We start from the raw sequence: 72,089 nt of genomic DNA on the forward strand, positions 1-72,089 counted from the left end.
AAATATAGTTATTTTTGGGGGGCCTGGGTAACTCAGTGAGTATTGATGCTGACTACCACCCCTGGAGTCACGAGTTTGAATCCAGGGCATGCTGAGTGACTCCAGCCAGGTCTCTTAAGCAATCAAATTGGCCCAGTTACTAGGGAGTGTAGAGTCACATGGGGTAACCACTTAGTGGTCGCTATAATGTGGTTCACTCTTGGTGGGGCACATGGTGAGTTGTGCATGGATGCCGCGGAGAATAACGTGAAGCCACCATACGCGATATGTCTCCTCGGTAACGCGCTCAACAAGCCACGTGATAAGATGCGCGGATTGACGGTCTCAGATACGGAGGCAACTGAGATTTGTCCTCCGCCACCCGGATTGAGGCGAGTCACTACGCCACCACGAGGACTTAGAGCACCTTGGGAATTGGACATTCCAAATTGGGTGAGAAAAAGGGGAGAAACATTTTTTTTAGTTATTTTTGTAATTCCAATTGGTGCCACTAGAGGCACTAAATTTACACACTTCACTTTTAAAGCCAATTCACACTGCCCCAACAAATGACTTCACTTTTAAAGCCAATTCACATTGCCCCAACAAATGCCTTGGTGGACTGGCGGACCCTAACTGATTTTGGAAAAGCAGGCAAAACATATTTATATAAATACATATTATGATGATTGTAATTACACATATATATATATATATATATATATATATATATATATATATATATATATATATATATATATAAATAATAATGGACAGAAAGCCCCTTGTCATCTTGCTCCCCTCTTAATGATAGGATTTTGATAGGAATTGATTGTATTTTATTAATCACATAATTTTAAATTAAAAACCCAGGAATGGTCAAATTAGCTTTCCATGGGGTCTTATGTTGCATTCAGTGGGTCTGAGACCCCCCTAGACCCCTGTAACTCACACCATGACAAAGACACAAGTTTGTTTGTGTTTGTTGGATCAGTGTAAACATGACAGATATGTTTTTCAACATTCTCTATTAGACAGCACTTTAGAATGTTTGAAGTGTTGGCGTCTGTTGGAGAAGTCTGAACTAGCCTTTAATTGAAAAAAAAAAAAAAAAAAAACACAGTAGAAGCATTTTCACCAGCATTCTCAAATTTTTGGACTGCACTATACATCCTAGGGAGCTACCCAGTGCTAACATTCTGTTTGGTTAGCTTTACACCCTTTGGAAAAAAAAGTTTTGCTGTCTTTTTAGTGTGTTTGCTGTGAGCAGCCAGCATTTTCCGTTTGTGTTGTGAGAGCACTCTGAGGAGAAAATGGAAGACCATTTCACTGGATTAACAGCTTGAACTTTGTGAAGGCTAATTTTTACATGTCAAACATACTCATGTCTCCTAACTGAATGAAACGTTTGCCTTGGATCTTTCGGCATGTAAAGGGTGAATACTTTGCATTTGCCGACTCTATAGCAGCCAATGGAAAATCCAGGCCTTCTCCTTTATAATTTCCTCTTAAAACTGATACTATAAGCCTGGTATTGACACAGGGTGGGTGTGAGTGAGTCACAATGTACCTGTGTAAACTGCACCTTTACAAGAGCTTATAGTATGTGTGTCTGTGTGGCGCTGAAATGTTTGTAAGAGACCACAGGCAGTGGTTGGCAAACATTGTCTGATGAATGATGACCTAACAGTAAAAGAGAGAGTGGAAGAGACCAGTAAAATAAAAAATGGCACTCCATGTCAAAAAGGTTGCCGACCCCTGGTATAGTGTAATACTGTATACAGTATTGTGTATGGTGCAGTATAAAATGTACAGTATGTTCATGAAAAACAACAACATGTAAATTCATATTTATACATGCTACCTATACAATACCCATGTGTTCAATATGAAAACTCACTATTTTATTTCTCATATTTATACTACTACCTCTACAAACCCATACCCAATTGAACATAGTTTTCTTTGCACATTCCTTTATAAAAACACTGCGTACATACTGTATACTGTTCATCTTATCCTGTAATTCTGTGTCTCGCTGTTGTATTTCCGTATGTACTGGGAGCTTTCGATTAGAGGCTAAATTCCGTGTGTGTGTGTGTGTGAGCACATTTGGGCTATAACAATGTGATTTCTGATGGTATCAGATGGTAATACCATGGTACTTTGATATACAATTACCATATTTATGTACCAGTCTGTAGTTGCATGGTGCTTCAAAATACTTAAAAGAATACCATGGGATTACCATGGTCATTTGATATATAATAACCATATTCATATACTACTGTATTTACATGGTGCTTCAAGGAAATTCAAAGAATACCATGGTTTTACCATGATAATTTGATATATTATTACCATATTCATATACTATTGCATTAACATGGTGTTCCCAGGTAATGGTACATGTCCCAAAAACACGGTAATGCCATGGTTCTTTCTGATGTGTTTTCATGTAGGCTACTAAGTGTTTTGGTACTCTTTTGGTGGTAAAATATTTACCTGCAGAAGACATTTACAAGCTGCACAAGTGTTGAATTAATAAAAACCTTCTTCATCACTGGCAAACTATAGGGTGCATTTGCAGGTTTGCTGTCCATTGATTGTAGATCCACAGCAACCAGCGTTATCTTTATTTTCAGTGTTTTAAAATATTCTATGAGAGCATGCACCAAATGATTCAGCAACGCATGCTCAAGCTTACTGAGTCATTCAGTTTGAATCTCGAACTGATTCAGAATGCTTTGCTATCACGTGTGACCAATTCATTGTCAAGAACCAACTCAAATGAGCGATTCATTTGTGAATCAGACATCTTTAGTTCTGATTCAAAACTGGCGGTAGTAAACACCCGGTACAAGGCATGATGTTGCATACATGAGACCTAATCAAAAATATATCTTCGCTGCTGAAAAGCCACTTGATTTCAAATCTAGCAAATCTACCACCTCACTACTCAAAAATGTACATAAGTTAATAGCTTTGCTATTTGTAGCGAAGCTACTGCCCATCACTGATAATTAGTAATATGATGAAGTAATCTGATTAGTAGTTTACCGGAGTAATTAGCAATCTGGAGTAAATTACTTTTTTGAGTAACTTACTCAACATTGTCTAGAAATATGCAGAATCCTAAATATTTCTTACATCATAACTTTTCTTAGTATACCATTTTTCAAAATCATAAAACTTGATATTTAGGTTTAAATTATTATTATTATTATTATTATTATTATTATTATTATTTTATTTTTTTTCAGTTTTTGAATGTGGTCTCAAACTTTTGGACTCCAATGTGTAATTATCAAATTATATTTAGCATGGAAGAGCTTTATCTGCTAAGAGTTTATGTGTTCGACATTCAGGGGAGAGGATGATCTTAAAAGAGAGAGAGAGAGAGAGAGAGAGAGAGAGAGAGAGAGAGAGGTCTGTCTTTAATGAGTTTGTTTGTCCTGCCACCCAGGGTCGAGCCTGAGATTAAATCATGAAGGATGTGGTTGGATGTCTAATTTTACAAAAACAAATGTTCTGAAAGCCTGTGTTTACATTGGGCCAGAACTGGAGGGAGGAAGGATGGGGCAGGAATCCTGACCGACTTCACTCAGTACCAGCAATGAGAGGCTTATTAGTCTACTGCTAACTTTAAACCTGCATAAGTCTGGGCCACTAAAAACAGGGGAATTTAGTTTGTTGACATTTTAATGAATGTGTATGTGTGTAAATACACACCATGTGGGTTTATACAGGCATGTTAGTAAGCATGGGAACTGAGAAAACCATTGACAGCTTTGCACAACCTTTCAGCTCTCCATTACATAAATGTGTCCATCATGAACTTTCTAACATAATCCTGTTATTTTGCCTTTCCTTCTCTTACATTCAGGATAGTTCTATCTCTCTCTACCACTTCCTTCTTCAACCACATGGTTCTGCTGAGAGTACTGCAGACTGGGTTATTGAATAAAAAGATAGGTAAAAAGCAAGGGCAAATGTCAAGTCAAATAGGACCAGCAACGGTATGATAATCAGAATGAGGGTTGGGCCACTAGAAGGTGAAAAAGTAAGAGAAACTTTGGATAGTAGTGATGACATCACTAACATCACAACCCCAAAATGGTCTGTTCTGGTCACAGACAGCAGGGAAAAACAATGGTAAATGCAAATTTTACAATGCAACTGACCCTTTAATTGTGGATAGTTAAGATAGTAACAATAATAGGCTTGTTGAGGACATAAAACTAGGCCATGCGTCCAATCAAACGTTATAATATTATGCCGTAAATTCATGTCACTTACTAGAAATGAAATTAGACAGATACCAGCATGGAACAGTTGTGTGAGATTCAAAACTATGCAAGGCAAAAGACAATGTGACTCAGACTATATTAAATATGGATTCACTTTGTTTGTGCCGACCACATTGTAGGGTTGCTATCTGATGTAAAGTCTGAGTCCTGGAGCAAAACCCATTGAGAACCACTGGGCTAGATGGCTATATTTTAGGCTAATGTGCCTTTAAACATGGCCCCTGTTTTGAATGACTCTGCAATAGGCATTGAATTGCATTTACATCCAGATTTCAACAATAGTGAGACCTTCTCCACCAAGGAGCTGTAACTCAAAGACAAGCCCTAGGTAAAATGCTCAACAAACTTCTACAGGAGGATGTTTAGAATTGTTATCCTACTTTTGAAAAAAATATGCGTGTGTGTGTGTGTGCGTGCGCGCACGCGCCAACACCTACGGCATGGCAGCTTGAGTGTGTTCCTTTTTTAATGAGTAGTTACCTGATCCTGCTGTCAGACAGACCCTTTAACTCCAGAACACCCCCTGTCAATCATCCACCCAACTGATAGACATTCTCACATACCAACTATTGCTCACAACCCAGGAGATACATGTAATGACAGGGTATCAGGTAGAGGAAACACACACACACACACACACACACACACACACACACGCATGCATGCACAAAAAATACATAAAATAAAATGTTGTTTTATATTATCACGTTCATCTGCTCCTATAAACTTTTATTATGCAGACATACTTATACAAAGCAGCATTCTGATAGCTGACATGGTTCTTTGTTGCAATTCAAAAACTAAAGCATATGGTCTGAAGATGTGGTCATACTAGATTTGGTTTTCCGTTCACTACCATTTATATAAATGCAAAAGCGGTAGAGTTCATGTGAATAAGTTTCTTCTTTCACTGCATGTTCAAGTTTGGTGAACTTTGACTTGCAAACTTGTACAGCGTAAATAAATTCAACCAATAGAGGATCAAAACGGCACAGATTGACCTCTTGGCTCAGTACATAGAATACAAACTTCAAAACTGCATGCTTTGCGGTGTTGCTGGGAAGTGGAGAAGATAATATATTCGTAAAATATTTTTCGAAATGTATTATTCTTTGTTATTTGGGGTTATTTATTGAAAACAGAAGTCCTAGAGTGTGACATCATATCCTGTTGGCGATATTTGTCATGGTGTCTAAAGTAATTTTGCATGCTGTAAACCTACCCTTGCAAAAATGGTTTATTTGCAACAAAGCAGCAGTTAAATAAGGAATAATTAACTGTCAGCCAGTTGTCACCGACGTGGAGTGAGGGTCTTACGTCACCTTTAAAGGGTTTATTTTACAATAACAACCGGTTGGCTGTACATTATCCTGCTTATTACATGGCTACCTACAAATATATGAATAAATTGACATGAAATGTTGATTTGTGTTGTTTTTATGTGGGAAGAAATAAATCCAGGAGTCTCTAGAAATTCCACCTACGGTTTGCGTCCGGTTTGAGTTCTGTTCATTTTGCAGAAATGACCGTCTGACTGCCCATTATACCACTTATTAGAAGACTACTTACCAAATGAATAAATAAATGGACATTAAATATTGATTTGTGTTGAAATTATGTTATTATGTGAGAAGAAATAAAATCAGTTAGTCTCCAGAAACAGCTGAATTCCATCTCTTTTTTGCATCCGGTTTGAGTTCTGTTGTTTATTTTTTGGAAATGACCATCTGACTGCTCATTATCTTGCTTATTACATAACTTTTTGCCAAATAAATAAATAAATTGACCACAGCTGTCAGAATTAATGCGTTAACGCATGCAATTAATAAATAAAGTTTAACGCATACATTTTTCTTAGCCATTAATACAGCATAATCGCTGTTGTGTAGGGCAAAACCTTTGTAATGTGTCTGCCCGGAGTCATTACACTGATGCACACTTCACAACACACACAACAGCGCTTCCATGTCAGTGATAAAATTATGGAGAAAGGACACCATATGGGACTTGTGACAGAAATCAAGTATTTTTCAGTCTATGTTAGCCACATTTTTATTACAACCGAAGCGCGTCAAATCTTAACTATCACCAAAATGCAGAATGAGACATTTTTGTCTGCAAGCGCTTTTCATATGGAGTTCAAAGCAGCCCTGACGCGAATCATTAATGTGGCTTCATGATTGCTGTAGGAAAGTGGATTGCCACAGTCTACTGGCAGATTAATAGTGTGTAGGATGAGAGTTTAAGAGATTTAATGCCCATTGCCCATTTGCAACCTATATGGGGACTATTTCTTTCTATTAGTCAAACTCCCGCTTAGACTTTGGGAAACGTTTAATGTTACTTGAATTGGTGTTATTTTAGTGAATTTCTATCTTTATACTGTGGAAGGCTTTATTTAGAAAATGTTAATAAAGCATTACATTGTTTCACATTGTCTTGTTTACTTGGAAGTAATGGAAATAAATGCATTTTGACAGGAAAAGAAGTATAGAAAATGTCAAATTTCAGCACTTTAAAAATCTCTGATTAATCGTGATGAACTGCAAAGAATTATGCGATTAATCACGATTAAAATTTTAATTGACTGACAGCACTAAAATGGACATGGAATATTGAATTGCGTTGAAATTATATTATTATGTGTGAAGAAAAAAGAGACACAGAAACAACTGAATTCCACCTTTGGTTTGTGTTTGAGTTCTATTGGTGTTTATTTTGTGAAAATTATCATCTGACTTATTATCTCACTTATTGCACTACTGCTTGCCAAATAAGTAAATAAATGGACATGAAATATTGATTGAATCAAAATTTCTTTATTCTATCGTAGAGATCGCAATGTTATATGAGGAGTAGGAAATATCATGACGAGTGAAATATCACATTTATCCCCGAATGTGCGGTCCTTATTTAGAAATATCAGACAGCTGGATTGTGTGATTTCTGGACAATGAGCACAATGGAAAATAATCAGTAAAATCATCACTATTTCCACTGCCGAGCAAACAATCTTCACAACCTGATGCCAATCACCTAAAAGTCCAACATCCTGAATGCCCCCACCTGCTGTCAGGCTTTGGAGGAGATCTACCTGCCCTGATGAGCGCAGGTTCCCTCTTAACTCTCTTAAAGAGACATCTCCAATCAGGCACGGCATTCCATACAGCTCCAGCAACCACCAAGACACCTGGAGCACCTGCTAACATTTTCCACCCCTTAAACCCTACGCAAACACCCCCTCCCCCCCTCGTGGCGGAAGTCAAGAGTTTCATAGTAAAATAATGTAAATCTTGGCATTTTTCTTACCAATATGTATCGTATGTCTTCAGAAGACTTGGAATATGATGCAAATGGACTATAGTGATGTGTCTATTTATAAACTAATCTGTCTTTTTGAACGAATCTTTTAACTGAATGAATCGTTCTCGTTCACCTCCATATATTGACTCATATTTCTCATTCATTGTCATCTCTCCCTTTCAAAGCCAATGAGCTCTACTGCTTTTAATGCCTGTAAAGACTGATTATAGTGCAAACCAATAGCATTCGAGTGTGGGCTGAAGGAGCATATCATTGGTTTCACCCGCTGAACGAATATGCCCCTTACCAGTTGAGTTGGTCGTTTGAGTCTGAACGAGATGAGATGTTTCATTCATGAATGAACTGAATGGACTGGTATACTTATTTGTGATCGCAATGAATACCTTGTTCATCTTGTTTGTGAACGAGGATCTGCTGACTGAATGAAAGGAGGAGCTGCATGTCATTCGTTCAGTTCGGCAATCTCGTTCTACAAGAAAAGGGGCCAGATAAATTTTTAATAAAAGCGAGTGATAACCACAGATGACAATAACCTATGGACGTTATTGATTTACGTAATTATTTTATAGGTTAGTATTGTAGTCTTTTGTTGTATAGCTCAATAAAAAGTCATGCTCAGCAGTTCACATGATAAATACGCTTTGTTGTCTGCTTTAATGCTTAAACACTGCGGTAATTTTGTTGACAGACAAATTTGAGTAAAAAAATACAATTAGACTTGTTTCCGGTCGTGAATGACTCTGTGCTTTTGGTTCAATGTAAATACTCATTCAAAATGTTAAAGATGGTCATTTGGCACCATCTATAGGCGCAAACTTGTAATTTTCAAAAATGGTAAATAAACTAACCAATTAATGAATCTTAACAAATCTTTTTGGTGAACAGATTCAAAAGACTTGAGTCAATAAAATGAATCAAAATCACCACTACTAATCGACTACTTTTATGACACATTTAGGTCTTATTTGAGCTTTTAAGTGAGTCACTGTCAACTGCCATGGTATTGAATGTGGGATCTCCGTTGAGGGTGAATAAATGACAGAATATTTATTTTTCGGTGAACTATCCCTTTAAGAACTCAGAAGTGAAATATGAACAGTTAGCCATTGATGTGGGTGAATTTTTCAATGTTGAAACTGAAGCACTGAAGTACATTTCAAAAAGCCTTTTCTGGCATGGCTTAAGAGGTAGAGATTTTTCAAACATAAACACCTTCACAATCAGACTGATGATACATATACAGTAAAATCAGTCAAGAGAAACAAGCCTTAGGGGATTTACTTTTATTTCATCTTCGGGTTTGTTAAAAATGAACAGTAAAAAAAAAGGCGATTCATCTTTGAAGTGGATCCCTACTCTGAGGGCAAGCAAGTGTAAGATAAAATCAAAGTGAGTTATTATTAAGTTACCTTTAGGTATACTTTTGCCATATAGGCTTGTCTGTTGCTAACTCTTGTGAATGGCCCCTTTCGTTCTCTGAGCTTTTGAAAAGTTAAGGTCGGTTATGATGATATCCGTGAATTGACTAATCGCCTGCGGACCACCCATCAAATGGAAAACCAGAAGACCAAATTACGGCTGAGTGCTGAAAGATGAATCGTAAGGTTCCTCACATGAGTTGAAGTACATCAACATCCCATAGAGGTTGCCATGGAAGCCAGGAGAAAATATGAGGGTTTACTGCCTACAACAAACAACATATCATTGAGGGGATACAGGAGACAAGGAAAACTGCTTATTACAAACAAGTGTAGCTTCGTGTTAGACACAAATATAGGAAAGCCACAAACCAAAAGGCTCAGTATTCTTCTTGATTTTCAAAAGTTATTAAGCTACATCTAATAGTTTTATAAAGACAATAGTCATTACTTCGGTTAAGGAGCAAGTTACTTTTCTAATGCCAGAGGGGTGTACAGACTAAAGTTAATGGGTTAGTTATCCATTTTGTATTTCTTTTAGGAGATACTTATCAGAATGTCCAAAATGTTTTATACAATGGAAAAATACAATGGAAGTGAATGGGAGAGCGGGCAGCTGTAGTCACCATTCACTTTCATTTATATGATCGAGCTTGAACATTCTGCTAAACAACTCCATGCAGGTCAAATTTAAAATTACATGAGTTAATGCAGACAGAATTTTATTTTTGGGTGAACCTTTCAGAAGGAATATGTTCAAACAGAATAAATCTTCTGTGAAGTTATAAATTTACAGGTACAAATATATTGAAAACATGAGCACACAAGGAAAAACACTGACCAAAAGACCCAACACCACCACACTATGTCTCAAATTCTAATACATCACTAAAATGAAAATTACAACCATCTGAGACATTCCCTGAGAAACATACAGGACTGGAAAGCACAGCACATCATTGCCTGTTTTTCACACAGTTTGGGCACTTCAAGGTTTGCCAATCACAACACATTTGGCAGAGCGGCTTCAGCCAGTGCACTGGTAAATGTTGCTGTTGCATTTGTCTGTCTTTTCGCTTAATCTATTTGTTTTGTCTTTTCCACTCCAAATGAAATTTTGAGGTCGATTGGCTGTTCTGCTCCAACAGTTTGAATTAAAGCAGGGGAGGAGGCATGGTGGGACTTCAGAATTAGACCCCATCATGAAGGGCTCCAAACAGCTCCCATGTGTTCCTCGTTGCAGCTGGGCATGAACGGTAAATGGAGTGAGGCAAGGGGCGTTGGGGCAGGCACACACACATTCAGTACACACACAGCACACAACACTGCTCACTAAACCAAGCACATGGTCATCACTTGCTGCCCTTGTAGACATGAAGGATAGAGTGCTAAATCTCAATACAGATGTACCTCAACTCCAACTTATATGCATCACACATAACACGCAATGTGCTGTAAACTTGTATCTATTAAAAAAATTATTTAAAAAAATAAGCTAAAGAAATCAACTTCAGAAAAGTTACTATGGTTATGTTCTCTATAAAAAACACAAACAGAGCAGCTTTTAGAACTGAATTTCTTTTAAATTGTTTAAAGTATAAAAGTGCAAAAAAGGCATCTAATTTAGATATTCTCACTTATACTTATTGTCTACATGTACCTTCATTCTCCGAAGGCCTACTTCTTAAGGAATAGATCACTCAAAAATTAGAATGTCATTAGAAAACTGTATGTATGTATCTTTTTTCATGGACCACAAAAGGTGATATTTTGAAGAATTTCTGAGCTGCTATTTTGAAACAAATGCTTATAGTGACCAGGGACTGATGTTTGGAAATCATATTTCACTTTGTGATTCTTTGAAAATCTTTCAAATTGTGGTGTTAGGGCAATAAAATAAACTGTATAGTCACATTCCTGAGAATGAGAACTTTCATTTTATATATGAATTCTCTATTCAAGTGCTATGTAAAAGACTTTAATATTCATATCAATATTTCTACCCAATTACCTCTAGGGGGCGCTAATATCCGACACAAATGTTTTCAGGACTTATTTTATTTTATGTTACATAAATGCAAAACTGATGGTTATCTCTGAAAAGTTCAGTTCCCTTTCGATTCATTTCACTCGACATTGCTGTAAGCACTATGGTGAGTGTCCTTGTACACGACCTTGCTGAAAACCTTATACAGTCACACCAGTCCTCTGATTGGCAATGGTGTCTGAGCCCTGCCCCTTCAGGCATGCAGTTGGCCTATATAAGCAGGCGCTCAGTCACCATTTCTTCAGAATTTTCTTTATCTTGGAACTCTCTCAGCTGTCCCGCTGCACAAATGCATGGCAAACCCTCATTGGTGTGTCAGACTGGGTGTTAAAAACAATCGAGCACGGTTATATGATTCAGTTTGTACGCCGGCCACTATCTGTGGTCCGACCACAGGATACGCCGGTGTTACGTGCAGAGATTCATTCTCCTCACAAAAAACGTGATAGAGACTGTCCTAGACTGCGACACACACAGTGGGGTTTACAGATGTTATTTTCTAGTTCAGAAGAAAGATGGCGGGATTTGGCCCATTCTAGATCTGAGATGCTTGAATCGCGTGCTCGCGAAGCGCCCATTCAAAATGTTAACTCATAAACAGATCTTATCGCATATTCATCCTCAGGACTGGTTTGCGTCAATAGATCTGAAGGATGCGTACTTTCATGTACCAAGTGCACCACATCACAGGTGGTTTTTGAGATTCACATTCGAGGGAACTGCGTGTCAATTCAAAGTCCTTCCTTTCGGTCTGTCTCTGGCTCCCCGCATGTTCTCGAAATGTTTCGATGCGGTGCTCGCCCCATTGAAAATGAACGTGTGCGTGTTTTGAATTACCTAGATGATTGGTTATTACTAGCCCAATCAGAGGCACTACTGAGCAAACACAGAGACATGCTGCTTTGCCATCTGGAAAATCTGGGTCTCCTTTTTAGGAGTTTGTCTCAAATCCATGAGCATGTGCACGCACCTCACAAACGAGCACATACTGACCATTCTTTGGTGTGTGTCTCAGTTCAAAATGGGGAAAACATTGCCACTGAAGTCATTTCAGAGAATGCTGGATTTTATGGCAGCAGCATCCACCGTCATACCATTAGGTCTGTTACACATGAGACCTTTCCAGTGCTGGCTCAAGCAACACATTCCACATCACACCTGAAGCAACAGGTGCATGCGCATCGTGGTGATTCACCGCTGCCTGGCTGCTCTAGCACCATGGACAGCGCCAGCCTTCTACCCACAGGATGTTATGCTGGATCAAATTTTCAAAAGAAAGGTAGTGACCACAGATGCATCCAACACAGGTTGGGGCGTGATGTGCAATGGACGCCTGACTTTCAGCACCTGGACAGGTGTGAAACAGGTGTGGCACATCAACCTCCTAGAACTACTGGCTGTCTTTCTAGCTTTGAGAGCATTTCATTCCGACATTGTGAATCATCACTTTCTGATTCGTTTGGACAACACAACAGTAGTGGCATACATAAATTGCCAGGGCGGACTACGATCGGCACAATTAATGAGCATGACCCAATGGAGCGGGCGTCATCACCTCTCATTGCGTGCGACACATATCCTGGGCCGTCTGAATTTTGGAGCGGATCTGTTGTCACACCAGGGAGCTTTGCCAGGGGAATGGAGATGTCATCTTCAGACAGTGATGAGGATTTGGGAAATATTCAGCAAAGCAGAAGCTGACCTATTCTTCCTGCGGAGAACGCCCGCTGTCCCCTTTGGTACTCCATGTCCCAAGCCTCGCTAGGCGTGGATGCGGTAGCTCACAAATGGCCAGCAAAAAGCAAGTATGTGTTTCCCCCGGTGCGCCTCCCTCATTCTGTTATCTGCAAAGTCCGAATAGACATGGAAACAGTTCTGTTAATTGCGGAAAAATGGCTAAATCAGTCTTGGTTTCCGGAGATGATAGAAATACTAGACGGCCCTCCATGGGAAATAATGCTGAGGAGAGACCTTCTCTCTCAAGCACAAGGCACAATTTGGCATCCCCAGCCAGAGCTGTGGAACCTACATGTGTGGCCCCTGAATGGAGACATCGGACGAGCCAGAATTGGCCTTAAGGGCTCAGGTGGTTCATTTGCAAGCCATTTCCATTCACCTCGAAAAGCTGTAGGATTTACGGCGCATTACAGCGGCTTCTCCCCCTCTTGCACTGGTGAAGTGCAGAGAATGCCCCTGGGTGCTTCAGCAGCTAAAAGAGTATATTCTTCCTACTAAAAGAGTATATTTCTTCTTAAAAAAGTGGCATTAATGGAGAGCGTCTTTTTAAAGATGCCTCTCTGTTTGTGTGTATTTCCTGGTTGCGGTCGTTACCTCTCCGCTTCTGATGGCTACGATCATGGTCTTACGTGCTTGGGCGCTGCCCACGCAGAGACAGCATTCATGGACGGGTCATGTATGTCGTCTCTGGTGACTAAGGCATGCGGTGCCGCTGGACAGGCCGCCTCCGCCTGGCACGCCATGGCTCTCCTGCAAGTGCACCAAGCCAAGGCGCTAAGAGAACTGCACGAGGGTAGTTCTGACCCGGGATTGATGCAGGAGCTATGCTCGGAGACCGACCTCGCTCTCCGGGCAACAAAGGTCACAGCACGGTCTCTCGGGCAGGCGATGTCCACCTTGGTGGTCCAGGAGCGCCACCTATGGCTCAACCTGTTTGAGATGAGAGAGGCTGACAAGGCACAGTCCCTTGACTCCCCCATTTCCCAGGTCAGCCTGTTCAGTGACACCGTCGAGGACTTCACCCAGCAGTTCTCGGCGGTGAAGAAGCAGACGGAGGCTATACAGCACATCCCGTCCCGGCGCGGCTCAAGACCCTGCACCCCATCTGCCCATCGCCAAGGGCGTCCTCCTGCAGCAACAGCACTGGATCCGCCGCAGCCCGTCCCCGTGGCCCGGCCCCAGCGTGGAGCCCACCGCAGAAAGCAGACGCCACCTGTCTCATGGCCGGCCGCCAAGAACCCATGGAAGGCTTCGAAGCGCCCCTGAGACGGGCGACCCAGGGACGAGGAGACCCACTTCTATGGAGCTGGTGGACAGACCACTCCATCCCCCGGTGGAGGGCCGGGAGGAGAATCTTTTGTTTCATTTTTCGCCGCATGCCCAAGAGGCTGCGGTAATCAAAACTTCAACAAAAGAGTGGTTTTCTTGTTCCCTGGGTCACACATCAGGTGCGCACATCCATCGTCATGACCACCGTCCACCGTCCCATTTTGGCAGGTTTGGCACTCCAGCGGCGGACCCCCCGCCCCTGTGCGCCCAGCTATGGCACAAACATGCCCACACTGGGTTGGTTCCGACGGACTGTGGGGATGATATTCCTCCTCCCCCCTCCTCGACCAATCTTATGGTGGGCGTCAGGAGCCAGGTAAGTTCTTCGATGTCTCTGGACTCAGCACGGCCACGCGATTCGAGCCCCCTCGACGTGGCGACTCAGGCTCCACCCCGCCACAAGGCCCCACCCGCCGGTATGTCTGAAGTGATTTTCCCCTTGGTCCCCCTCACCCGGAGTTTGGATGCATGGCTCGCGCTTTCCAACCCGTCGCAGTGGCTGCCCCGGACCGTCCAACTCGGCTACGTGATTCAGTTCGCCAGGCACCCACCCAGGTTCAGCGGCATCCACTTCACCTTCTACGGAAGGGTGCGATAGAGCCTGTCCCTCCGGCCGAGATGAAGAAGGGGTTTTACAGCTCCTACTTCATCGTACCGAAGAAAGGTGGTGGGTTGCGACCAATCTTGGACCTGCGAGTACTGAACCGGGCCTTGCACAGAGTCCCATTCAAGATGCTGACGCAAAAACGCATTTTAGCAAGTGTCTGGCATCAAGATTGGTTCACAGCAGTAGACCTGAAGGATGCGTACTTCTATGTCTCGGTCTTACCTCGACACAGACCCTTCCTGCGGATTGCTTTCGAGGGCCGGGCGTACCAGTACAAGGTCCTCCTCTTCGGCCTGTCCTTGTCTCCTCGCATCTTCATGAATGTCGCAGAGGCAGCCCTTGCCCCGCTAAGGGAAGGGGGTGTCTGCATCCTCAATTATCTCAACGACTGGCTAATCCTAGCTCACTCTCTGGATGTGTTGTGTGCGCACAGGGACCTCAGCCGACTGGGGCTTCGGGTCAACTGGGTAAAGAGCAAGCTCTCCGCTGTTCAGAGCATCTCTTTTCTCGGCTTGGAGTTGGACTCAGTCTCGATGATGGCACGCCTCACGAACGAGCGTGCACAGTCGGTGCTGAACTGTCTAAAGGCTTTCAGACAGAAAACAGTGGTTCCACTGAAACTTTTTCAGAGGCTCCTGGGGAATATGGCATCCTCAGCGGTGGCCACACCACTCGGGTTGATGCATATGAGACCGCTTCAGCACTGGCTTCAGACTCGAGTCCTGAGATGGGCATGGATCCGTGGGACACATCACGTGGTCGTCATGCCGATCTGTCACCGCCTCTTCAGCCCTTGGACCGACCTTGCATTTCTACGGGCAGGGGTTCCACTAGAGCAGGTCTCCAGGCGTGTCGTATGCAATGGGCACACAGCCGCCAACTCCTGGACTGGCCCACGGCTCCGTTGGCACATCAACTGCCTCAAGTTGTTGGCAGTACTGCTCGCCCTGTGGAGGTTCCGGCCGTTGATCCAGGGCAAGCACGTGTTCGTCCGGATGAACAACACGGCGATGGTAGCGTACATCAACCTTCAAGGTGGTCTACGCTCCCGTTGCATGTCACAACTCACCCGCCGTCTCCTCCTCTGGAGTCAGCAGTGCCTCAAGTCGCTGTGAGCCACTCACATCCCAGGCGACCTCAACACCGCGGCAGACGTGCTGTCACGACAGGCTACACTCGGGAGAGTGGAGACTCCACCCCCAGGTGGTCCAGCTGATTTGGAGTCGATTCGGTCGAGCACAGGTAGACCTGTTTGCTTCCCAGGAATCCTCCCACTGCCCTCTTTGGTACGCCCTGACCGAGGCACCCCTCAGTATCTGGCACACAGCTGGCCCCCGGGATTACGCAAATACGCATTTCCCCCAGTAAGCCTACTTGCACAGACCCTGTGCAAGGTCAGGGAGGATGAGGAGTAGGTCATCCTAGTAGCACCCTACTGGCCCATCCAAACATGGTTCTCAGACCTCATGCTCCTTGCGACAGCCCCCGTCGGGCCCCCCACCGGCGAATTCCCCTGAGGAAGGACCTTCTTTCTCAGGGATGGGGCACCATCTGGCACCCACGACCAGACCTCTGGAATCTCCACGTCTGGCCCTTGGATGGGACGCAGAAGACCTAAGTGGCCTACCACCCACGGTGGTAGACACGATCACTAAGGCTAGGGCTCCCTCTACGAGGCGCCTGTATGCCTTGAAGTGGCGTCTGTTCGCTAAGTGGTGTTCTTCCTGATGCGAAGACCCCCAGCGATGCGCAGTCGGATCGGTGCTTTCCCTCCTGAAGGAGAGGCTGGAGGGGCGGCTGTCCCCCTACACCTTGAAGGTGTATGTGGCCGCCATTTCAGCACATCACAATGCAGTGGATGGTAAGTATTTGGGGAAGCACGACTTTATCATCAGGTTCCTGAGAGGCGGAGGTTCAATCCCCCAGACCGTGCCTCATCCCCTTGTGGGACCTCTCTGTAGTCCTTCGGGGTCTACGGGGAACTCCCTTTGAGCCCCTGGAGTCAGTTGAGCTTAAGGCACTCTCTTTGAAGACTGCCCTCTTGACTGCGCTCACATCCATCAAGAGGGTAGGGGACCTGCAAGCATTCTTTGTCAGTGAATCATGCCTGAAGTTCAGTCCGGGTTGCTCTCAAATGATCCTGAGACCCCAACCGAGCTATGTGCCCAAGGTTCCCATGACCCCTTATAGGGATCAGGTGATGAACCTGCAAGCGCTGCCCCAGGAGGAGGCAGACCCAGCCTTGGCATTGCTGTGTCCGGTGCGTGCTTTACGCATCTATTTGGATTGCATGCAGAGCTTTAGAAGCTCCGAGCAGCTCTTTGTCTGCTTTGGTGGACAGCGGAAAAGAAGCGCTGTCTCCAAACAGAGGATCGCCCACTGGGTCGTTGACGCCATCGTGATGGCATATCACACTCAGGATGTGCCACCCCCATAGGGTTACGAGCCCACTCTACTAGGAGTGTATCGGCCTCCTGGGCCCTGACCAGTGGCACCTCTTTGGCAGACATCTGCAGAGCAGCAGTCCCGTGTATTGTCAGGTATGAGCAGGTAAGTTCTGGGACAGCTGGCCAGGTGTACCGCTTGCGCATAGCGCCTTTCCCCTCCCTTGAGGTGAAGACGTGCGCTTTTGACTCCCAGTCGTGTTCACAAGCTGTGATCCCTGGATGACTTTCCTCCTTAGCCCTGTGGCAGACGAGTTTGTGGAGAAACTTGCTGCTGGCCCAGTACGTGTGCTAATTAGGCCCTGTACTGGGGTAGGTGCTCCACATGTGCTGGTTCCCCGTAGGTGACCCCATGTGATATCTTCCACTAAATCATGTCCCTGTTGGTAAACTGCGTCTTCCTTAAGCAGAGGCCCCTCTGCCCCCAGTTACCATGTTTGTAGAAACTCCTCCCCCCTCAGGTAGGACCTACCATGCGACTTCTCCACATGACATACTTCCGACAAGACTCGGTAAGATCATGTGACGTATTTCCACTCAAAATACCCCTCCCCCCTTCTCTGGGCGGGGTGTGGTCTCTGCGGTGTCTTCCCCTTAGGAGTGACACTCCCTGACATAGACATTTATGGCCCCCAGTCGATTAACAAATTCCACTCTTTTTGGGGAGAAAAAAGAGGAAAAAAGGCCACGGCTGGCCTAGCCTGTCCCTATTTGTTGGGCTGTCGACTTGTTCCCGAACGACCGTTCAATGCTCATAAGAGCACCGGGGGAGGTTACGTGACGGCCTGGTGCGCTGGCTACGAGGCACACAGCGGTCTGCCCGTCTCGCACCACCAGTCCACGTAACACAGTTCAGCAAGTTGTGGCGTTTTGTATAGGGACCCTTAATGTCACTACATTGACACAACGTCGAGTGAGTGACAGATAGGGAATGTCTTGTTTACTTTCGTAACCTCCGTTCCCTGATGGAGGGAACGAGACATTGTGTCCCTCTTGCCACAACACTGAACTACCCGCTGAAATGGCCGGGACCTTGTCTCAGCTCCTCAGCACAAAACCTGAATGAGTGGTTGCATACCAGCTCCTTTTATACCCGTATGTCCAAATTCTACTCGCCAATTCCCATTGGCCTTTTTTCAAAAAGGGGGCTCCCAAGAGTGACCCCTAGTGTCACTACATCGACACAACATCTCGTTCCCTCCATCAAGTAACCAGGACGTTCCCTGAGATGATGGGAAGGAGACATTGCGAAAGCTGTCTGTGCTACTACTTCAGAGTTTCATAATATGAGTGACTCACTCTTGTCGCTCAGTCAGAAAATTCTGAAGAAATGGCTTATATAGGCCAACTGCGTGCCTGAAGAGGTGGAGCTCAGACACCATTGCCAATCAGAGGATTGGCATGATTGTATAAGGGTTTCAGCAAGGTTGTGTAGAAGGACACTCCCCATGGTGCTTACAGTAATGTCTCGTTCCATTTATCTCAGGGAACTTAGGTTACATATGTAACCGGAGACGATTCTAAGCTTTCAGATGATACCTCGTTTGCCTGACTTACGTATAAGAGGACTGTTTTAAGCGTAAACTTTTATTGTGATATTGCGCCCCTCTTTGGACACGTCGGCGGGTCAATAGAGTTTAAGGGGGCTGTTAAGCTCCAAAAAAAATTAATAAAAAAAAATAAAAAAAATACCATTAATTTGGTCCATATGCCATGAATTCCATGTCTTCCAAGACCATTCAACAGCTTTTTGTGAGGAAATGACCAGAATGTAAGTAATTTTTCACAGAAAATCTTTTCTACCCTACACTCATTTACATCGACATCAAAACTGGCATGGCATTTCTTGACCCATAACATTTGAATGTGCATAAAAAATTTCCTTTTTGGAGCTTCACAGTCCCTGGTCATTATATACCTTTTATGTAGCAGCTCAGAATTCCTTCAAAACATTTCATGTTCCATGGAAGAAAGAAAGTCATATGGGTTGGCAAAATTTTCATATTTAGGTAAACTCTCTCTTTAAAGACCTCACAAATGACTTAAAGAGCCCATATTATGCTAATTTACATATGCCTGACTTACATATAAGAGGACTTTAGTATTTTAAGCGTAAACTTTTATTGTGATATCGCACCCCTCGGAAATGTAACACCCCTTACTATAACCGAGTTTCAGCTCCCGAGTCCTGGTTAGCTTTGTAAGCACTACTGTAATTATGGTAACAGTGGTGTCGGTTTTTGCCGTAAGAGATCTAGCCCGAGTCCAATAAATGAAAGTTTGGAAGAACAAGCTGATCGACCCTAACCCCCTTCGCAAGCACGACTTGAGCAGGATGTTTCACAGTGGTAAGTTTGAATTTTGTAGCTTTCTTACAAGCACACTGTTGATTACTGTGAACCTAACAAAGCTTCAAGTAAAAGACATGTAGTGCATCTGAGTTAGTCATCTTTTGCTGGAATGGGTGTAGCCAAACCTTTTTCACCCGAGATTTGAATGGAGAACAAAGGCTTACTCCCGGTTGGATATTACCAGGTGTATTAGAGAGTTAGTGAGCAAGTTAGCCATGGACTACCGATAGCAGCCGTAACATTACAGCTTGTAATTATATAAGACTCTTGAGATCAACCATTTTGTTACACAGTTTTAGGTAAAAGCCGGCCCACAGCTGAATAGTAAAGCCTTACCAAAACACTAACATTACATAGCAAGTTAGCTGAGCACTACTGTGGACTGCAGATGTAAAATTACCGTTTGTAAAAATAAATCCATCTACACACTTGATCACTATTCATGATAGTAAGAACGACAAAAAATCTGCATAATTCTACACAATTGTAGGTAAAAGTGGGCCCGCAGCTGATTAGCAAATTTATTTCAACACAATAACATTAGCTAACAGGTTAGCAGAGGCCTACAGCTGTGCACTGGGGGTACACCGTAGCTACAACACAAAACTCTGCTTCTGAACTCTCGGTAGCAGATAAGTCCACAAATAATCAAGCATACTTTCAGGTTGTGATCCTGAAGCACCAGACTGTCCCAACAAAGTGGGAACTGCACCATCTTTCAGGAGTAACCATCTTGAAAATTCGGCATTGGTTGTGGTTGTACTGCTAAGGAATATTGGTCAAAATAAATTTTAGCCACTGATACTTCAATTTGTCTGCCTTTGGAACTCCAAACAAAGAGGTTTTGATTCACAGTGAAGAAAACAGTGTCTTCTTGACATGGCGACAACACTAACCCAACTCATCCTGGCCTCGGCTATAACTAAGTTTGTTTGAGGGTGGGCCAAAGTAGCCTGTAGGTGGGCATTATGCAAATGTGTTACATAGTGATGTAGATACTTTACGGAAGAAATGGCTGGACTACAAACAGCCTGTTTCTTGTAGTTCTTGAGCAGTGTTGTCTGTGGGAGAGAATAACTCCCTTAAAACCTTTTGCATGGCCTTTGTGCTTTGTACCTTTTCAGACCTTTTACATGCACAAAGAGCTATGTTACTAACAGCTATGTCAGCTAAAATTGAATTTTGCCATTTTTAAAAAGGACTCTAGCATAAAGCCTAGCAAAAGCTCCCTGATCTGACAATCAAAACTACCATTTTTTATTATGTGTTAGTATGTGACTTTTAACATTAAAACCAACAGGAATTCCTAACTGCTTACAACAGTGATCATGATTAACATCATGATTAACATCTTGTGATGCTGTGAGGGACCACAGTCAACTCATTCATTAAAAATGTTTGAATTGTTTTTGTTGTTGTTTATTTTTGATTTCCAATTCAGCCTCATTAAGTAGGGTGTTTTATTTTTCCACAGAGGATGGTCATGGAAATGAATACTACAGTAAACAAAAGAAGTGAACCCTGCCATGTTTGCTTCTCCATGAATGCAAAAACCTTTTCCTTTATGCTGGCTGAATTTCTGTCTGTGTGTGTGAGAGAGAGGGAGGAAGAGAGAAAGGTAATGGACTTATACATGCAGAGAAACTAAGGCTGTCAATTAATTAAAAATGCATCTGAATTAATTACATGATATGATGATAAATTATTCAAACGAATCACAAACAAATGCATACTATATCCATATTTGCTGAAAAAATCTTATAAATAAAGATTATTCAAAGACATAACATTATGGTGGCAGATAAGTAAAATACTGATTAGACTTTACAAAAAGTGGCTTTAGAAGTCAATATATTGTTTGTTTTATTTCCTTATAATTAGGTATGTCCTGATACCATTTTTTTTTTTTTTTTTTTTTTTTTAAGAACAAGTACGAGTACTGATACTACCTTTTTGGTATTCTTCTCCGGAACCGAGTCCGATACGATTTATTTATTTATTTATTTTTTCTAAACTTTCAGATCAACAGTTTAATTCAACTGTATCATCAAAATGGTGTTTAAATAAATGTATTAAAACATTGATCAAATGAAAATACAACAATTAATTTTCAACATAATATTGTATTATCAAATGAAGTACAGAACCTCACAGCACAATCCAAAATACAACATTGGAGTTATTTTTTGTCAGATGAAGTGCTGCATAACAGATCATCACAGATGTTAGATATTACTTAAATATAATACAATTACTATTTATTTATTATTATTATTAGTAGTAGTAGTAGTAGTAGTATAGTGAATATTACATAGCTATACAGTAGTGATCTATTTCTGTTGTACTTTTTCTTCATTTAAATTGAGCTTTTATTTTGTGTTTCTGTGTTGCTATGAAGGTTTCTTCTCAGTCCAGAAAAGCCAGTCGCTGTGTGACCCAAAATGACTATTAAACTGCAAAAGGATACTATTTAATTAAATAATTATGTAGTCTGTATGTGCCTCACGCTACAAAGTGAATTAGCACTCTGCTCGCTGTCATCTGCTACAAACAGAGTGTGTGATACGCATGATAGTGTTTTATGTGTATGAGTCAAGGAGCTCTAAATGTATGAGCACTTTGTGTATTTATGTCAGCACAACACCGGCTCCACAAATTCACAAGTGCTCACATTTGAAGCACGCAGCACATGCAAACTTTATATTTATCTCATTAAATCGCAGATTTTGTTGTTAAATAATCTTACTAAGATATTATGTGATTTTAATTAGTGTGCTGAATGTGTACATTATGACATTTTTATGTCAGATGGTATCGGTTTTTGGTATAGGAGCATTTTTTCGAGCTCAAGTACACATGAGCATCGGTATCAGGACATTCCTACTTATAATTGAGCATAAGCCTATCATTGGCCTACAGTCCACAGCAATCATTTTGGAATTAAGTTTTAAATCTATCATACACACAGCTCTTGCATTTCATCTGCTGTATGTTTTCTATGCAAACATGACATCAGATGGACGTCTTTGTCTGTTGCATCATGCCTTAAATTTTTCAGCATCTCGCTCCATGAGCACCCCATTTTTAAAATACTGTGTCAAGTTAAAAAAAGTGAAACCGCTTATGACCCCTACAATATGTCCCATTCTGCTGCACTGTTTCTGATGTGCATGACTGTATGAACGTGTTATGTGTGAATGACAGAGGTGGGTAGTAATGTGCTACATTTATTCCATTACATTTACTTGAGTAACTTTTTGGGAAAATGTTTTTACTTTTATTTATTTTTATTTTTTACTTTTTTAATTTTATTTATTGAACAAAACACACAAATGAACAAGACATAGCAGCTTATACAAAGAGACCAATGACATATCCATATATATATATATATATATATATATATATATATATATATACACACACACACACACACACACACACATATAAGAAAAAACAAAACAAACAAACAAACAAACAAACAAAAATATATAGATATATAGATATAGTAGTGAATACAGGTACAAAGATAAGTTTAAGCAATAGGTAAATTAAGTGTGATATAATAGTAATCACTATTATTAATTACATTTTTCTGGTGATGTTGTGGAGAGAGAAAGAAGGTATAGATATAAACTCACTGAGTGATAGATAGATATCAAGACAATTTGAAACAATCATATTAATAATAATAATAGTTGTAGTAGTAGTAGCAGTAGTAATAATAATAACAACAATAATAATAATGATATTAATAATTCTAATAACAATAATAGTAATAGTAGTAGTAGCAGTAGCTGTAGTAGTAGTAGTAGTAGTAGTAGTAATAATAATAATAATATCATCTTTAGACTAGTCAATAAAATGATTGCAGATATACACAACTCTGTAGGTCTGGGAGCCACTCCTCCACCGCCGGTGAGACCCCCCCCGACACAGACACCAACCCCACCTCCGATCCACCTTGCCCCCACTCCCCGCCGCCGGCAATCCCAACCCCCGTACCAGCGGTTAAGCCTCTGTGCTCCACTGTGTCTTCCTCCACATAGGATGCTGGAGTACCATGACAGGCACCTCCAAACCAAGCTCACCTGGTCTGTTTGTGACCTGACAGATAACCAAAAATCATTGTTTGGTTGCCCTTTTTAGACTGTAATCTGTGTCTGGAACCGTGGTGTACACCAGTTAGCTCCCTAGCCAGAGACACCACATCCAACCCAGATAGCACTCCAACACTGTCACGTTAAATGAGAGAAGGGACCGCCGGCAAAGGCGGCAAAGGGAGGGGCCAGGCAAACCAAAAACGAACCCGTAATGCCCATGCTGAGAAGACCTGCCAATCGCATCTACTGACAGCACTAGAACAGCCGCCAGACCCAGACAGTTTATAAAGTATATAAATTATAAGTGTTTTTATATAATGTTTTTGGAATTGGATTTTATAAGGGAGGGGAGAGAGAAGGAGGACAAATTGTTCTGTAATAATATAAATATCAATACTACCACCACTACCACCACCATTAACAATAACAATTATATGCAAAATGTACATATATAGAAAAGAAATGAAATAAAGTATAGCATATAGAACATTATAGTATATAGAAATTACATCAATCTATAAATAATTGTAGAACAGTATATTAAATAATACTCAGGCATTATTTATTTATTTATTATAGAAATAGTTTGTATTTATGTACCATAGAACTTACCATCATAATTATCATCAATCCATTGTATGTACCATTGAAATTAATTGAGGCATCAATTCACCAGCTAATTTTAATCAATATTTAAGGGTGAGAGCAGTGGGCTGAAGATTGTATTAAATTTGTATAATTGATTTTTAATTGCTGATGTATGTTTCTCTTTAATAATATGGTCCCTTAATAGATGTAACCATTGTGTAGTTGATATTTGGTATTTATTTTAACAGTTGAGTAATATTGTTTTCTTGGCGATAGCTAGAGGTATGAGCAGAAGCATTGAATGTTCAAGAGGAGGGTAAATTTGAGATGTCACCTAATTTTCAAGAAATCTGGTTTATTAATGACAACTGTCCAGAACTGGTGAACAGGTGGGCATAACCAGAGTGCATGAAGGTAAGTGTCTGTTGTATTTAAACTGCAGTTAGTACATCTGTCAGAAGTTACTAGTCCCATTTTAAACATCTTACGCTGTGTTATGTGTGTTCTGTGTACAATTTTATACTGAATTAACTGGATATTTGTGTTTGTACTTAAGATAAAAGTGTTTCTGCAAACTGTTTTCCAGAATTCTTCATCTGTATTGATATTGAGATCTTTTTCCCATTGCTTAACTGGTGCTGCTGTATTAGTATCTATAGACGATATTAAAGTGTATAGTTTAGTAAGTGTCTTTACTGAGTTACTAATTGTGGTGATATGCTTTAGAATTGGGGGAGGTTGTGCAATATCTTTGTTTCCAATTGTGGTTTTAATAGAATTCCTAATTTGTAGGTAATAGTAATAATGTTATTTTCCTAAGTTTAATTTCTGTATTAATTCTGTAAATGTAATGAAGGTATTGCCAGTAAACTGGTGATGTAGATGTGTGATGCCTTTCTCTTTCCATTTAATATTGTTAAGCGGAATTTGGTTGATAGTAAAATCAGGATTATGCCATATAGGTGAGTTGATGTGTGGTGTGAGCTCATGGTTTGTCAATGTGTTAATTTGCCACCAAGCAGTGAGAGTTGTTTTTATCATCATATTCTTAAAAAGATTTTGCTGTTTGATTTTTTTTTTTTTTTTTTTTTTTTTTTTAAGTGATGGGAGATCAGGTATGGTTATTTCTTTACATTCTGCTTGTTCTAACTCTAGCCATGGGTTTTGGAAACTGTCACATTTGATCCATTTGCAAAAGTATTGTAGATGAGATGCTAAGCAATAGTGTTGAAAATTTGGTGCTGCTAGACCGCCTTGAGCTTTATTTTTTTTAAGTGTTTGTAAACTTATTTTGGGATTGTTTATTTTTTTATTTTTTTATTTTTATTTTTAAATTAAATGTGTTAATTGTTTGATTTAATGATGTAAACCATTTCTTAGTTGGTTGTACCGGAGTCATGGTGAATAAATAAAGGACTTTTGGTAGTATACACATTTTAACTGTTGCAATATGACCTATAATGGAAAGTGGTAGGTTAAATCATCTTCTATTGTTTTCAACAGTGGAACGAAATTGAGGTTAAACAAGTCCGAGAGGTTCTGGGATATGTTTATTCCTAAGTATGTAATATTCTTTATTGTGAATGGTGTGTCCTGTATGCTCGTGTCATGTGGTTTCATATTCAATGGTAAAATTGTTGATTTGGTCCAGTTTATGGAGTAGTCTGATATGGTAGAATATTCGTTGATGAGTTTAATTATTTCTGTAAGTGATGTTTTGGGATTTTGTACAAAAAGAAATATGTCATCTGCGTATAAAGAAATTTTATGATTGGTGCTGTGTGATAAAACTCCAAAAATATTATTATTCTGTCTTATTGCAGCGGCTAAAAGTTCTATAAATAGAGCGAAGAGTAATGGTGATAATAGGTACATTTGCTTAAGTAACTTTTTGGGAAATTTTTTTTACTTTTAGAGTAGGTTAAAACTTTTTACTCTCACTCAAGTAAATTTCTAATGAAAAAAAAAGTACTTTTGTGTTTCATAGTACTTCTTGGGTTTTTGGTGATTAACATGCATAACTCTGCATATTACCCCCTGCTGGGCAGGGAGAAGAATGTCTAGCAAAAAATGACTAATTATTTTGCCTCTATGTGCTTTTTGGAGCATCAAAATTTGGCACCCATTCACTTGCATTGTATTGACCTACAGAGCTGAAATATTTTTGGGATATATCTGTCATCATTTCCCTACCCTCATGTTGTTCCAAACCCATGTGACCTTCTGTATTCTGTGGAACACAAAAGATGTTAGACAGAATGTTACAGACTGACAGTCTTGGTCACCATTCACTTTCAACATATATATATATATATATATATATATATATATAAAAAACCTTCACTGAAAGTAAATAGTGACTCAGGCTAACATTCTGTCTAATATCTCCTTATTGTGTTGCATGGAAGAAAGAAAGTCATACAGGTTTGGAACAACATAATGGTGAATGATGACAGAATTTCCACTAATAATAATGATAATAATTCTGTAATACATGTTAAATGTGTATTATGTAATGGAATATAGGGGAGTTAACGTCTATTATGTAATTTGTGAAAGTAATGAGTTACTCACTACTTGAGTACTCTTTTAATTGGATACTTTCTTACTCTTACTCAAGTAATTATTTATGTTAGTATTTTTACTTCTACTTGAGTATTAATTTTTTTTAGTACAGTTTTTGGCTACTCTACCCACCTCTGGGTAACGACTCCTTACTCATTCTGTGCTTTCACAAAGTGAAGTTTGGCAGGTCAAAGAGCATGATTAAATGCTGCATTTTATTTATTTATTTTTTAAATAAATTACTGGATACTGGCAACACTTTACAATAAGTTTGTGTACATTAACATTAGTTATTGCAATAGTTAACATGAATTGATAATGGACAACTTTTTCAGCATTCTTTTTTTTTTTTTTTTTGGCTAGATATGGATCATAATATCTACAAATACTCATTCTGTGCTTTCAGTAAGTGTAGTTGGGCGGGTCAAGGAGCATGATTAAATGCTTTATTTTTTATCATGTTTTTTTTATTTATAATAAATTACTGGATACTGGCAACACTTTACAATAAGTTTGTGTACATTAACATTAGTTATTGCAATAGATAACATGAATCGATGTAATGCTGGGGTAGGCTGAAGAGGAAATAATGTGAAGAACCCAAGTGCAAATTTATTCCAATCGTGATATCCAGAAACCCTAACTACAAACGTGAATCAAACATAAATTTGACTTGACATAAACTTGAAAATCCAAAAAAGTTACATTCACAAACAATACCTGAACATGGACCATGGAAAACATGAGGGTTAAATACATGACATGGGAGAACACATGACAAAGATAACCAATAAACACAAAGAACTCTAAACAATATAACAAGACAATCAACCAATGAAAACAAGACACATGAACATGGAGGGAAACATGAAATCACATGACAAGGGAACCACATGACAAGAGACAGGAACTAGAAATTTCAAAATAAAAGACAAGAGAAACATGAACCAACAAAATACACATGACAATCGATAATGGACAACGTTTTCAGCATTTTTTTTATTTATTTATTTTTGGCTAGATATTGATCTTAATATCTACAAATACTCATTTTGTGCTTTCAGTAAGTGTAGTTTGGCAGGTCAAGGAGCATAATTAAATGCTTTTTTTTTATTTATTTTTTTTATCTACAAATACTAATACATTTTTAACTTCATAAATTAACTTCATAACTTCATACAATACTTTATTTATAAATTAACCTAAACCAAACTGAATAATTACTGTCAAAAATATGATTTGTTGTTAGTTCATTATACCTAATGCATGCATTAATGTTAATACTGTATTTATATATGTGGCGAGCAGGGCATGGCCGAGTGAAGACGGTGTGGAGCGAGGAAAATGGACACCTGGGGAAAATTATCTCTTGCAGCTGTTGCCGATTACGGTGTTAGCGGGCGAGAGATAAAGCCGCAGCCAGAGCTGCAGTGGGAAACACACGGAGAGAGAGAGACGCACGCAGCCGAGTTGACGTGTGCATTCCGCGCTGGGTTGAAAAGTCAACAGTGAGAGAGACACATGGAGCTGTGTGTGTGTGGGTCAAGGATTGTGGGCTGAAAATATATTTTATTTTGTGTCACACTGAAAAGTGTTTTTAGTAAAAGTTTTATGTTATGGTTTGTTTACCCGGCTCCCGCTTCCTCCTTCATAAGAAAGGCAGAGGTCTGCCACAATATAGAACCTTTATGTAGAATTATTACCTTTGTACTACATTAATGCTGTAATTTGACAGCCCTATTAGAAACCAATCGCTTCATTTTCCAGCCCGTTTTCCATGCGGAATTTGGCTCAATTACTCCCTTGTGGTACACATACACAATCATGAACTGCCTGGCAAATCTGTGCTGGTCAGATTAAGAGAACCAAGGGAGACTTGGGATTGACATGGCACCCTTGGAGTGAGTACAGAAAGTTGACCCGCGACATAACAGTGCAGCATCAGACATTAATCTTACCCTCTCCCACTATCCAAACACCAGCACACCCTCTGGGACAGCCAACTAGTTACTATCAACAGATACGCGAACGTTTCCATTTGCAGATGTAAATCATTCACGACAGCCACAGTCCCCATTTATTTTTATTGAATGGACAAAAGCAGCTGGGACATTCTTCAAAATGTCTGCTTTTGGTTCTGAAATAACTCACCCAGCGCCTGAAATGACTCATAGATAAATGATAGAGTAACTCATTTAGTGTTTTTTGCAAACCACTGATGTCAGTGAAGACAACATCAACATTTCCTTGAAACTTGGCACATGAAACGTATATGTCTCTAGACTTCACGGTGTGGCTTTGATGTTGTGCTTGCAGAAACTATTGATAAAGTTCATCAGATTATAAGTGCTTGCAGAAACTTTAAACACATGAGAATTGGAATTTCCGGTGTGGTTTCCATCTCCATTAGCATGCAGTCATAATACACAGAATTTGGCTCTGGCAGGTGAGTGGGACGTCAGCAAGCTGAGACTCCTCTCTCTCACTGACACTACATAGATAAGAATAATACAGTTATTCATTAAACACAATCAGTCTCTTTCCTAGTCTCTTTACTATTTGCTAGTGCTAGTTATTGGTAGGCAAAGGTTAAAGATTTAGCTGATTAGCATGGGCCAGTTAGCCTTTGTAATTCCCCCATTCTGCTACCATAAAGCATCTTTCTCTATTGACGGCAATACAAAGCATTCTGCTGAAATTCAGCCCACGTTTTTAGCTCAGCAACTGCCATTAAGATGAATGGGAATGTTAATAGATCACTCTCTCCAAATATTTTTGACTTATGAGTTCAAATCTCTTAATTATAAAACTTGGTTTTATTATGATTTGTTGTTTAGGCCCAATAGCCATCTAATACATATTAAAGGAGCATACCTGTGCAATAACCCAAGAGAGAACAGCTGGTGAACAAAGTGTAAAAGCATTGTGGTTAGGTGAACAGGCGTGCTTTATGCCTGTTTGTTCTTAAATCATTTCTTTGCCAAAAAGATGCATGCAAACACACAGGCTCTCCTTTATTTTCAGTCTTCAATCAAAGTTAGCACTAAAGTTTGGTGCACCAACCGCTCTTTACCCACAGACCAATTCTGATAAAGAGGATTAAAATTACAGTCTCAAAGAAGAAAAGAGAACACAAAAGACTTCACAATGTACATAGTCTTGACATTTCTGTATAAATAGTGTAGAGATATTTATGTTCAATTGGACCTAGACCCTCACATTTTACCTTCTCAGACAAAAAGCTCTTGTAGTCAGGGGGAAAGTACAGGCTAAGCCCTCTTGATTATGGAACAGGCTTTTCCTCCGACCTGCCGGTCGCCTCAGGGTCAACCTCTCTCTTTCAGGCTTTGGTTCCCTCAGTTGCAATCCCTGCATGGACATTGTTTGGTAATGGCACTCAAGAATGTTTTAAACCATAGGAGACTCAATCAGATTAATTGAAGGTAGTCTTTGATCAGGAGTGGTATCCATGTAAGAAAAATCCCAACCAATCAACCGCGATCATTTAAGGGAACAATGCGAGGTTGAAGGGCAAAACTGAATGGCTGTAAATCTTTATTGGAAGCATTTAGAGGAAAGAATAGTTATGACCCCCTGAGCACTAATCAGTGAAAAAAAGAACACAGGATTAAGTGAACATTAACTATGATTAATGAGGAAAAAGCAGGGGGGAACTAAACAAAGGCTCCAGTTGCATGGAACAACCACATACTGCTTCTTAGCACAAGACTAGAGGAGCAATTAATATGAGTCCGACATATCTGGATATAAGTTTGTGCATGAATGTTGCATGAATGTTGCATGAAACCTCCTTTGGCGAACTGTGATCACAATGTGATTCATTTAATCCCTTCCTATAGAACTCTGCTAAAGAGCAAGAAACCTTTGACGAAGATCTGTTTGGTCGAATGATAACATTGAAGCACTCAAAGGATGTTTTGATTGCACAGATTGGCAAATGTTTCATGATATGGATATAGAAGATGCCACTGACACTATAACTGATTATATTAATTTCTGTGTAGATACTGTTGTTGACAAGAAAACTGTAATTATATTACAAAGGGAGTAAAGGACTGTATTAATAGGAAGAAACTTGCTTTCATTAACCGAGATCAAAGAGAATTAAGATCGGTTCAAAAGGAATTGAATGTTTTGTTGAAAGGGGCAAGGAAAAAACACAGGGAGATTATAGAACAAAGTTTTAACTCAGGGGATTCTAGGAAGTTATGGAATGTAATGAAGCAAGTAACTAACATGGAACCGCAAAAAAGAAGATCATAACAAGTCATGATTTACAAAGAGCGAACGATTTAAATGACTTTTATCTGAGGTTTGAATCCTGTGAGATGAAGATGTTGAGGGGGTCGAGTTGGATGAGATTGTGTGTAACTCTGATCAGAGACTGGTGGTAACTCCTGGTCCGGTCATGTCGTTATTCGAACTAAAAAATCTACAGGCCCCGACGGCATCTCAGCTTTCCTGTTAAAAAATTGTGCGTATGAACTCTCCAAAGCTTTCTGCCCAATTTTTCAAAAGTCTCTTGATTCGCATATGATTCTGTCATTATGGAAGAAAGCTATAATTTCCCCAGTCCCTAAGAAGGCATGTCTTGTAGAGAACAGTGATTTTAGACCAGAAAATCTCTCATGTTATGAAATGTTTTGAGAGATTGGTGGTGTCTGCAGTCAAGGAAGAGGTTAAACAATTACTTGACCCGCTCCAATTTGCTTATAAACCAGGACGTAGTACTGAAGATGCCATTAACACAATTTCTCATCTGATCAATTGGCACTTAGAGGATAAGGATGCATATGCAATGCTTCTCTTAGATTTTAGTTCAGCTTTTAATACTGTGCAGCCTCAATTACTGATCAGTAAATTGTCAGAATTAAAGGTAAATCCTTTTTGCATAAAAAGTGGTTTTACTCTTTTTTAACTAATCGGATTCAATCAGTGAGAGTTAACAACTCATATTCTGAGGTGAAAGTAGGTAACACGGGTGCTCTGCAAGGTTGTGTCAGTTCTCCGTTTCTGTTCACATTATATACTAATGACTTTGCAAGTAGTCAGGACACTACCTTTTTTATAAAATTTTTGGACGACACAGCAATTTTGAGTTTATTAAATAGGCACGCAACACCCTCAACGCATTTCTCCAAAGTTACGAAGTTTGTTCAGTGGTGTGATAATTAATTGGTCTTAAACGGAAAGAAGACTGTCGAAATGATTTTCGATCCTAGATCGGTGGGAGATCACAGTCCATTACAAATTCATGGTAATACTATTACACAGATTGATTCACATAAATATTTGGGTGTTTATCTAGACAATCAATTATGTTGGTCTTCTCATATTGATAACTTGTGTTCTAGACTGCAACAACGACTGTATTTTCTGCGTAGGTTAAAGGTATTCGGGGTTAAACAAAGTGTTCTATTATTGTTTTATCAATCAGTTTTGGAGAGTCTGATAAGATATGGTATCGCAGCATGGTATGGTAACTTGTCCTTAAAGTCCAAATCTAAAATTGCCCGACTAATCCATGTAGCTTTAAAAATTATTGGGAGGAAGGAGATTTGATCTATATTACAACTGTACGATTCATCCATACTAAAGCATGCCAAGAAAATTGTGGCTGATGAAACTAATTTTTCACACAATTAATTTAAAACTTCACCTTCGGGGAGACGATTTAGAATTCCATTATGTAAATCTAATAGGTACTAGAACTCGTTTATCCCGAGTTCTATTAGATTATTAAACAAGGTTGCATATACTGAAGGCTAGTGAAGGTGTGGTAACCATTGTGTATATTTTAGGTATGTATTTATTGAGGAGTGGTAACCTGGTGTATATTTTAGGTATTATTTAATGTTTTATTGTGTTTTATGAGTGTTGTAGTGTATTGTGTGGTACTGTAGTCACTGTCCAATGTTGAGGCTGCTTGTGTCACTGGAGTCCAAGACAAATTTCCCAGAACGGAACAATATATTCTATTCTATTCTATTCTATTCTATTCTATTCTATTCTATTCTGTTCTATTCTATGGCTACTCATGCATAATGTGCATAGTAATACATTCAAGTCTAGTATAATTTGTTCACGGATGCTACTTGGTTTGAAATGTTGTTCTGTAATGCACAAATGGCACTTATACATTTTAAAGTGTTGCTAAAGTATCCAAATACTTTTTGGAGCTGAAGGTATGCATTATGTTTAAATGAAAGAAATCTGAAAGAGATCAAAACTGTCCACCCATGGCACAATAAAAAAGCAAAGTGCCACAGGATATGTTTGTGTGTTTGTGTGAGTGTGTGTGGGCAGGTTTAAGTGGTTTACAAGGACATTTTTTTAGGTTATAAACTGGTAATTACAAGGGTATTATGCTATAAATGTGGTTTATGAGGACATTTCTAGTGTCCCCATAATTTAAATCTCTTAAAAAATATTTAAATTGTGTTTTTTTGAAAATGTAAAAATGCAGAAAGTTTTTTGTGAGGGTTAGATTTAGGGTTATGGTTAGGGGATAGAATCTATAGTTTGAACAGTATAAAAATCATTATGTCTATGGAGAGTCCTCATAACATGTGTATGTGTGTGCGTGTGTGTGTGAGTGTGTGTGTGTGTGTGTGCGTGTGTGTGTGTGTGTGTGTGTGTGTGTGTGTGTGTGTGTGTGTGTGTGTGTGTGTGTGTGTGTGTTTAATACTCCTCTGAACCTCTAAACAGCAGGCAGGATGTTCCCAGGCTGTAGAAGCTGGTTTTTGAATGGGCTGCTGCCCAAGTCAAACCCACACCACTGGAGGAAAGGTAAACTCACTGCACTGGAAAACATTCTCGACACTACTTCCTCACAGAGAACAGAGATAGAGGGAGGGCAAGGAGAGAGAGAGATATGCATAAGAAAGATACCCTGACAGATGACAAAACCAGACAGGTCTTCTCAGAGAATAACGACTCATTGGAGAAACACAGGCCAGGGCCAGCGAGAGAGAGAAAGATGAAAGATCTTATTTCCTTCAGCCAGACTGCCTGCCAAACATCTCTCAATCCCTCAGCCCCCATCTCTTCCCCCCCTCCTTCCCCAATGGGAGCAAGGGATAAATGACCCATATGGAAACCATTTAGCCAGGCATCTGAGACTCATCATGCTGGGGAATGTTTTGACGTTTATCAAGATGTGAGCTGTGATGTCACAGACTGGCTGCAGAGCACAGACGGGCAAAGTGCTGTGTCAGTGGGGGGGGGGGGGGGGTGTTTGGGGGGCGAAATGCTGAGCCTCCAGTTTTTCACCACACCATAATTTAGCACAATCCCTGATGGAAAACATTCATGCAACTGCAGGCCTCGGGACCTACAAATGCTCTTGACATTCCATGTGCGGTTAGGAATGATTTAAATGAAACCCAGAACACAACACCACCATTGAAGTTTCACCTGAAGTCATGATTCCCAGGAGGAAAAGATATGAAGGCTGGAAATGGTCTAGAGCTGGTTTTGCTATATAAAGAAGATTCTATTGAACAACAGCAGAGAATAACATCTGCTCTAAATTTTCTATTGGGACTTTTTGGGTCTGTTCCAAAATGCACTGAGCTAACTACAGCCTACATAGCGAGCTACCTTCTAAAAAAGCTTACAAACAGAGATGCAACCTCATAAATGACCAATTTAGAATGTGTAGAGTTTGGCGTTAGCATGTTGCTAAACTAGCAATCAGCTTACCAGACCTTAATGTGCCAACAATGGTATCATAAATTGTGCTTCTTTAGCTCAGATCATGCTAAATAAAAACACTGTTATTCAGGCTTGCTGAGTTTTGGAACAGAGCTCTTAAACATGAGCCCATAAAACAAACATGTGAGAATATAGTCTAAAGACATTTGGCTTACTGATTGTGTTTCACACACAAAAGTTTAACAGCTATTATACCCTATTACACCTGTCAAAGCTAATCTTTAGCTAGATTACAGAGGACAAACTTTCTCTTATAGTGGTCTATAACTCTCAGAGTGAGGAAAGGGTGCAGAAATAGGCCTAGGCAGAGTGGTCATGCTTTAGGAGGCTCAATCGCATTACCCCAACACACACCAACAGGCTCTGTCAAACACCTAAATTTAAACCATTCCCAAAATGCTCCCTCAAACAAAGGCAGCACTGCTGTCGGGAAAAGGCCTGGGACTCTCCGAGTGAGACTGCAACAACAGGAAACACATGTTGAGTAGTGTGTTGTAGAGCGTGGGCCTGGAGGAGCCATCAATGGGGCAGGTTGGAGCAGAGCTACTGCAGGTTGGCGAGTGACACAACGGACAGTTCCCCATCCTGGTGCTGTCCTGCTGGGTCAGGTCAGAGGAAAGACTGAGGGGGGTATCGGCCAGGCGAAGGGAAACAGGCAGGATGCTGGATAACATCCTATCTAAGGGTGGGATGGGAACTGCTGTGATGTTGGCATGCTTATATCAGAGAGAAACAGGCCCTTATTACAGTCTATAATTATGGCTTCCATTATCAGTCTGGCTCTGTGGGAATGGAAAGGAATTGTCATAATATTTTTAGGATGCTCAATGTTCAAGAATGAGTCAGTGCAGAGGAAATGATAGCCTACTGTATCACTCACAGGTTTGTACATTTATTTTTTATTTCTAAAACATCGTAAGATGGATTCATTGATTTAATATTTTTAAAACTATGGATATTATTTTCTATATATAAGGCATACTGCCACATAAGTGAACATCCCTGCTAAAAAGAAAAAAACAAACAAACAGTTTAAACCAGTCTTAGCTGGTTTAAGATGGTCTAGCTGCTTTCCAGGGCTGGCAAAGATGGTATACAGTATAGCTAGTTTAGCTGGTCGAGCAGTTGGTCTCCCAGCCTGACCAGTTGACAGGTGCGCAAAACCACTGTTAAACAGCAAACCTGTCTATCTATTTTGAGGCTTTTATTTAATTTCTGAATATGTGCAACTGTGTCCAGCTTTTCAACATCAGGGTTATTAACCAAAAGATTAATGACTCTTATATGCTGAAAATTGAATTGTGTCTCCACATATAGGTCTGTTGTTCTGAGACTAACCTTGTGATATCTTTACATATAAGACCAAAATAAAGCTGTGTATTTGATGTGTGTGTAATAGTTTTAGCAACAAATTTTCTGTCATTTAGAAAGAAAAAAAACGATAGCTAATATGATTCTTCCCCCTATTTATATGTGAAATTAAGTGTTCTCTTGAACACTTGTTAGCAATCACTCCAGGCAAATTGGGTACAAGTTCCAAAAGTAGGAATGTAGTTATTGGGTGTTTCATAATGTATGATGGCAGGGCCGGAGTGGCAATCGGGAAGATCGGGAGAATTCCTGCTGGGCCAGTCAAAAATTGGGCTGGTTAAGTCCGCATGTTGACTGACAAACTTTCATCATATGTCGCATAACAATTGCCAACAGTCCATAACATCCGGTATTTAAAGGATCAGAATTGCGTTCCGTATTATAGCGGACGCAGTCTGTATTTTATCATCTCACACCCAAACAAATGAGAGAGTAGCCTGTGAGAGACGAAACTGATGTTGCGCCGCTTCACTTGACAGCGCGGGAAGGATCACGGAAGATCCATCGAGAACAGATAGGCTACTAATAGCTGAATGGATTAACGTGCTTCAGGTAGCCTACAAGATCATCACAAGTTTAATACTGACTGCAGTCTCACAATCTCAATCAATTAATCTCTGAAATCCTCTTCCCTAGCAGTGCAGAATGATAATAGCAAAATTATTTTTTGTCACAAAATAAAAGAATACTTAAAGTAAATGAATACAGTTGCAACAGCACGACACGGTACGAAAATAATGGGACTTTACAGCTCTCAAAAGATTAAACTTAACAAAACAAACTGCACAGAGTGCCTTCAACGTTATATAATGTGATAAAACCCCCTTAAAGTGACAGTAACCATACAAATGTGTTATTTTTATTCTTTTATTTCACTCTTATCATTGTAAAATGGCATGTTTTTGAATGGCATGTAAAAATGTAAAAACAATCACTCAACCTTAATTGTTTCACTGGATCTGTTGCTATTTTAATTATCTAAAATACAAAGCACTGTCCATTTAAAAAATGTGAGCCTGTACATCTTGAAAGAGTTGTAAACATTCACAGTTCTATAGTGTTATTATGTGCCTAGATAGTCTTTAAAATAAACTTAGTTTACCCAAACATTTAATTTCTCTCATCATTTACTCACCCTCATGCCAGCCCAGATGTGTATGACTTTCTGTCTTCTGCTGAACACAAATTAAACTTTTTAGAAGAATTTCTCAGTTCTGTTGGTCCTTTCAATGCAAGTGAATGGTGATCAGAACTCAGAAGGTACAAAAATCACATAAATGCAGCATAAAAGTAATCCATACAACTCCAGTGGTTTAATCTATGTCTTCAGAAGCGATATGATAGGTGTGGGTGAGAAACAGATCAATATTTAAGTTTTTTTTCTTCTATAAATTCTCCTCCCTGCCCAGTAGGGGGCGATATGCTTATGTAAATCACCAAAAACAGAAGAAGAACTCTTAAGAGAGAAGAGTGCTTATGAAAGTGAAAGTGGAGATTTATAGTAAAAAATGACTTAATTATTGATCTGTTTCTCACCGCTTCTCATTTACTTGCATTGAATGGACCAACAGTTCTTCTAAACATCTTCATTCTTGTTCTGCAAAAGAAAGTCATACACAACTGGGATGGCATGAGGGTGAGGAAATGATCAAATATCCCTTTAACATTCACTTATTTTTACAACACATACAATGATGTCTTATTACAAAGTGAAAATCTTAGTGAATGCCGTGTGTGGTATAATGACATGGAGAGCTTAAATAATTTTCAAGTAATAACATATATTGCATATTTTTGCTGTGATCTTGTTTTATTGTTATCATCTTCACCTCCAACCCCCCTTTTGGGTGTGGGCTGACTTGGACATGACATCCCGGACTGAATATGAAACCCATTCCAGCCCTGTATGATGGCATTAAGTGTCAAAATCTTTCTCTGAAAGCCAGATGCTGCACTACTCCCTCTCTTTGTCCTGGCGTAAAGCAAAGCCATAGACAGTGAAAAGGTTTAGTCTACTTCTCTGCAGAGTTTAGAGGAAGATAATATCCTGCCCGTTCCGAGCAATCAGCACTCTGCCAAAGTCAATGTTTCTGCACTCGGGTAGATGAAACAGTTTTCCTCCTCTTCAGACTTCTTGACCCTGCACTAAAAAAATAAAATAGCAGGTAGGGGCTAAGGTAGATAAATTATGTCTGTGTTTACTGCAGATGTCAACAGCCATTCTGATAGCATTACGTGTTAGGTGAGTGTATCTGCATTTCTGCCTAGTCGTGGTGAGAGCAGAGAACTATGTAAACATACAGAAAAGTTTTGTCATGCGGGTCTTGCCGAAACATGCACACAATCAGTGTTTATTTCAAAAACAACACAGTGGAAGGCAGAGGGTTAGGCCTGTAAGTTATATGCCCACAGGTGTGATAGGAAACCAAGCATGTTGGCACAAACTTGACTGAGCATGTAAATGCATGGAGGCATTTACAGTGTACTTTAGGCTTTTAGTGGGAAAGGTAATCCTGGATTAGAGGGCAATGCCACAGCTTTAACCACAGACAATATTAAAAGAGCAATAAAAACGACCCATCAATCATGCATAAAGGCATTATCATTAAAAGCCTTCCTCATTTCAACCTTCTCCATTATCTCTGTCAGATGAACAGTGTTTATATTATTAATAATGAAAACGAAAACTAAATAAAAAACAAACAAACAAAAAACAAAAAACAAAAACAAATTACATACAGTGAAAACTAACAAAAATGAAAATAAATTGAAAGGACAAATTGTAAATAAAAGAGAAATTAAATTTAAAAATAATTCAATATTCAATACTATAATACCCTTGGATGGGGAAGTTTCATGCTCTTGCAATTCACTTTACTTATTGTTGCATACATGTCCCAAAGTTCTTGAAAGAAAAAAAAGGACTGTTGGATTAATTTTTTTATCCTCTTCCCCAAAACTCTTCCCTGTTCACACTTTTCACAACCCTACCCAATCTCTGCTTGGATCTGACTACAATACAATGCTATTCTGAGAGCAGAGGAAATAAACACAGGGCTTGGGAATCAACTCAGTCCAAGAGCAATCTATAAAGCAATCTCACCATTATATAAGACCACTTGGTTGTGGAATTTTATTTTATTTGATTCCCTGAAATAGGACATGATTGGGTTGCATAAGCTATGTCAGCATGGGCAGTGATAGTTGCTTGTGTTCAAGGCCATTAAGAACAATACTTTCCATAACCTCGCAGTCTCTGAGCTCCAGATCATGTTACCGGAGCATAGTACTTGATCTAGAATGGGTCAAGTTTGTTTATCTATTACGTTTGTGTAGAATGCAACCAGGTCTGGCCTTGGCACTCATTAGACAACTCTTTATATGACAAAGTTGGTGGTTTCCACCAGAGCATGTGAGCGGAGCAGAGTGAGAGCGGAGCATTAAGCGGTGATAATTCCACCTGATCAGAGAGTGCCTTTTTGAAGATTCCACTCCGCTCACTCAAGCTGCTCACTCAACCCAGAATGCACTTCATATATGCTGGTTTGGGAACCTGTGAAATAAGAAATAGGCCTGAAGGAGTTAAATAGGGTTGCAACAACTAATCGATAAAATCGAAAATTATCGATAATGAAAATCATTGACAACAAATTTCATTATAGGTTAGTTAGATATATGCAGCCAGCATGGAGAAGCTCCGCCAGTGATGTCACTTTACAGCCCAGTGAAAATGTGTTGCATGATGAAACTCACAATAAATTGACGGACACAAATTGAAGTGGAAAAACTGCTTGTTTTTACCACATGCAATTTCCGTTAAACTTCACTGAGCAAACGAGCGTGCGCATCCCGTCAATAAAACCGATCACAATGGAGAAAGGGAGTGCCATCATTTTGATTAAACTCATGCAACATCATACCACGCTTTCAGTTTCAATGTAATCAATCGTGCAGCTTTCATGGATGTCATGGTCATGTGTGCCGGTTTTTAAAGTGTTTTAGATCATTTCTCATCATGTAACACATGTAATACAATGAGCACCAGGATGAGACTTTTCAGCACAAGCGTGAATCTGCACTGCATTTGCAGATGATTGTACAATGTTAAACTGTATATAATACTGAATATACAAACATTACATTAGAGCCAAATGTAATGTTTGATTTCACCAGTACATTTATATTATTTTATTTTACTGGATAAACATGCACAACCCTTAATTGTTTTTTTTTTTTTTTTTTAAATAATACTTTAGAAACATGTAATCAGTGACAATATGGTTTTAAAACTTACAATATTAATTTAAAATACTTAAAATGTATGTAATCAGTGACAGTGAACAAGCATATGTATCTAACATAATTATGTATTTTTCAGCTGGGCAAAATGAATACTTCTAGTCACCATTGCCCTCTGCTGGGCTGATTTTTTTTGTCCCACTCCATCCCTGATGGATCATTTTACTCTTTAAAAAACAGTACTTTTTGGCTTCACGCCATCCACCGCAGCATCCACGCACAACTCACCACGCGCCCCACCGAGAGTGAACCACATTATTGAGACCATGAGGAGGTTACCCCATGTAACTCTACTCTCCCTAGCAACTGGGCCAATTTGGTTGCTTAGGAGACCTGGCTGTAGTCACTCAGCACACCCTGGATTCGAACTCGTGAACTCCAGGGGTGGTAGTCAGCTTCAATACTCGCTGAGATACCCAGGCCCCAATAAACAGTACTTTTTAAGTTTTACAAGTAAAGGATAGGAACTGTTCTGCATATGCCCTGAAAGTAATAATAATAATAATAACTATTAACAAACATAACTATTCAGGCTTTGTTTAAAGCTTTGTGAGAGTATAGAATCGTTCAGTACAGTAAACCAAACCAAATCCCTACTTTCTGTTTCTTAAAAAATAACATTTTAATAAAATACAGGGCATTTTTTTATTTATCCGATTAATCAATTAATCAAAGAAATAATCGAAGAATAATTGATTATTTTGATAATCAATTATTCTTCGATTATTTCTTTGATTAATTGATTAATCGGATAAATAAAAAAATGCCCTGTATTTTAGTCAGCTTCAATACTCGCTGAGATACCCAGGCCCCAATAAACAGTACTTTTTAAGTTTTACAAGTAAAGGATAGGAACTGTTCTGCATATGCCCTGAAAGTAATAATAATAATAATAACTATTAACAAACATAACTATTCAGGCTTTGTTTAAAGCTTTGTGAGAGTATAGAATCGTTCAGTACAGTAAACCAAACCAAATCCCTACTTTCTGTTTCTTAAAAAATAACATTTTAATAAAATACAGGGCATTTTTTTATTTATCCGATTAATCAATTAATCAAAGAAATAATCGAAGAATAATTGATTATCAAAATAATTATTAGTTGCAGCCCTAGAGTTCAAACATTGTTTCAGTGAAGTTGCAAACCTTATAGCCTATATAAATGCAAAGTATAAATCAAAGTTAAGAATGAGGAAATCAAAAGGGAGTGTGGAGAGACCATGAAAATTAGCAAATATTCCTTTTGGAATGTGTCACATTGCCAGAAAGCACAAGGATGTGCTATGCGAACATGGTAGTGCAGCAAAAGGTGAGCTAGTAGGCTACACTACCATTCAATATTAAATTAATAGATTAAGTAGATAGTAAGGTATCTTATTGTTTTGCAATCATGTCAGTGCAGTTGCCAGCTAGATACAGGCCTGGTTCTGCGGGGTTGCGAACATGCCTCAATTGAATATGTTAGCTTAATAATACTGTACACTGGCAAACATATTTCCTTGAATCCTGGCATACAAAAAAAAATCCATGCATCAAAAATAATAAACATGTATGATCTTGCAGATCAGTGTGTCCTAATTTGCAGGCACAGCATTCTGCTTTCATGCCTTCATTGTACAATTGAGCATTTGACTGGTAAAGATTTCCGCTCTCACATAGCGGAATTATCTCACTTAATCGACCACCTGTTGCTTTCGATTTCTGCTCCGGGATAAAGTGCACATAACTGCTGGTCAGTTTCCCAAAGCCAAATCTACACCTTAATGATAACTGACTGATTAGTGGTTGCGGATAACATCTTCCGACATCACTTCCTGGATTCATGCACAGAGAAAAAAGCTATAAATGATTGTGCATTAGAAAAAAAAAAGTTTTCTTAAACGAAGGCAGTGTAAATCTTTAAGTAAATCATTTTTATTTGCTTTGGGATCATTAAACATGATTTCATCTAATATATAGAGTATTGGACAAAATCTCACTTTATGCAGGACAGATATTTTTATTTGGTCTGGACCCAGGCTCTCTCTCCCTGGTCTTCTGGCGGTGTGGCTCTTTTATGCCACTCTCCCCGTGCTCACTGTAATTAGAGACAGGTGTTAGACATAATTTAGCTCAGGTGCAAGCGCCCTTAATGCTTTCTCTCTCTCCGGATGGATGCTTGACCACGCCCCCGCTGCCACATATCCCCACCGTCCAACTCAGGCCGGGGAGGCATCCGGCCTGCCTACCACTCCCCCTCGTTTCTGGAAAGGAAATCGGCAGCAGCCATCTGTGCTCCTGGTCTGTGGACCACCTTGAATTTAAATGGCTGAAGAGCCAGATACCAACGGGTGATCCGAGCGTTGGTGTCTTTCATGCGGTGGAGCCATTGGAGTGGGGCGTGATCCGAACAGAGGGTGAAGGCCCGCCACAACAGGTAGTATCGGAGAGTGAGGACCACCCACTTGATGGCAAGACACACTTTTTCTACGGTGCTGTACTTAGTTTCCCTGAAGGAGAGCTTGCAGCTAATGTACAGCACTCCTAATGTACGGCGCTCCTCCCCCTCCACCACCTGTGAGAGTACGGCCCCCAGCCCTCTGTCTGAAGTGTCCGTCTGTAAAACAAAAGGGAGATAGAAATCGGGTGAATGTAAAAGCGGCCCCCCGCAAAGTGCGGCTTTAACTTGCGTGAACGCCTGCTGACACTGCTCCGACCACTAGACCAGGTCTGGAGCTCCCTTTTTAGTGAGATCAGGCAGTGGGCTGGTGACATCCGAATAGTTAGGTACGAATCTTCTATAATAGCCAGCCAGCCCCAGGAACTGTCTCACCCCCTTTTTGGTCTTGGGCCTCAGGCAGGTCGCAATCACCGTTGTCTTATCAATTTGGGGATGCACCTGCCCGTGGCCCAAGTGGAACCCCAGATACCGTACCTCCACCCGCCCAATCGTGCACTTCTTTGAGTTTGCTGTGAGTCCCGCTCGATGCAGCGATCTCAGAACCGCCCTCAGATGCTGAATGTGCCGCTGCCAATCATTACTGTAAATGATGATGTCATCTAAATAGGCAGTGGCGTAAGCTGAATGCGGTCTGAGGATTCGGTCCATGAGACGCTGAAACGTAGCCGGGACCCCAAACAAACCGAACGGAAGTGTCACAAACTGATGTAATCCAAACGGTGTGTTTTTTCACGGGAAATTGGTGTCAAAGAGATCTGCCAATAACCCTTCATCAAATCCAACGTAGAATAAAATCGAGCAGTGCCCAACCGATCGAGCAACTCATCAACGCAAGGCATTGGGTACGCGTCAAATTTAGACACCGCGTTGACTTTTCTATATCCACACAGAACCATACAGGCCCCTCACTTTTAGGCACTAGAACAACTGGGCTGGACCAGTCGCTGTGGGTTTCTTCTATTACCCCCATATCGAGCACTGCATCCAATTCTTCCCGATCAAATTTCTTTTTGTGCTCGGGTAATCGGTAGGGGTGGCTACGTACCACGACCCCGGCTCGGTCTCGATGTGGTGCTGAATTAGGTTTGTACTACCCGGTAGAGGGGAGAACACATCCGCAAACTCCTGTTGCAACCTGGCAACCTCCACGAGTTGACTCGGTGAGAGATGGTCTCCGCAAGTGACCGGGGTGAACTGTTTATGTTTTGAATTCACCTCAGGCCCGAGCTCCGCCCTCTCCGGAACTACCGTAGCCAATGTCACAGGGACCGCCTCCCACCACAATTTCAGGAGGTTGAGGTGATATATTTGACTTGTGCCCCCTCTATCGGTTCGTTTAACCTCATAATCGAGATCCCCCACTCGTCGTGTGACCTCAAAGGGTCCTTGCCACTTGGCGAGTAATTTAGAGCTCGATGTGGGAAGCAATACAAGCACTTTATCTCCCGGTGCAAATTACCTTAGCTGAGTTCCCCTGTCATACAGTCGGCGCTGTCGTTCTTGAGCTTGGAGCAAATTCTCCTGTGTTAGTTGCCCCAAAGTGTGGAGTTTTGCTCTAAGATCAAGAACGTATTGAATTTCATTCTTACTATTTGAAGGTCCCTCCTCCCAGACTTCTCGCAAGACATCAAGCACACCACATGGGCACCGCCCATACAGCAGTTCAAATGGGGAGAAGCCAGTGGAGGCTTGCGGGACCGCTCATACTGCGAATAACAGGGGGTCGAGCCATTTATCCCAATTTCTAGCATTGTCGTGCACGAACTTACAAATCATGTTTTTAAGGGTTTTATTAAATCGTTCCACCAGGCCATCTGTTTGTGGATGGTACACGCTGGTGCGAATCGATTTAATGCCCAATAATTCATACAGCTTGCATAGTGTCCGTGACATAAACGTTGTGCCTTGATTGGTGAGGATTTCTTTTGGAATCCCCACCCGGGAGATTATTTTTTAGAGTGCCTCCGCAACACTGCGTGCTGAGATGTTGCGAAGAGGCACTGCATCCGGATATCACGTTGTATAGTCCACTAGGACCAATACAAAGTGATGTCCACGTGCTGACTGCTCTAATGGCCCGACGAGGTCCATTCCAATTCTTTCACAGGGGACCTCAATCAACGGAAGGGGAGCAATGGCACTTTTGGGGTGGCCGGTGGGTTAACCAGCTGACATTCGCGGCATGCCGCACACCATCTACGGACATCGCTACCAATGCCCGGCCAATAAAAACGGGCTATTAGACGGTTCAGTGTTTTCCTTTCTCCTAAGTGACCTGCCATGGGATTATAATGAGCCGCCTGGAATACCACTTCCCGATGGCTCTGTGTTATCAAAAGCTGGGTTGTATCTTCTTTTGACTGAGCGTCCTGCGTCACTCTATACAACCGCTCATTTATAATTGCAAAATAGGGATATGAAAGAGTGATGTCCGGCTGGAGTTATTGACCATCGATCACTCTCACTTGGTCGAAGGCATGTTTGAGGGTTTCGTCTCGTGACTGCTCCAAAGGGAAATCCCCCTCAGGGAGTTCCCTGAGAAGGGGAGGGGCTACAGCCTCTCCCCCTCTCTCGTCATCATGATGTGGAGCTGTCGAGGACGGCCCCAGCTCCGCCTCCCCTGCCAGAGCATCTCATATTTCACATCTCCCTAATTTAGTGCAGGACACATCCATACAAATTCCCTTTAATACATTTCTAAAATCAGGCCAATCCATCCCCAAAATCAACGGATGGTGAGGCGGGAACTAACCGTGATCTCCACTCAATGCTTTTTCCCCCGGAATTTAATCGTAAGAGTCACCACAGGATACTTGTGAATATCCCCGTGCATACACTTCACCCCCACCATTTTAGCTGTGCCCAAAGCCTCGGGTTGAACCAAGCGTTGGTGGATAGTGGTTTGATTACAACCAGCGTCCACCAACGCTTGGTGAGTACCCCCCTTGACACTTACCGGTATCCGGTATGCTCTGGCCAGTTGGGGGTGCAGCCTGCGGGATGTCAGATACCCGTACCACCGTCCCCAGCTCCATCAGAGGGCACTGATACCGGAAGTGGCCCGGGTCTCCGTACCTCCAGCATGCTGGCCCAGGGGCTACGCCGCACTTGCGTCGGCGGGCGCCCCCACCTGAGAGGGAGAGCGGCGTGGCATCAGGGCAGGGGAAGGTGTCGCCTCCCACGCCCGGGGAACTGGTCTCGGTGGCGGAGGTCCTCTTCGCCTGCGTGGGGCAAGAACGGGCCCTGGGGAGAGAGCAGAATAAGAGGAGAGAGGGGAAAACACTGGGGGAGGGGAGAGAGAGTAGGAGAGCTCTTCCACCCTCGAGATCACCGCCATGTGTTCCTCCGCAAGCCGGACGGCTTCCTTCACCAATGCTGGGCGGTAACACTGGACCCACTCCGCCATCCCTTTTGGCAGTCGATGTATTAGCTGTTCCAGTACCACCTGGTCGATGATCCCCTCAACGCCGCGGTCCCTTGCTAGCAGCCATCTCTGGCAGGCATCGTGGAGCCGTTGGGCGAAGGCAAACGGGCGTGTAGAGCCGAGGAGGGCGGGGCCGGGTTGGAATGAGACACACCCGGTCCCCAATCAGCCTGATGGGGCACGCCAGGGATAAAGGCGGCCGGGGACGACAGTTCCAGAGAGAGAGAATTACAGACAGCTGTGCTGTGTTTTTGGTTGTGTGTTTTTGTGTGTGTTTTTAGTTAATAAATTATTATTTAAGTTGTCAAGCCGGTTCTCGCCTCCTCTTTTCCACTAAATCCCCTTACACTGGTGCTGAAAACCCGGGAAGGAGGAGGGATTCCCGTCGCAGAGTCCTCGACACTGCCGTCCACCCAGGGGAGCGCCGCTGACGTCCGACGGGGGACGGAGTAGCCCGACTACCCGGACGCGGGGAACGGTCGCCGTCCGCGAGGCGAGTGGGGACGGGACTCCACGACCGCCTGGAGCGAGGGAGCCGCTGCCGGGGGCGGAGGAGTGCCCTGCCGTCCCCCGGGAACGCGGAGGGGTCGAGAGAAGACCGCCGTCCGCGGGGGGAGGAGGGAAGTGACTCCCCGACCGCCTGGAGTGGTAGGGCCGCTGCCAGGGGCGGAGGAGAGTCTCCACGGGACGCCGGGAACGCGGAGGGGCGTTCTGTCCGCTGGGGGTCGGAGGGCTGACTCCGGTCCGCCCGGGGAGGAGCGGCTGCAGTCCGCCTGAGAGGGTGGAGTAGTGATCGAGGACCACGCGACGGCGCATCAGAGAACCAGTGAGTTTCTTTTTCTCTCTCTCCTCTCTCTCTCTCTGCCGCTCCGTGTTGGCCTTTCCCTCGCCATTTTGTGTTGTTGTTTTTTCTCCTCCCAGGTCGAGGAAGGCGGGGAGGACCCGCCGGCAGTCGGGGCATAAGGCACGCCCCCCCACCCGGAGAGGAAGGGTGGGGGGGGATGTACGTCATGCCGGGGGCTCCCCGGCCTGAGGCAACGCCGGGAGGAGTGTAGAGTTGAGGAGGGCGGGGCTGGGCTGGAATGAGACACACCCGGTCCCCAATCAGCCTGATGGGGCGCGCGAGGGATAAAGGCGGCCGGGGACGACAGTTCGAGAGAGAGAGAATTACAGACAGCTGTGCTGTGTTTTTAGTTGTGTGTTTTTGTTTGGGTTTTTGTTTAATAAATTATTATTTAAGTTGTCAAGCCGGTTCTCGCCTCCTCCTTTCCTCGAAACCCCCTTACACTGGTGCCGAAAACCCGGGAAGGAGGAGGGATTCCCGTCGCAGAGGCCTCGACACTGCCGTCCACCCAGGGGAGCGCCGTCCGACGGGGGACGGAGTAGCCCGACTACCCGGACGCGGGGAACGGCCGCCATCCGCGAGGCGAGTGGGGACGGGACTCCCCGACCGCCTGGAGCGAGGGAGCCGCTGCCGGGGGCGGAGGAGTGCCCTGCCGTCCCCCGGGAACGCGGAGGGGTCGAGAGAAGACCGCCGTCCGCGGGGGGAGGAGGGAAGTGACTCCCCGACCGCCTGGAGTGGTAGGGCCGCTGCCAGGGGCGGAGGAGAGTCTCCACGGGACGCCGGGAACGCGGAGGGGCGTTCTGTCCGCTGGGGGTCGGAGGGCTGACTCCGGTCCGCCCGGGGAGGAGCGGCTGCAGTCCGCCTGAGAGGGTGGAGTAGTGATCGAGGACCACGCGACGGCGCATCAGAGAACCGGTGAGTTTCTTTTTCTCTCTCTCTCTCTCTCTCTCTCTGCCGCTCCGTGTTGGCCTTTCCCTCGCCATTTTGTGTTGTTGTTTTTTCTCCTCCCAGGTCGAGGAAGGCGGGGAGGACCCGCCGGCAGTCGGGGCATAAGGCACGCCCCCCACCCGGAGAGGAAGGGTGGGGGGGATGTACGTCATGCCGGGGGCTCCCCGGCCTGAGGCAACGCCGGGAGGAGTGTAGAGTTGAGGAGGGCGGGGCTGGGCTGGAATGAGACACACCCGGTCCCCAATCAGCCTGATGGGGCGCGCGAGGGATAAAGGCGGCCGGGGACGACAGTTCGAGAGAGAGAGAATTACAGACAGCTGTGCTGTGTTTTTAGTTGTGTGTTTTTGTTTGGGTTTTTGTTTAATAAATTATTATTTAAGTTGTCAAGCCGGTTCTCGCCTCCTCCTTTCCTCGAAACCCCCTTACACTGGTGCCGAAAACCCGGGAAGGAGGAGGGATTCCCGTCGCAGAGGCCTCGACACTGCCGTCCACCCAGGGGAGCGCCGTCCGACGGGGGACGGAGTAGCCCGACTACCCGGACGCGGGGAACGGCCGCCATCCGCGAGGCGAGTGGGGACGGGACTCCCCGACCGCCTGGAGCGAGGGAGCCGCTGCCGGGGGCGGAGGAGTGCCCTGCCGTCCCCCGGGAACGCGGAGGGGTCGAGAGAAGACCGCCGTCCACGGGGGGAGGAGGGAAGTGACTCCCCGACCGCCTGGAGTGGTAGGGCCGCTGCCAGGGGCAGAGGAGAGTCCCCACGGGACGCCGGGAACGCGGAGGGGCGTTCTGTCCGCTGGGGGTCGGAGGTCTGACTCCGGTCCGCCCGGGGAGGAGTGGCTGCAGTCCGCCTGAGAGGGTGGAGTAGTGATCGAGGACCACGCGACGGCGTATCAGAGAACCGGTGAGTTTTTTTTTTTTTTTTTTTTTTTCTTCTCTCTCTCCTCTCTCTCTCTGCCGCTCCGTGTTGGCCTTTCCCTCGCCATTTTGTGGTTTTTTTTTTTTTTTCCCCTCCTGTCTCCTCCCAGGTCGAGGAAGGCGGGGAGGACCCGCCGGCAGTCAAGGCACGCCCCCCCCCCCACCCGGAGAGGAAGGGTGAGGGGGGATGTACGTCATACCGGGGGCTCCCCGGCCTGAGGCAACGTCGGGAGGAGTGTAAGGGGGTTTAGAGAAAAGGAGGAGGCGAGAACCGGCTTGACAACTTAAATAATAATTTATTAACCAAAAACACAGAACCAAAAACACAGCACAGCTGTCTGTCATTCTCTCTCTCTGGAACTGTCGTCCCCGGCCGCCTTTATCCCTGGCGCGCCCCATCAGGCTGATTGGGGACCGGGTGTGTCTCATTCCAACCCGGCCCCGCCCTCCTCGGCTCTACAGGGCGATCGGACTTCTTCAGCTTCAGGCTCCGGAAGAGTTGACAATTCTCTTCCGGACTCTGACCAATCCATTGCAAGGTGGATTTTTTTAGGTCACCATAAGCCAGGAGGCTCATTGCAGGCAGTTGTTAAGCCGTGAGCTGGGCTTCCCCGGACAACAGCAGAATAAGTCAGGCCGCCCACTGGCCGAGCAGCCAGCCCCAGATCAAGGAATGCTTCTGGGTCATCCACCATCCCCATCTTCTGTAATGCGGGCAGGGGAAATGGCATGCGGGTGTCCGGGGTCACGGCTGGGGTGGCCTCCTGGCTGAGGAGGCTCCAGATCACATGTCGGTCCTCTGCTTGAACCCGTAGGAGCTCCACAAACCGGCGATCTTGGTCTTGCCAGAGCTCAAGCAGGGTTTGCTGGTGGTTCTGATGTAGGCCAGCGAGGGACTGGAGGATCTCCGCCAACTGGGAGGACTCTACAGGGGGACTTCCATCCATCTTCAACCATCTGAGGTTCCTGGGTTTCGGCACCAATGTAACAGCAGTCAATAAGAAGGACACGGGAGGCAGGTTGCTCCACTCACAGGTAAGGATTTTAATAACCACACTTCAGTGCTCACAGCTTCACACACTATTCTCTTCAGTTCCACAATAATCAATTATTAGCTTCACAATAATAAGTTCTTAGTTCACAATAATCTCTTCAGCTTCACAACAATCACTTTCTGGACCCAGGCTCTCTCTCCCTGGTCTGCTGGCAGTGTGGCTCTTTTATGCCGCTCTCCCCATGATCACTGTAATTAGAGACAGGTGTTAGACATAATTTAGCTCAGGTGCAAGTACCCTTACCGCTTTCTCTCTCTCCGGACGGATGCTTGACCACGCCCCCGCTGCCCCAATGACCTATGACAGCGAAGCAATGAAGTTGCACGTGAGGAAAATTATGAGACACTGTTTTCTGAGGTACTGTGACAGATGATTGCATAATTCCAATTTTATTTCTGATTATTTCAATTTTATCAGTAAAGAAATTCATGAAGTCATTACTATTGTGCAGTGATGGAATATCTGGTTCAGTCGATGCTTTATTCCTAACCAATTTAGCCACAGTACTGAATAAAAACCTAGAATTGTTGTCGTTATTTTCTATGAGTTTGCTAAAATATGCTGACCTGGCAGCTTTTAGTGCCTGTCTGTAGCTACAGACACTATCGTTCCATGCACCGCGAAATACCTCTAATTTTGTACTCTTCCACTTGCGCTCCATTTTCCGAGCAGCTCTCTTGAGAGCATGAATGTGATCATTGTACCATGGTGCAGGGCTTTTTTCTTAAATTTTCTTTAATCGAAGGGGGCGACACTATCAAGAGTACTAGAGATGACTGTATTTATATTTTCTGTTATTTCATTAAGTTCTTCTAGGCTTTGGGGTTTACTGAGTGTATGCGATAGATCTGGAAGATTATTAGTGAAGCTATCTTTAGTGGTCGAAAGAATAGTTCTACCTGAACAATAGCATGGTGTAGATTGAGTAACATTAGCTGATCACAGCATACAAGAGACGAGATGTCATCACTCTGCAGCAGAATTTCTATATTATCAACATCAACTCCATAAGAATTAAATCTAGCGTATGATTATGGCGATGAGTTGGTCCTGTTACATTTTGTCTGACTCCAAGAGAGTTGAGAATATCAATAAATGCTAATCCCAATGTGTCATTTTCATTATCTTTGTGAATGTTGAAGTCACCAACAATTAAAGCTCTATCTACAGTGAATACAAGATCTGATAAAAAATTAGCAAATTCACCAAGGAAATCAGAATAAGGCCCGGGTGATCTATATACTGTAGCAATGGTAAAAGACGGCAGAGTTTTTTTTATTTATATCCTGTCCTCCGAGTAACACCAAAAACTTCACTGTAAATTGTAGCAACACCTCCTCCTCGACCCTTCAGATGAGGCTCATGTTTATAACAATAACCTGGGGGAGAAGATCCATTTAAACTAATATATTCATCCGGTTTAAGCCAGGTTTCAGTCAAACAGAGCACATCCAAACAATGATCTGTAATAATTTAATTTACAATTAGTGCTTTGGTAGAAAGAGATCTAATGTTTAGTAGTCCTATCTTTATATGGTGTTTATCTTTAATTTGTTTGTTTTGTTCAAGTTTGACCTTAATCTAATTTTTTCTAAATTATTTAATGAGGGTTTTGTGTTTGGTAGTTCAGGGAACAGACACAGTCTCTATATCTAGGTGTCTCTGTGTGTTGTAGTTTATGTGACCTGTGTGACCTCTCAAGGCAGATAGCAGATTTTTGGATTAGCCAGTTTGTCTGCTTCCTGACCTGGGCCCCAGTTAGTCAAATACTGTCATTATTAAGACTATGAGCCAAATTACTAGAGAGGAGAGCGGCACCTTCCCTAGAGGGATGGAGTCAGTCTCTCTTTAGCAGGTCAGGTCTACCCCAAAAACTCTTCCAATTGTCTATAAATCCTATTCTATTCTCCAGACACCACTCAGACATCCAGCCATTCAGTGACACTAATCTACTATAAACCTCGTCACCACGACGAGCAGGGAGGGGGCCAGAGCATATTACAGTGTCTGACATCGTTTTTGCAAATTGACACACCTCTTTAACATTATCTCTTGTGATTTCTGACTGGCAAAGCCGGACATCATTAGTGCCGACATGAATAACAATTTTAGAAAATCTACATTTAGCATTAACCAGCACTTGTAAATTTGATTTGATGTCAGACGCTCTGTAACCTGAAATGCATTTAACAATAGTGGCTGGAGTCTCTATTTCCACGTTCCTTACAATAGAATTACCAATAACAAGGGCTCTTTCAACATGATTCTCAGTGGGTGCATCACTGAGTGGGGAGAATCGATTGGAAACCCTAACAGGAACGGAAGAGTGGTGTCGTTTTGCTGAGCGAATATGCCGCCGAGACATCACCCAAATGCCCACTGCTGGGGCTCTACAGCCAGAACCAAAGTGTGGGTGTTGCTCTCTGTACTGTCCACATCCGAAACAGTATCTACCGACTTCTCTTTCTCACTGACCTCCACTAGTGTTCGGATGCGTGCCTCTAACTCATGAACCTTCTCCGTCAGCCTGACTAATTCCTTACATTTATCACATGTGAATCCCTCACTGCTGACGGAAGAGGCTATTGTAAACATGTGACATGCAAAGCAGGAAGAAATAACATGAGTGGATGCCATGACTTACCGCAGTTGTTTGTTGTTGTTGTTGGTTGTTCCTGAGTGGTGAGGATTTGAGATTGATGTGAATCCCTCACACAATTGTTTGTTATTATGGTTGTTCTTGATAAGCAGTGCTTTGAGGTGGATGCAATAATCCGTGTAACACAGAAGAGAAAAAAATGGGTGCGTGTTGTAAAATGCACGCAATTTAATCGCGATAAAAATAGAAAGCAGATTCACGTGGAAAATGCACGCAGTTGAATCGCAATAAGAGATTAATGTGGGGGAAAACCCGATGCATGCTGAAAAATGGCAGATGTTAAGGATTAAAGGCTGAAAACAGAAAGATAAGTGATGCTAAAAAAGCTAGCAGGCTACAAACACAGACTCGAGCTAGGCACCAGCAGCAACAGGTAAAATACACACAGATGAAACAGTAGAAAAGCAGAAAACCCGAAACACGGTAAAATGACAAAGGATAAAAAGACAAACGTATGAGAATAAGAATAAGCAATGCTAAGCAGGCTACAAACACTCGTGCAGCGTGCAGTCTGGAATAGGAACAGGAAGTCCAGTGATGTGTACAGTGATGTGTCCACTACCTGTCTGATCAATTAATTAATCAAGCAACAATACTGAAAAAGAGAAAAAAACAATCAGTGCTCTTTTCTGGATAACTTAGTACACCATTTAAAACTGAACACAAAATTAGGATGAGAAATTGCTCATTTTATTTTACAGACCTAAAGACTGATAGCATTAAATCAGTAAATTAATGTATCAAATCTACAGTATCCTAATAATCATTCTGTGGAGCCAACTAAAGAACAATTATGAATTTCACTTTTATCTGTATTCCTGGTACCAGTCCATGTTTTAATTACAGCCATAAACTACTCAAACAAACTTTAAAGTTGAAAAGATTGTATTTTTCTGGGTTGATAATAGGTCACTCAGATCCATTTTAATCTGAAAGCTGCGAGTTTCTGCGCCACTGCATATATGTTTTATCTCTTGTAGAGGCATGTTTGATGACTTGTTTAAAGTAAATAAAAGATAATTATGAACTAAATTTTTTTAAGGCATTATTTGAAGATGTTCAATGACATATGTGCTAACAGAGAAATATTTTACTGATTACAAATTATAACGAAGGTCTGGTAGACCCGATTATCTAACAGTCATATGTAAACCAGTACAAAATAAACAGCGAGATTTTATATACTAAAACATAACAATACAATCACATAACTTTAGATGTGTATGTTACTAAGCATTTGATAATTTAATAAATGTCAGCCTATAGCCTAGCCTATATTTCACCCAGAGGGGCACCGTCCTCAGCTCATGAGGGCAAAAGGGCAGTTGCTCAGGCCAGTGTTGCCACTCCCCTGTGTAAGTGCCCGGAAACAAGTTTACCACAGAGATATTTAATGCCGGAGCGGGATTTGAGCAAACTTTTTTTACCAGTGAGTGTGAGCGGTACTTGAGCGGAGCGTTCGCTTGGGCCGTGAGCGGTTGAGCAAGCGCACGTGCATGGAGCAGGTTATTGAGCGGAGTGTCACACCGCCCCGCTTCGCTCACATGCTCTGGTTTCCACTTGCGTGGACTGTTTTCTGCTGTGACAATCACACAATCAAGATTGTAAAATGAGACAGAGAGTTCACAGCCAGGAAGACACCTGTCACATGCTCATTCAAACCTGTAAGCTAATGACATCATGATCACATGAACTTCCTGTCATGGGCCTTGAAATGTTGTTTAGGGCACACATACATTACAGCCACAAAGGAAAGTGTCAAAGCTTAATTTCCTCCAAAGGCCTGTTCCAATTACTTAAAGACAAGGCAAGTCAGTTCACTCTGCGGCCATATTTGTAACATCTCCAGGGAGCTATTTCCAGTCAAGCAAGCAAAGCTCCTACCTACTTGGTTTAAAGACCACATTCTCAAAAACTTGGTCAAGAATACATTTCAATAACATATTATGTCAAATCAGTAATAAAATCAGACAACAATGGTATCATAAATTGCACTTCTTTTGCTAAAATCTTTTGCTAAATTTTTCAGGATGGCCTTACTAATGCATATGCACATTTTAAAGTAAACAAACAGATGACTGGCTCTTTCATTTAGGGTTACGATTTCTCCCATTCATATTCCTCCTCTTATAATGCCTCTGAGGTCTCTGTGGTCTAAAGAAAATAGGAGATGACCCTGCTTTTACCTTAGAGGCCTGAGAGAGTCATATCATGTCCAACATGCTTTCACACATTACAGCTGACCCAGTTACTCTGGCCCAAGTCCAGATACCTATGAGATTAGTACCTTTAATCCTAGCACGCCCTGATTCTATATGCAAAAAAAATAAAATAAATAATCTAGCCAAGAGAGATGACAACATGAAAAGTTGTAATTACATTAGCAATGGACCCATCCTTACCATCTATTTCTTTTGGAATCTTGTCCATCGCCAACACATGCAGGTCTCTATCAACCTCTATTGACCTAAAGGTGGGAAACCTAACAAGGGTTTAAATCCCTAATTGCATAGCTGAGTATAGTGAGATAGGAAGCAATGGGAATGGTGTGACACATCAACCATATGCTGTTTTGATTGTGCTAAGGGGTTAGTTGGCTCGAGGTCATAATTACAGCCATCCCTTAAGAACCCCTTTCCTGTCCACATCTACAGCCTCTCTTAGTTCTCATTGTAACAGCTGATGAGTAACAACATATGCAAGGCTTGAGCAGACACCCAAAGAGCATAGAGGAATTAATGAGTCTTGTGTGGGTTTGTGGGAATGTTCTTGCCAAAGACACCAAAGGATCACTCAATTCACTTTGTCAAGGTCATGTTTTAGATCTGTAAAATTGACTTGTGGTGAATGTAAATTATGTATACCACTTAAATTTGTAAGAAAATTTGGGCAGAGTTTTTCTGCTCATTTTCTTTGGTTTTCAATGGATCACACTGTAAAAAATAGAAGATACTCAAGGCTTCATTTAGGGGTCTTTAGATGGTTGAACCTTCTGAAGATCCTCGAGAAACCCTTTAAAGGTGTCTCAAATATCCTGTTTATGTACTCCAGGAACTTCAACACTTCAAGAGCCTCAGAACCTTTCCCTTATGATGGGTTACTGAAGGAACCGTTGACAGTCCTTGGAGTTCTTGCAGGAACTAGGAGCAAGTTTGTAAGAAAACTGAAAGGTTTCCTGGAGGATCTCCAGAGGTTTCTGCCAGTATGATATCTGAGGATCCCCAAAAGTTGTCTCGACAGTTTTTTAATTTTAACAGTTTACAGTTTACTTCATTTGTTTGACCTGAAACAACTCTAAAAAATCTTTTTCAAAAGGCTGAAGAAATAACAAAGATTTCTTTCCAGAGCCTCCGCTTTGTAGTTTTTCTTTGTAAAGTCACAGAAAATAAGAGTGTTGGTTTATTGTGGTAAACATAAAATGCTTTCTTGGATATTCTTGTGTCTGTGGCTGTTATTCCATGCTTTCACAGCAGAATCAACACAACTATGACCACCACCCTCTCCAACTAACTTCCTGACTGTGAACAACCTAGGCCCCAGGATGTGTTTGGCATCCTGCAAGCCAGTGTAGAGACAGCCGTAGGACCTCCATGGTGTTGCTGGGAGATGGAAGGGTCATTACTAGAGGATTAACTGAAGGGGATCAAGGGCTTACCCAGCAGGCAGCTGTGGACTCAGAAACTGTGAAAAAACTGTGAGAACCAGGTTCTTGCCAACTTGTTTCAAAAAGCCACTGATTAGTCTAGACTAGCAAACAACAGCTATTGTGACCAAAGAATGAGCAAATGTCACCTATATTTACATTATACATTTAGCAGATGCTTTTATCCAAAGCGACTAACAAAATGAGGAACGATATAAGCGATTCATCTTAAGGAGACAGTAAAATTAAAAGTTCTGTATTACATAGTTTAAATTGTATTAGAGTCAAGAGAGAGATTAGAGGGCAATTTTTTATTATTATTATTTTATTTTATTTATTTATTTATTTATTTATTTTTGTAAGAGTGTAGGGTTAAGTATTCACTGAAAAGTGTTCACCTTTGGACAGACTACACAATACAGAGTAAGCACTAAATTAGTTGCATTTTTATTTGTAAAGAAGACCATTTTGGCACAGAGATATCACAGCCTTGTATTCAGGAAGCCTGTCAGAGACAAACAGAGCAGAATAGAGAAGCATGTTTATTGCATTCCAGTGGGCAGTCTAATTCATCTCTGTCTAATTGTTGCCATTTTGAGGTCTATGAGGTTGGATACTGTGAAAAGCCCAGTTGAGATGCTCTGAGATGAATAATAACATCTTCTTGACGTCATGTTGACTCTTTTCTCATACCGAGCAAAGGAGACTTCATTCAATCGCTTTTATTATGGTTGCTAGGTGACCATGGCCAAACATGGCCTAAGTGGAACAACTCAGTAAATGCAAATTGATGCAATTAAGTGAAGGCGCATAAAAGACTGATTCATCTAAGTGCAATATCTCCTCACGTAAGACAGATTCAGCATCTACAAAATTCTCAAATGCCACATAGAACGAATAGACACAAAACAAGTGAAACAAACTTGTACTCTGCCGGGCTCTTGTAAACTGCTTGGCTGGACAAGGGCTTTTAAAGTTTCCCAGTAGTAGGTTCATTAATGGACAGAATATAGACTGGCACTATATCTGGAATATGTGATTGAGTTTCCACAAACAAATGTAATGACTCTTGCTCTTCTGCTCTCCTGTGCCCTTTAAACAACAATCTGGCCTCTTCCCTTCAGCCACAGTGCCCAGAAAGCTTTACTGGGCCGCAGCACGTCAATGGAGCCAGTATTTGTAGTGAGCCAGTTCAACCATTATTCTCCAGCACAAACAGAACAACATGTATTGGTTCCTATGTCCTAATTATGGGTCTCCGGAGGAAATATAAACATGACAAGGAAAAGATGCTGGTCCTCTTCTTCACTGAGTGACCATTCTGAGAGTGTTCCCTAACCACAACTAGGTAGCCACAAGTGCTTAGAATGTGTTTGGTTTGATTTATAAGGTTTGCGAGGCCCTTAATCCTCGGCTTCACCACATCCGTTTGTGCATTTCTCCCTCTATTCTTCCTCATTTCCTTTTCTACCTCTTTTTGCACTGCCCCAGAGTCAGGAGAGGATGTATACATCTCTGATGGCCCATTACAGGGGCCCTGATGAAAATATGAGGTCACATCACCTCTCTATAGGTTTAAGTGACGGGGCAAAGGTAATGCCACCAAATAAGTGGGCTATAAACCAGTTTCAGCTTTGTAAGTTTTGTTTGACTCTAAGATTTATCGCTCTGGCTTGGCTCCAGCACTCGGCTACTAAGAGTGGACTGGGAAAGGTATGTGAAGATAAAGCAATATGAATATTTACACCACAGGCCTCCAAAAATGCCTGTGTCCCATTTGTATTTGAAGTGCCCTCTGTTTACAGCTGGATTTCATTTAGGTCCTGCTCAAATCCATTGCGCTATTGCCTACAGCCAACCAAGTGCTCTCTCTCTCTCTCTCTCTCTCACACACACACAAATTCACAAATCTGACTCTTTCTTCTCTAAACCCAAGCTTCTTTGTACTGAAGAGCTAATCCATACAAGCTAAACTCTGTTTCTTTGTGGATGGTGTTAGCAGGAAAACATGACTAGCATCCCTGCTTAAAAAAAAATAAAAAATACAGCCTACCCTGCTGAAAAAACCAGCATTGCTGGTCAACAGCTTATGTTGTGTTTTGGGTGCTGGTTCCCCAGCATGGAATGCTGGTGTGCTGGTGTCCCCACCAGGCTTTTTAACTAGCTTAATCAGCTTCATCAGAAAGACAGTGCTGGTCAACCAACTTCACCAGCAAGATTTAGCTGGTGAAAAGCATGGGTATGCTGGTCCACCAGCTAGACCAGCACCAATCTAGCACTAACCAGTATAAACCAGCCTAGACCAGCATAGGAATTGCATGCTGGTTAAGCTGTTTTTTTTTTTTTTTTTTTTTCAGCAGGTTATGCTAGTCTGATGACTTTAAAGGGCTTTTAAGCACTTTCAGCTGTTAAGGCTGGCTTAGTTTGATGGTTTTAGAGGAGTTTTGAGCACTTTGTAGCTGGTCAAGCTAGTCTAGTTTGATGGTTTTAGAGGGATTTTAAAGGGGTCATGAACTGCCTTTTTTATTTTGTACTGTTCTCTGAGGTCCACTTATAATGTTATCAATATTTTTACATCAAAAAACATCATAATTTAGAAGTAATAGGCTATTTTCTGTCCTGTTTTGACCCCCCTCATCGTAACACACCATTTGAATAGGCGTGGCGGATTGTAGACTCAGAAAGTAAACGCCCACTGGTATGATTGGCTAACAGTTTTGCATATTTAAAAAACCTTTGCTTCTATGATTAGGTCCCAAATTTCCAAAAGACAGCTGTGTGCCCACCGATGTAAACTTCTGCATGTATGTTTGACAGCCTACATCCTTCATAGATGGACGCTGCTGTGATTTAGGTTAAAAATGCATAAATACTCAGTACATATCAAACGATCTGTAATAACAGACAAAGCAACAGTTACTCACACTTGTGTGGTGCGACATTACTGTCGGATCCAATATAGCCAGCACAGCATCGTCTTTTTGTTTCAATCTTTCTGAAAATCCTGCGTCGAATTGTGCCTTGTTTGTAAACAAATCTGCGGTAAAATGAAGTGAACAAAGGACCAAGTTCTTACTGATGTGGTCTGGAACTTTATTAAAAATAAAGTTAATCCACTCTTTCCTACTGTTGGGATCAGAAGGAAAGCAATGCTAAGACTGTGTTTTTCCACAACTTGGCAATGCACAGCATCTTGTTGTCTTTATCGTTTGGTTTCTGTGTAGACCTGCGTTTGCCTCTCTCGTTATTTACCTACTACATGCGTGAATCAGTGGGCGGGGATAAACAGGCAGTGATGTAGAAGCAGGCGTTGATCTTCTTCTGCGGAGGTGGTGTTTAGCCACACTATTACGTAATAAAGTGGCACATTCCACATCCTGTCGTTTTGGCAGATTGGCTTCAATATAAGCTGTTTTTAAACTAACGAGAAAGTTTTGAGTTCTGAAACTTACAGGATGTTTTTATAGTACAATGACCTCTTATAAAGATCAAGGGAATTTTGATTTCTCAGTTCATGACCCCTTTAAGCACTTTCCAGTTTATCAGGCTGGTAATTTTTTTATGCTTTTACAGGGCTTTGGGCAGGTGATCAGGCTGGTCTAGTTTGATGGTTTTAGAGGGGTTTTGGGAAGGTGATATGGCTGGTCTAGTTTGATGGTTTATGAGGGTTTTTGAGCACTGGCTGGTCTATTGGCTGGTTTTAGAGAGGTTTAGGCACTTTTCAGCTGGTCAGGCTAGTCTAGTTTTATGGTTTTATAGGGGTTTTGAGAACTTTTCAGCTGGTCAGACTGGTCTAGTTTGATGGTTTTAGAGGGATTTTAAGCACTTTCCAGTTTTTCAGGCTGTTCTGTTTTAGAAGGTTTTAGAGGGGTTTTTGGGCAGGTGATTAGGCTGGTCTAGTTTGATGGTGTGACGAGGAGGAGTGCGGGGCCAGCCCGTGAGGACACACTGGATCAGCTTGGAGGAGATAAAGACGAGCTGGAGGCGCCAGTTTCAGAGAGTGACTGTGGCAGCGGGGGCGTGGTCAAGCATCTCTCCGGAGAGAGAAAAAGCGGTAAGGGCGCTTACACCTGAGCTAAATTATGTATAACACCTGTCTCTAATTTCAGTGAGCACGGGGAGAGCGGCATAATAGGGACACACCGCAAATAGGAGGGAGAGAGCCTGGGCACGACAGACCCGAGCAAGAAGCAAGGAGTTTTTTATTACAAATGATGAGAGTTTATTTTTGTGAAGCGGTGTGTAATTGTTGATTAACTTTGTGCATAACGCAAAGACTGGGAGACTGTAATTGGTGCTGCAGAGAGAGAGAAAATAAACCCTGACCTGAACCAGGAAAACTGCTTCTCGCCTCCTCTTTACAGTGACACACTCGTTTGTTTATGTTTGTTTTCTGTTGAATTTTATTATTAAACTTTATGTTGACTGTTTAGCCAGTTCCTGCCTCCTCCTTGCCCATCCCTTACCCCATTATATTGGTGCCGAAACCCGGGAGTGAGGAGGGATGCACAGTCATGGAGTCCTCGCCGCTGCCATCTACCAGGGGAGCAGCCGCGACCGTCTGCTTGGGGACAGAGGGGTCGGTGCCGGCCGGTGAGAGTCGGAGGACTCACTGCCATCCACAGGGAAAGGAGTGAGCTGGCGTCTACCAGAGGGCGGAGGAGTGGTTGAGTTAAGGGGCGACAGCGCATCCAAGAGCCAGCGAGCAAGTTCTTCTCTCTCTCTCTCCTCTCTCTCTCTCGCTCTCTGTCACTCTGCCTCACTCTTTCCCTCTCCCCTTTCCTTCCCCTCATCTCTCCCAGTGCTCCAAAAGGTGGGGAAGACCTGCCGGCAGGCAAGGCTGGATGGGCAACGACCCCACCTCCAGGAAGTGAGGGGAGTGTGTCATGCCAGGGGTTTCCCTGGCCTGAGTTGGGCGATGGAGGAGTGTGACGAGAAGGAGGGCGGGCCAGGCCGTGAGGAAACAGTTGGGAGGGGGATAAAGATGAGCCGGAGGCACCAGTTCGAGAGAGAGAGAGATGCACGTGGCTGTGTTGCATGTGTGTCTGCGTTTGTTTATGTTTGTTTTATGTTGAGTTTTATCAGTTGACTTTACGTTGTCTGTTTAGCTGGTTCCCGCATCCTCCTTGCCTATCCCTTACTCCTTTACAGATGGTTTTAGAGTGGTTTCGGGCAGGTCAACAGGCTGGTCTAGTTTGATGGTTTAGGGGGGGTTTGGGCAGGTGATCAGGCTGGTCTGGTTTGATTGTTTTAAAGGGATTTTAAGCACTTTCCAGTTTATCAGGCTGGTCTATTTTGATGATTTTAAAGGGGTTTTGGGCAGGTGATCAGGCTGGTCTAGTTTGATGGTTTTAGAGGGGTTTTGGGCATGTCATTAGGCTGGTCTAGTTTGATGGTTTTAGAGGGGTTTTGGGCAGGTGATCAGGCTGGTCTAGTTTGATGGTTTTAGAGGGGTTTAGGGCAGGTCATCAGGCTGGTCTAGTTTGATGGTTTTAGATGGGTTTTGGGCAGGTGATCAGGCTGGTCGAGTTTGATGGTTTTAAAGGGATTTTAAGCACTTTCCAGTTTATCAGGCTAGTCTATTTTGATGCATTTAGAGGGTTTTGGGCAGGTGATCAGGCTGGTCTAGTTTAATGGTTTTAGAGGGGTTTTAGAGGGGTTTGAGCACTTTGTAGCTGGTCAAGCTAGTCTAGTTTGATGGTTTTAGAGGGATTTTAAGCACTTTCCAGTTTATCAGGTTGGTCTGTTTTGAAGGTTTTAGAGGGGGTTTTGGGCATGTGATCAGGCTGGACTAATTTGATGGTTTTAGAGGGGTTTTGGCAGGTGATTAGGCTGGTCTAGTTTAATGGTTTTAGAGGGGTTTTGAGCACTTTGTAGCTGGTCAGGCTAGTCTAATTTGATGGTTTAGATGGATTTTAAGCACTTTCCAGTTTATCAGGCTGGCCTAGTTTGGTTGTTTTAGAGGGGTTTTTGGGAAAGTGATCAGGCTGGTCTAGTTTGATGGTTTATAAAGGTTTTTAATCACTTTCCAGTTTATCAGGCTGGTGTATTTTGACACTTTTAGATGAGTTTGGGCACTTTTCAGCTTGTCAGGCTAGTCTACTTTGTTGGTTTTTGAGGGGGGTTAGGTGCTTTTTTGCTGATCAACCAGCTAAACCTGCTGAGCACCAGCTTGGCCAGGCTTGGAGACCAGCTAGACCAGCTGAAGACCAGTTTGCCCAGGCTGAGAGACCAGCTTATTTCAGCCAAGACAAGCAAACCATCTTGGGCTGGTTTTAGCTATTTTTTTATTTTATTTATTTTTTTAATTTTCAGCAGGGATAGGAACTATTAAAGGATTAGTTCACCCAAAAATGAAAATGTTCTCATCATTTACTCACACATTTGCCATCCCAGATGTGTATGACTTTCTTTCTTCAACAGAACACGAATGAAGATTTTTAGAAGAATATCTCAGTGAATGGGTGCCAATATTTTGAAGCTCCAAAAATCACATACAGTGTGTCTGCATAAATGTAATCCATATGACTCCAGTGGTTAAATCATTTGTCTTCAGATGCAATCTGATAGGTGTGGGTGAGAAACACATAAATATTTTAGTCAATTTTTACTATAAATTTAAGCTCAGTCGATCTCCACTTTAACTTTTATGTTCACATTCTTCTTCTTGTGTTTTTGGTTATCACATTCTTCATGCATATGCCCCCTACTGGGCAGGGAGAAGAATTTATAGCAAAAATTTACTTAAATATTGATCTGTTTCTCACCCACACCACATCATATCACTTCTGAAGATATAGATTTAACCACTGGAGTCTTATGGATTAATTGTATGCTGCCTTTATGTGCTTTTTTGAGCGTCAACATTTTGGCACCCATTCACTTGCATTGTATGGACCTACAGAGCTGAAATATTCTTCTAAAAATCTTCATTTATGTTCTGCAGAAGAAGTAGTTATTCATACACATCTGGGATGGCATGAGGGTGAGTAAATGATGAGAGAATTTTCATTTTTGGGTGAACTATTCCTTTAAGTTAAAATTGCATATTTCTCATAAAGACTATTGTCCTTCAAGATTCAGAATGAGTTTAGTGCTGATTTGGTGCTCTGGTCACTGGCCTACAGGGAACAACTCTAGTAAAGGCCTGTTTTTCCTTAAGTCGTTTGATAAATAAACATGTAATCCATAAAAATTAATTTCACAACATTGCAAGTCTGTACAGAACATTCTCCTAACCCAGATCTCTGTGTGACACAGAAAGGGTCCTCCAAGTAATGGAGTGCAAAATCTGGCTTTAAATAAAGATTCTCTAAATATTTTTCTGCATTATATTTACCATCTGATACCATCAATGTATCATGGCACCACCCCAGTACAGTAAGAAAAAAGAATGAAAGAGAGCAAGAGTGAGATGGAGATAGTGATAATGATAGAGCGAATTAGAGAGAAAAAGCTATGTGGAGGTAAAAGAGATGCAACAACTGTGGTGAAGGATAAGATTTGACACTAATTATGAGGGCGAGATAAGTGAGGGTTTGTTTGGTGTGTGTGTGTGTGTGTGTGTGGGAGGAGGACCCCCAGGCTGTGATTCATAGCCTAACCCTCAGGCAAAAGCACAGTAGTGTATGGTGATAAACAATTACTGTAAACAATGTTAACTGAAGAACTGCCTCAGCCTCGCTGGAAAACAACAATATTCCAGATACTCCTCACAATCGTGGTCATTTTTGGTTAATCAAACAGATGCTATGTTTTGCCACAAAAGTGCCGACAGTCAAGCAATATTTATGTGTGACAGAGAACTTAGTGTGCTATGTTGCAACATTCAGCACATTATTCATGAGTTGTGACATACTTTCTTAACAAAGCAGCCATTGTGCAACTAGCCACAGTTTATGGTTTTCCATGAGGGGTTTCAGTTCAGTTGGTGAAAGTTTCTGTGAAAACATGTCAAACACGTGGTGGTAAAAGTTATTTTTCTCTTTTACTCAGACACGATTATCTGATGCAATGTGCTAAAAATAATGTTTTGAAATGGCAAAATCACGCAGTCAAATTCATTCCTACGCCATATCTGGCAGTACAGAAACAGTTTTTTGACCGTATACAAAAGCAGCCAACTGATCTCCTCATTATTAGACCTAGGTGTGTTGTCATATGCTGTGTGCGAATACAGGAATGTATCATGGTGCCTATACAGAGTATAAATATTACATATTTCATGTGTTAACCCTCAAACATGTTCTTAAAGAGGAAGTGTGTAATTTCTGCACCACTAGTTGCACCAAACATGATTTAAAGAATAACTACTTTTTTCAACCATATTTCAAAAACTTTTCCATCAGCCTTTGTTCAGATAAAGAATTAGTCCAGTGACAAACTACTGGTCGAGACATCCAACCCATTCCATTTGGTGACACTATGTGTGTAGAAATTACTATACACACTACACCTTTAAAACAATAGTTCACCCAAAATGTTTAATTCTGTCATTTTCTCACCCTAACGTCTTTCCAAACCAGTATCATTTTCTTTATTTTTACATTTATTCACTATAAACATTTCCCTTGGCTGTAGCTCTCATTCTTTATTGAGTTCAGTTAAACTTGTCATTTTGCACCTGGTTTAACATCAACAATACTGAATGCCATTGGTTTTCATATGTCTCGTTTATGATTGTCTTGACATAAATGGAATATTTTCAGTGAATAACGACTTTAAACTGTGGTCTGTTCCTCTCACAAAGATATCATATGGTTTCAGAAGACTTATAATTGTTTGATATGGACTTATATAGTATATAGAATATAGTGGACAAATCTTATGGACTACTTTTATGGTGCATTTTTGAAATTTTTTGACCTTTTCGGAACCTCAGCATTGTGAATCATTATTAATTTTTGTCATTTGAAAAAGAGCAGCGAGATCTGTCTATCTTCTCCTTTTGTGTTCCACTGAAGTCATATGGGGGAAAAATTATTGACAGAATGTTCATTCTTTGTTGAACTATTTCTTTCTAAACTTATACATTCACAATTTACTAATAACGTACCTTTACTAATTCTTCCTTTGACATTCTTTTTCACTTCTTTTCTCATTTGTGCTCTCTGGTTTTATTTCTTCACTAAGCCCTGTCTCATAGGAGCTATTGTTATTAAAGACCCATATTATTCCCACTGTGGACAGAGCTCTTTAATGTTTTCCAGCTGTACATACTTTGAGTATGTGTGATTGAATTTAGAGCTGCTACATGCTCACATTGCCTCTCTCAGCTTCTCTGATTCATCAAAACATCTTAGAAGGTCCTAAGTGCTATATATGCAGGGTATGTGTGTGAGAGTTTGTTTAAGAATGTGTGCATGTGAGACTGACACAAGTGTAAACACATAAATCCACCCATATAAAGGAAGTAGAGGAATTATTAAGCAAACGCACACACACACATATACTTAGCCTGAGAGTAACCTGTAATTCCCATAAATGAGGGTGTGGGTTAAATGCACAAGGTCTTCAAGATTTGGGCATTGCATGAGCCAAACGGCCTGACTCATCATTAAATCAAAGGCTGAATTCTCCATAAATTACCTAATAATTCTTCTCAATGCCTTCTTTGGCTCTTTTATAAACAACACATTATAACATTTCAAACACAGCTGAAACATTTTATTCCAGCTGAAATCTATTAGTACATCCGCTGATAGATTTCCTGTGAATGTATATACAGTACACATGAACAATGAAATGAGCACAACATCTGCACCTCAAGAATTACAATACAGTTTTCATAATGAAATGTGTAACGTAAGAAACAATTGATGTGATACGAACACATTGTCATGTCAAGTCTAGAACAAAATACACATCAATCTAAACAGACACACATGGTATGGATTTTGAATGAGAGTACACCAGAAAAAGAGAAAGACAGAATCTAAGTTACTGTGGAGTGAAGTTCGTACAAAGTGTTGTCTGCAGAACGTGTGATACCATCTTTTTACCGCAGGTATGTTCCTTCCTTCACTTCTTTCACTCAGTGATCATGCATACTGTATCTACTCTCATGGATAATTTACAGGCAAAGGTTCTTTTTTATGATGCCTTTAGAAATAAAAGACAGTAGCCTAGAGACCCAATCAAAGATTTAAGATTTTTTTTTATTATTATTTAATTTTGTTTAATGTCACTATAGTGTTTGGTGCATATCACAATAGTTGATTGGGGAAATCATATTTTAAACATATTTTATATGTTTTATTTGATCTCCTCTTTAGAGGATGTCAGGACAGGCTTTCGTTGCGAGTGATCCATTCCAATCATCTTTTTTCCAATCCCACCCTTTCATTCCCATTTCATGTCATCAAAGACTTACACTTGATTTTAATATACGTAAACAAAGTATTTTATACGTGGAAATAAAATATCTCAGGGAGTGTGTTGTAACTGAAATTAAAAACATTGTTGTAGTATGATGGAGTATGATATAGGAAAATATCCCCCACTATCCCAGCGCAATGTGGTGGCAGGCATGATAAAAAAGTTAAGGAAACATACACATCAGTGGATCTGTGGAAATAAAGTGAAGCAACGGAGAACAAAATCTTCCTCAGATGTCATGATCGTTATTTACACAAGCGTCATGGGGCTCATTGTCTTTGTTTGCTTGGCTGCAGCGAGCGCAATACAATGTGACAAAAAACAATACTATTTTGTCATGCTACACCATTGCTCATGGTAAAAAGTAGAATAAAAGAACTACTCAAGCTATTGTATTATGTAATTATGTTGAATACTAAACTTTATCATGTAATCATGAACGCTGCCACCCTATGTGACTGTATCACCTATGATTTTACATTTAAAACACAATTGTGCTGGCACATATAAGATTAAATACCTTGTTTAAATTATCTAGAGTATAATACCAGACAGAAGACCAAATGACCAACAATGATCTTACAGGACACAGTGTCAGTACCAGCCAGAACACAAAATGGCTTTGTGAGTAGGATATGCAAATAAAAACCATATAATGCTGAAATAATACTGTATATCCGCATTTGTTATGAATGCTGAAATTAACTTAATCAAAATCAAATATGACTATTTATGCGGCCAAATGTGAATTTATGCAGTAAAGGCATATCGTTCGTCTGCTGGGTGGGTGCACATTACCTTTGGTGCATGAAGTGTCCCTTTGCGCCACCTGGAGGTGATTTTGCAAAAAAGCCTCATGTTTGAGAATTTACAGTGGTTTTGTGACTGTACTGCTCTCGGCAGTGAAAATCATTTTTGTTTCACTACCTACTGTATGTGTCTCACTAATAAAAGCCCAGTGACAAAATATCACTGGGCCACTTGAGATGGAGAATAGGAGAGACGTGCGGCTCAAGCTGGCAAAAAACATCCTCAAACTCTCCTGGCCCTTTAACCCATCCTCGCTAGACATAGGGAGGAGAGGGGACCGGCCACAGCTTTCCTAGAAAGCAAGCCGAGAGAGAAGCGCTTTGAGTGTTATGCACTTGCAGTTGACACAATCAATCTCAGCGATCTCTGTGTCAGCGTGGACTCAGTTCAGGTGATAAACAGCACTGGTTTTTAGAGGGATAATCACCAGCAATATAGCATCCCCCTCATCGGAATCTCTGCCGAATGTGATTGTATCATGTGTGCCAATATTGGGGCACAGATCGTCATGGGCACACTGATCAGGTGAAGCTGAACCTGCTTGATATGGAGGAGAGGAGGCACGCAAGGCTTGGGCTGGTGACAAATCCTCTATATCCCATGCTTGCACGCCTCCCTCGTGCATTCCTTTGGAAGCCACAGGCAGAGTATAGAGGGAGGAAAGGGAAGCAGCTTCGGCTTTCAGAACGAAAGTGAGATGAGAGTGAAGCACCTTGAGTTTCATGCATTCACAGTTAACGCAATAAGTCATACAGAGTGCCGCTTATAAAACAGTGTTCGTGTCCATCAGACAGAGGTATATGTCACTCGTTTTCGTGTGTTTGTGTAAACATTTGCAAACGCTGTCTTTAAAATGTTGTTAAGCAAAAGGCTGTTTTAGTTTCTTTTCACTGAAAGAAAAACACACAAAGCAACACAATGCAATCAATAATAAACATGGAAGTGTTCAAAGGATATGCTATCCATCGCAGCACACAGGGAGAAGGAAGATAATCTACTTGCTGAAAGGAAGCAGATCCAAATTATGTGTAACACTGATTTGGGTTTCAGAGCACGAGAAATGTTCCCACAAACCTGAAGAGAAATTCTAGCAATGTGGTGTTGCGCCCCAGATTATATGCCTGTGATCACGCATGCATAGGGACGGAGCATCAAGTGCCACTTGCCAGTTGAAACTGCCGTGATTTTATCAGGTTTCAGAGATCGGCACTCCTGAGAGGAGCTCCCATAGTGCCAGCTACTGATCCAGCGTCAAAATGACCGACTTAAAAGGGAATCAGCTTATTCAAAAAAATCCAACAATGCAAGAAAATTTACATGATCTTGACATTAAATTTTACATCATCTGGTTATTCTCTGCTTTTGACATCAAAACGTGAACATGTCATGGGCACAACAATTTGGTTAGGCCAATAAGAACGGCAGGAAGAGGTGTTTACATGCAAAGCAAAATTGGGGTAATGGGCAATAATCTAGGTGTGCCGATAGGTTTATGCTTAAGCCGCTTATGACCTTACTCATATAAAGAGAAATCGTTTAAGGCGTTTACATGACCTTACACATTGTCAGCTAATTAAGCATAACTGGTATAAGATCATGCATGTAAACACGCTCAATAAAATTAAATTGAGACTTAATTTAATAACTTAAATGAAAAGTCTCCTGATTCTCAGATGTTTTTCCTAAATTAAAACCCTCGAAATCTCACACATCTCCTCTGGAGTTTTAGAAGAGATCTTAACAATGTAACAAATTGTGCTCACTTATGCCAAGCTACCAAAGTCTATGATCAAAGTTAGTGATTTCAATATGAACTCAACCCTCTCTCATTAAATTCTTCCAAGACCAAATGATCTGAACTTTGCTTTAATGTATAGCTCTATAATCTTACTGTATGTCTATTTTTTGTCCTAAAATACAGTATTGTACATCTGAGACTAAGTTTATATTTAAAAGTGCAACAACTTAGGACACTTAAATCTGCCTGAGTACATAAACACACACAAATCCTAAATTTTTTTATCCAATTCACCCAGCACTTATGAGATTTAGAAACACTTTTTTTATTGAGGGGAGAAAAAAAAATAATGCAGTGTAAGTAGGTTTTCCTGTCTTAATGTCAGCTCCTGTGTCTGCCTATGGGTGGCAGTATCAGTAAGAATACCAAAATAAACAATTTTGCTTAAATTTAGATTGATTTTGAATAAGGAAGTAACACAATTTCTGTATTTGGAATAGTGCAGATTTTATGTCATGGAAGTTACCATCCTGAAAAAGCCCTGAGGGAAATTCAAACATGCCCAGGCACAAAAACACAAACCAAGAATAAGAAACAGACTAAGAAAAACACACATTCAGGGTGTGTGTGAGAGAGAGCGCCTTCATCTGTCAGATTTTTTCATTTAATTATTCCCCAGTCCTGTCCAAATTTCTCTTCGTTTGAAGCACAACCACTAAGTTATACTCTGTACATCCTCTCTTGGCTTTAATAAATAGCCCGCAGTGGAAAAGAACACTACATTTACAGTAACTGCTTGCAGACCTGAGCACATGCCTCTGTTTGGCTCATTCTTTATACTGTAGGAGCTAGTAGTTCATTTGGTCGGGGAGGATATGAACAAGATGCCATTTTCAATGACAAGTGCCTGTGAAAACCACTGTAACGGTTCGTGGAAAGGAGGATGCTGGGGCCAGCTTGACAAAACACGTAGACATTTATTGTTGCACTTTTCAGTCGCACACAATTAGGCCGCTTTTCAGCAGTACACAAAAGGTTTGTTCCCTATCTGTCACTCACTCGACATTGTGTCGATGTAGTGACACTAGGGGTCACTCTTGGGAGCCTGTGACACCTCTGGTCTTTGATAAAAGGCCAAAGAAAATTGGCAAGTGGTATTTGCATACCACTCCCCCAGACATACGGGTATAAAAGGAGCTGGTATGTATCCACTCATTCAGATTTTCTCTTCGGAACCGAACGGTCGATGTTTACTGAGCTGACTGTTCATTCACCTCTGCTGGATCTGATGGCGTATTTCAGTGGCTTCTCCCTCCTCTGCACTGGTGCACTGCAGAGAATGCCTCTGGGTGCTTCGGCAGAATAAAGAGAGTATATTTTCCTAAAAGAGTATATTTCTCTAAAAGAGCGGCACACACGGATTGTCTTTTTAAAGACGCATCTTTTTAAAGATGCCTTTCCGTTTGTGTGTTATTCCTGTTGTGGTCTTTACCACTCAACTTCTGACGGTCACGATCGCTGTCTTTCGTGTCTGGGTGTGACCCACACGGAGACAGCATTCGTGGATGGATCATGTACTCACTGCGAGAACATGACCATGGCAACGTTGCGGTCGTGGCTTGCTTTCGTAAGAAAGCAACTAACTCCAGTGGCTCCCCGCCTTGGTCCTTCTACCTACGGGTATGAGGCCAGTGCGGCTAGCACTGGGGGCTATTTAGGGACCTCAATGGGACCACCTCCGCCGGGTATCCCCCCACGGACCTCCCATTCCCCAGCTCGCTTGTCTGCCCCAGTCGGGCTTCTGGATGAGTCCACCAGCTCGTCTCACGGTGAGTTCGACCTCTTGTTCGGAGCCCACGAAGCTGATGAGCTCTCGAGTGCAGCATCGGAGAGCAGACTCATCCAGTCAGATGCAGAAGCCTCACCTGGGCTCCCCCCCTCGGGTGCGTTTGCCCAGTCACAAGCTGATGAGGAAATGATGGACATGCTTTCCCGGGCAGCCGCGAGCGTCGGGCTAGAGTGGAACCCTCCACTCTCCCCTGAACCCTCGCGGCTCAATAATTGGTTCCTGGGCTCGCAGCGCCGCTCAAAGCAGCCACGCCCTGCTCCAGTCCCTTTCTTCCCAGAAGTGCATGAGGAGCTGACAAGATCGTGGGAGGCACCTTTTACTGCCCGGTCCCGATCCTTCAGCTCCCCCGCCCTCACTACACTCGATGGCAGAGCGGCCAGGGGCTATTCGGCGGTTCCCCCAGTGGATAAGGCACTCGCAGTGCACCTATGCCCACAGAGTGCCGCCACCTGGCACGGACGCCCAAAGCTACCATCCAAGGCCTGTAGGTTCACGTCGTCCCTGACGGCCAAAGCCTACATTGCCGCTGGACAAGCCGCCTCCGCCCTGCACGCCATGGCTCTCCTGCAAGTCCACCAAGCCAAGGCGCTAAAGGAACTGCATGAGGGTAGTTCCGCCCCAGATTTGATGCAGGAGCTGCGATCGGCAACCGACCTCGCTCTCCGGGCGACGAAGGTCACGGCGCGGTCTCTCGGGTGGGCGATGTCCACCTTAGTGGTCCAGGAGCGGCACATTTGGCTCAACCTGGTTGAGATGGGTGAGGCCGATCCCCCAGTGGAGGGCCAGGAGAAGAATCTTTTGTTGCTTTTTCATTTAATTTCGCCGCATGCCCAAGTGGCTGAGGTACCCAACAGTTCAGCAAAAGAGCGGTTTCCTCATTCCCTGGGTCATGTACCCCATGTGCATGGCCGCCATCATGACCACCGTCCACCTTTCCATGCTTGCAGGTTTGGCACTCCAGTGGCGGTCTCCCCGCCCCTGCGCGCCCAGCTGTGGCACAAGTCCGCCCCCGATGTGACAGTCTCCACGGGTTACGAGGACAGGCCTCTTCCTCCCCCGTCCCAGGCTGTTTCCGGGGTAGTCACAAGGAGCCAGGTAAGTGCTTCAATGTCCCTGAACTCAGCACGGCCACAACATTGCGTAGCACCTCGAGCTCCGCCCAGCTGCGAGGCCCCACCT

This window comes from Myxocyprinus asiaticus, chromosome 21, assembly GCF_019703515.2.
Source record: "Myxocyprinus asiaticus isolate MX2 ecotype Aquarium Trade chromosome 21, UBuf_Myxa_2, whole genome shotgun sequence".
Taxonomy (NCBI): Eukaryota; Metazoa; Chordata; class Actinopteri; order Cypriniformes; family Catostomidae; genus Myxocyprinus; species Myxocyprinus asiaticus.